Source organism: Neovison vison, chromosome 4 (genome assembly GCF_020171115.1).
Source record: "Neovison vison isolate M4711 chromosome 4, ASM_NN_V1, whole genome shotgun sequence".
Lineage (NCBI taxonomy): Eukaryota > Metazoa > Chordata > Mammalia > Carnivora > Mustelidae > Neogale > Neogale vison.
In genome coordinates this window covers 213,586,832-213,651,693 of record NC_058094.1, presented here as the reverse complement: position 1 = coordinate 213,651,693, position 64,862 = coordinate 213,586,832, and the positions used below count along the sequence as shown (strand labels likewise).

General features: G+C 51.2%; 3 protein-coding genes across 10 annotated transcripts; 2 read left to right on the top strand and 1 right to left on the bottom strand.

The window, feature by feature from the left end:
* Positions 1-8,792: 8,792 nt before the first annotated feature.
* Positions 8,793-35,269, top strand: WDR91 (WD repeat domain 91). Of its 2 annotated transcripts, none has more exons than XM_044246615.1 (15): positions 8,793-8,952; positions 10,129-10,308; positions 10,869-11,076; positions 12,667-12,749; positions 13,697-13,827; positions 15,160-15,325; positions 22,964-23,119; positions 24,518-24,711; positions 25,506-25,656; positions 27,353-27,447; positions 27,604-27,772; positions 29,746-29,854; positions 30,676-30,788; positions 31,945-32,142; positions 34,718-35,269. In XM_044246615.1, the coding sequence occupies exons 1-15, from the start codon at positions 8,830-8,832 to the stop codon at positions 34,880-34,882; spliced, it is 2,241 nt and encodes a 746-aa protein (XP_044102550.1). In that variant the 5' UTR covers positions 8,793-8,829; the 3' UTR covers positions 34,883-35,269. The 2 variants fall into 2 exon arrangements, with proteins under 2 accessions (XP_044102550.1, XP_044102551.1); XM_044246616.1 differs by lacking the exon at positions 8,793-8,952 and adding an exon at positions 9,024-9,867.
* Positions 35,270-35,351: 82 nt separating this feature from the next.
* CYREN (cell cycle regulator of NHEJ) lies at positions 35,352-42,948 on the top strand. 6 transcript variants are annotated; one of them, XM_044246618.1, is made up of 4 exons: positions 35,352-37,887; positions 40,068-40,328; positions 41,184-41,259; positions 42,175-42,948. In XM_044246618.1, coding segments are annotated over exons 1-4 (594 nt in total). In that variant the 5' UTR covers positions 35,352-37,885; the 3' UTR covers positions 42,430-42,948. The 6 variants fall into 6 exon arrangements, with proteins under 6 accessions (XP_044102553.1, XP_044102552.1, XP_044102556.1 ...); XM_044246617.1 differs by having other exon boundaries at positions 35,352-38,526; XM_044246621.1 differs by lacking the exon at positions 35,352-37,887 and adding an exon at positions 38,846-38,900.
* Positions 42,949-42,990: 42 nt separating this feature from the next.
* Positions 42,991-56,890, bottom strand: TMEM140 (transmembrane protein 140). 2 transcript variants are annotated; one of them, XM_044246624.1, is made up of 2 exons: positions 56,835-56,890; positions 42,991-44,597 (listed from the first exon to the last, which is right to left on the bottom strand). In XM_044246624.1, exon 2 carries the CDS (start codon positions 44,559-44,561, stop codon positions 44,007-44,009), a length of 555 nt encoding a protein of 184 aa, XP_044102559.1. In that variant the 5' UTR covers positions 44,562-44,597; positions 56,835-56,890; the 3' UTR covers positions 42,991-44,006. The 2 variants fall into 2 exon arrangements, with proteins under 2 accessions (XP_044102559.1, XP_044102560.1); XM_044246625.1 differs by lacking the exon at positions 56,835-56,890 and adding an exon at positions 46,076-46,170.
* Between the last annotated feature and the right edge of the window lie 7,972 nt (positions 56,891-64,862).

The following is a 64,862-nucleotide window of genomic DNA, read 5'->3' as shown; positions in this document are numbered from 1 at the left end:
TATAGGATTCCCAAGACATGTCCTAGGATGAGAATTCCCATCCTCCCCTGACCTCCAGAGTAAAACTCCCAAAAGCTCAGAGCTCATCATGACACAACACCAACTTCCAAGGAACCTCCTTCTGAGATTTCTATTTTAAGGACATAATGTATATGAAAATGTTTTGCAGTGTAGAAAGACCTGTACAAATACTGATAAAGAAAGTTGAGGCTTGAAACTATAAAATTCTTCAGAGAAGATGTAGGGGGAAACCTTCATAACATTGGTTTTGGCAATGGTTTCATGGATATGATACCAAGAGCACAGTCGAGGAAAGCAACAATAGGCAAGTGGGATTAGGTCAAACTAAAAGGCTTCTGCACAACAGAAGAAACAATCAACAGAGTGAAAAGGCAGCCTACGGAATAAGAGAAAGTATTTTCAAATCTTGTATTTGATAAGGGATTAATAGGGGTTCATACCCAAAGTATGTAAGGAACTCCTATTACCCCATAATGAGAAAACAAATGACTTTTAGGTCAGTCAGAGAAAGACAGATACCATATGATTTCACTCATATGTGGAATTTATGAAACAAAACAGAAGATGATCGTAGGGGAAGGGAAAGAAAATAAAATAAAAAACAGAGAGGGGGACAAACCAGAAAAGACTCTTCACTACAGGGAGCAAACTGAGGGTTGCTGGAGGGAGGGGGTTGGAGGGATGGGGTAACTGGGTGATGGGCATTAAGGGGGGCACGTGATGGAATGAGCACTGGGTGTTGTATGCAACTGATGAACCACTAAATTCTACCCCTGAAACTAATACTACACTTTATGTTAACTAAATTGAATTCAAGTTTTAAAAAGTGGGCAAAGGACTTAAATAGACATTTCTCTATTTAAGATGTACAGATAAACAACAGATACATTTTTTTAAAAAAGTGCTCAACATCACTAAACCTCAGGGAAATGCAAATCAAAAGCACAAAGAACTATCATTTCATGTTCATTAGGATGGCTGTTGTATATTAAAAAAAAAAGTTTGACAGGGATGTAGAGAATTTGGAATCCTGTGCACTGTTCGTGGAAACATAAAATGGTTCAACTACTGTGAAGAACAGTAGGGAGTTTCCTCAAAAAATTAAAAGTAGAACTAACTCCAGAAACGCCACTTCTATATATTTTATCCAAAATAATTGAGAGCAGGTTCTTAAAGTGATGTCTGCCTCCTGTGTTCATTTACCATTATTCACAATAGCCAAGTGGTAGAAACAACCTTGATGTCTATTGGCAGAAAAATGGATAAAGAAAATGTGGTCTTGGGGTGCCTGGGTGACTATCAGTTAAGTCTCTGCCTTCGGCTCAGGTCATGATCCCAGGGTCCTGGGATGGAGCCCTGCATTGGGCTCCCTGTTCAGTAGGAAGTCTGCTTCTTCCTCTCCCCCAGCTCATGCTCTCTCTCACTCTCTTTCACTCTCTCTCATATAAATAAATAAAATCTTTAAAAAAGAGAGAGAGTATGTATATTACAGAGAAAAATAGGGAGTACAGGGGAGGGGGCCCATTTTAAATAGTGTGGTCGGAGAAGAGCCCTCAGAAAAGAGATTTGAGCCAAAACTTGAAGGAGGCCAAGGAACAAGCTGTGTGTTTATCAGCGGGGAGAGTGTTCTGGGCAGAGGGCATAGTGTGTGCAAAGGTCCTGGGGCAGACTGTTCTGAGTGCAAATCAAGGAGTCCCTGTGGCTGACAACAGAGTGAGGGATTGAGTACAAGGGAAAACAGTGAGATATGGGGTCAGAGGGGGTAAAGGGCAGGGGTGAAGGGTTTTCACGCTGCACAGTATTCCATGTGCTGGACAACAATGAAGGACAGGTGAATTCCTATGGAAGTGAAGAAATATTTTGCAATGTGTATTAGGGTTCTTCAGAGAACTAAAGTACCTATGGACATTCATTCATCCATATGTGTATATACTCCTATGTATATATGAGTGGGCGGCAGAGGGGCTGCCCCAGTCAGCATAGTAGATAGAAGCAAGATTGCAAAGGTCAGGGAGCTGTTTTTTAGGAAGTGTGGAGATAGGGTTGGAATTCCTTCATGCAGTCTTCCCCTGTCTGTGAAGGTGGTATTATTTATTAACCTGGGAGTCTTGGATTGTCCCAGCAGTGAAAGTAAATGATTTTATAGACTCATAAACCTATGGATTCCTGCTCCAGGAAGCCTAAGGCCATTATTGGTTGTTTACTGCCCTGTGTAAATGGGACTTGGCTGCCTGCTGGGGTGGAAGGTGGAGGCGTGGCTGGAGGGGGGTGGAGGGCAGGTTCTCACTCTGATCTGAGCTACTCCTCAGGGGATATGATCACAGAGGTCTGAGAAAGGTGATTCATTTTCAGTCTCTGGGGCTCATTATCACTAGAAAGACAGACCACGGTTCCCAGCAGGTGCCTTATACCAGAGGGAGGCCCATGGCCTGGAAAAGCTGAGAGGACCTCAGGGTCTTTCTGATCTGAGATCTTTATTACAGATGAGGAAGGCAAGCCAGAGAAATGTCACAACTTGATTATCAGAGTTCAGGTATGAGGTCCTATATTTTGTTCCAAAGATTGAATTGTATAAGCACAGAACTCGGAATTCTCAGTTTGGCAGCAGTTGGCAGTTAAAAGTTTTGGGGGGACAGTTGATAAGATCTTTATGTGTGTCAACACTGAAATATGGTTCTGAAAAATGAACATGCTATGTTTAAAGATATTCATCATAACTATAAAATAACATCAATATGTGTATATGGTAAAGAATTTGAAGAATATTAAAAAGTCTAAAGATAATATCAGAAATCACCCATAAAATTCACACCTCCAGCATGTATAGCCAATAATTATAGACATTATGTGTGTACGTATATATCAAAGATATCATATAAGGCAACCATTTAATATTTACAGTTGTGTAGCACACTTCTCAAAATCAAACTTTTTATTATTTATTTATTTATTATTTATATTTATTTTTAGAGATAGCAAGAGAATCCCAAGCAGACTCCACTCTAAGCACAGAGCCCGACTCGGGGCTCCATCTCACGACCCTGAGATCATGACCTGAGCCAAAACCAAGAGTTAGGCACTTAACTGACTGAGCCACCCAGGCGCCCCCAAATTAAACATTTTTTATTTTGAAGTAATTGTAGACACACATGTCGTTGTAAGACATACTACAAAGAGATCCATGTACCAAGTTTCCCCCAGTGGTAGCATTTTGCAAAGCTATAGTACAGTAGCACAACCAGAATATTGAAATTTATAATCTAATATTATTCAGATATCCCAATCTTACTTGTACACGTGTGTGTGTTCTCTACAATTTTATCACACATGTAGGTTCACACACACATGAGCACCGAGAAGATGCAGAACACTTCCATCCCCACAAAGAGCCCTTGCTGGACCCTTTCGTAATCATACCGCTGACCTCACATATGTGCCAACTCACCCCTGAACCCTGGCAGCCACTGATCTGATCTCTAAATTCTAAATTTTGTCTTTTCCAAAGTGTTATACCAGTAGAATCCTATCTTTGGTATACAGGTTACCCTTGGAGATTGGCTTTTTTCTCCAGCAAATCTCCTTGAGATCTATCCAGGTCGTGTGTATCTTACTAATTAATTTCTTTTTCATATATGCGCTGCCAAAGTGAGATCCTAATTCGTTTCTCTTTATTGCTGAATAGGATTCCACGGTATGAATGGACCACAGTTTGTTTGTCCAGAGGAGGTGAGGTAGGACGGCTTGGCTCTGGGTTCTCAGATCGCCTGTTGGCCCTGCTTATTTTAGCTTCTGTCAAGAAGAATTGAAGGATATTTGAGTGGTTTCCAGTTTTCTACTATCAGGAATAAAACTGTTATACATTTTCATGTACAAGTTTTCACGTGAAGGTAAGTTTTCATTTCTCTGGGATAAATACTCAAGAGTACCCTTAGGGAGTCCTATAGTAATTGCATGTTTAATTTATAAGAAACTGCTGGAGTTTTTTCTGCAGTGTGAATCATACATTTTTGACATGCTGTGTGACTATTTCTCTAAGTAATTAGTCTTTAAAGAAACATGACTCTTAGCAATGATATAATATTGCATGGGATACATGTAGCATGATTTATTTAAGCTTTCCCCAAATGTGGAATATTTTGATTGTTTCACATTTCTTTTTCCCCATGGAAATCACGAATAGACTCCTGCACGTGGAGGTATGGGAAAAGGCCGGCTGGAGCCGGTTCTCACAGTGGCCAGGGGTGAGCGGGCTCTGAAGGACGGATTCGTGGTGACTTGGCTGCACAGGGTCCCGAGAGGGAGACATCGCAGTGTCCCGTGTTTCATTGTTCAATGAGCAATACAACTGTCATGGGGACAGGGAGGGTTCATGGGAGCACTGACATAAGCGACATCCCTTTCCACCTTTGTTGGAAGGCTGTCATAACCAGAAATTCCCTTTTAGCTTGCCAGGAGAAAGACTTCACGATGCCACAAATCTTCATTTAGTCAAGTGCCAGGAGAATCAGATGGGCCCTTGGTGAACTTAGAACCAGGAAAAGGGGAGTGAGGTCCAGCTGGGGGTGGTCTACAGCCTCCTTCTCATCTTGAGGAAGACAGAAGACAGAACACAAGGACATCATCCACTGGCTGAGCTGGGCAGGAGGGTTTCAGTGAGCTCTTCCCATAGTACTTCTCTGGATTTCTGCATTTAAAACCTCTTTTGACTGACACCATATTTATTTTGTGAGTTGATGCCCTTCAATCCAGTCCTGTGAGCCTAGTAGCTTTTCTGTCTTTCCATGGAGTTTGTATCTTTGGTGTCTGATCATTTGAGAGGGTTTTGCAGTTTGACACTCAGTGGGAAGTACAATTTCCCCATTCAGTTGTTGGGGGACATACCATTCTGGCCTCCAAGTACTTACAACTTCCACGACTGTAAATAACTTTCGTTGTTACAAATAACTCATACTCTTAGAAACAACCCTATTGGACACAAATCTTGTCATTTTTTAATTATTTCTTTAAGGGGAATTTTAGGAGTAGAATCATTGGGTTCAAGAGTAAGAACATTCTGGGGGGCTTGGTCATTTATAAATTCATTCCTGGAAAAGAAGTTCATGAGAATACTCCTTTCATTTTATTTTTATCAATACTGGATGATCTATTTTTTAAAAATGCAATCTTGATAGGTGGAGAGGGGATTTTTTTAATGGGCATGCTATTAACGTTCAGTGAGTTAAACATTAACGTATAAACAGGCTGCCTTCTAAAGCAGAGTCCAGGGGCATCAGTAAGGAAACTGAATTGCTACATGGGTCATGGTGGACCTCTTCCAGTTGTCAGAAGCACTCATAGTTTTTATGGCACTGACCACAGGTAGAAAAGATTCCTCTGCCCTTGGCCTTGGCACTCTGTACTGCATATGTAACTTAACGTTCCAGGCCATACAGTCACATGGACTTTATTTCCTCACTAATTCAACAAACAGCTATTGAGCACGTACTTTCTTTTTTTTTTTTTTTTTTAATGTCTTTTTAAAAAATTATGTTAGTCACCATACAGTACATCATTAGTTTTCGATGTAGGGCTCCATGATTCATTGTTTGCCCAAAACACCCAGCAGAGCATGTACTTTCAAAACACCATGCTCGTCACCAGAGACACTAGGGTCAGCAAGACATACTCTCTGCTCTCTGGAGTTTACAGCCAGGGAGAGAAGACAGACAGATGGTTACAAAGCAGTGCGCTCAGCACATACAGGGTGCCACACCACGGGAACAGAGAACACCCGGTGCTACCAGATGGTAAGGGCCAAGGATAACCAGGCCGAGTGTCGAAGGACGAAAGGACTTCAAGTGAACAACCACGGACTGTCATCAGGCAAAGGACTGGGTGGAAAGGAATCTCAGAAATTGTGCGATGTACAGACTTGGGCTGTACAGATAATAGTTGAAGGCTCCACGGGAGGGAGATGGAAGAGCCACGCTCCAGGACCTAGTGCTATATCCTGTTTCTGGGTCTCTGTTTTAGTGGCCACCAAAACCAGTCGGGAAATCCCAGAGTCTCCTCTTCCTGAGTTCCCTCTGCCCACAAATGGCACTGTCACCCAAGCCAGAAGCCTGCCAGTCACCGAAGACCCCTGCTCCTTACTCACCTGTGTTAGTCAGTCACCAAGCCAACAAGATTGCCCTTCTCGGGAATTCTCAAATCCTCCCCCTGCTCTTGATCCCCACTGCTACTGGTCTAGTCTCATCCCTTGCTGGAATGCCTCGGCCTCCTGTCTGGCCTCCATCCTCCTTCCAACCCTGTCCCTGTCCCATCCAGCCTCCATTCTGCAGCGTGTGTGTGTGTGTGTGTGTGTGATTCAGACTTCAGTTGTCTGGCTTCTCCAACCCCCAGGAGAGCTAGCTCTGAGGGTAGACACCCTGGGCTTGCTTATTAACATGTCCCTGACACCTAGCACAGCGCCTGGCATCAACTAGGTGCTCATTAACTATTTACTGTCCCCCCCCACCCCCATCGCCACCCTTGTCCTCCCTTCTCTCCCAAGTCAGAGGCAAAGAGAGATGATTGGATTAGAAGAGAAGATAATTTGTGGTTCACCTTGTGGGTGCCGCATAATTTGCTTTGTGTAATGGGAGTGCTGCAGGCTCCCGACAGCACCTTCTTAAAGGAACCCCAGGCTACTTTCAGAGCAGCAGTAAGCAGTGAAAGATTAATCAGACCAGCTAACTAGAGCTAATGAGTGAGTTGGAGAATCTAGTGCCCTCTCCAGTTACATAAAGAAAACTCAGCTGAATGTCTCCAGAAATCTTTAAAGTGTAAGCAAAATGGTACGGAGAGAAGATGGGAAGATGGAATGCTCTGGACAGGGACCAGGTTGGCCAGAAGCCCATAGAGCCCATACATGGGAGTGATCCTAGAGTTTATATTCCCTCTAGCAGGGCGATCCTGCTTGAAGGTGGCTGGGCCCTCACTGAAATTGCCCTCATTCATAGATTCAACAAATATTTATTGGGCATCTCCCATAAGGTAGACACAGTTCTAAGTTCTGAGGATATGCTAGCAAACAATTCAGGCAAAAATCTCTGCTTTGATGCAGCTTATATTTTAGTATAGAGGAGAGAGAAAGAATAAATAAGTAAAAAATCTAGTTTGTCAGACTGTGATAAGTGCTATGGAGAAAGAGATAGCAGGGCAAGGGGGAGACGGGAGGACTGCTGTACATGATGGTCAGAGCGAGCCTTTCCGAGGTGACGTTAGTACAAACGCGTGGAGCCGCCTTCATGTGGGTATCCACGAAAGGACATTCCTGACAAAAGAAAAAGCTTGTGACAGAGCCTGGAGGAGCTGCCTTGCATTGACCAGAAAAGCAATTGTGGCTGATTTTACAGGTTCTGCTCTGGGACTTGCCAGGGCAGGTGGAGGTGACGGAGGTGGCCGCTGTGGCTGAGCCCTGCAGGTGCCTTAGGAGAATCTAACTGGCAACACTCCTAATTGCAAAGGTCTTGGCCCGTGCTCCTTTTTGGGATTTCCCAAGCTCCCTTTCGATGATCTGACATCCCAGTCAAAGTAAGATTTTGGTCTGGTCCTCCCACGAGTCACAGCGGTGACTCTCCTTCAGTGCCCTGTGGGTCAAGCCTGGGTGCCTGGGGATACTGACACCTGTGAACACAGCTAAAGCAGGCAGAGGGTGAAACTTGTCTTACTGTGTCTTGCTCCCTGTTATCTTTTTGGGGCTCCTTAGTGCATATCAGACCCCTTTTGGAGTTAAATATCCATATATTTGTGTGGGAGGGTCTAGACAAAGTGGTGGTAATGATTCTGTGAGTTGTACTTTGATAAACACAGAAACCCATACCACTAGACGGAAGAAGGGATTGAATACTGCGTTTGAATGATGGGCTATTCATTGTGCTAAGTTTTTTACACAAATAATCTTACTAAATTTTCATTACTCTCCACTATTGTCACTATTTTACAGAGGAGAAATGGAAGGCTCAAAGATACTGGCTATTCCCTGCTTACAAAAATATTTATAAATATATATTTGTAAGCATTTCAAACAAAAGCAAAAAATAGGAAGTGAAAGTAGCTCATAATCTCACCTCTTAGAGAAAACCACCATAAGCGGGGAGTTGTATAATCTTCCTTAAATTTCAAAAGGTACACACAAACGCATACACGCATACTTTTTTTTTCGTTTCTAAAGAACTTGGGACCGCAGTATACAGACTGTTCTGAAATTTGCGTGCTTTTTTCTTTTATCTTGGTTTTCTTGACTTGTAGTCGGGTAGTCGTACTAATGAAAGCAAGGCTTTTCTCTAGGACTCTGTGATGACACACCTAGTTGTGTGACTGCACACAAGTCACTTTCCCTCCGGACTCCAGTTTCCCTTATTTGTAAAACGAGGACGCGGCACAGAGGATTCCGCGATGGAATGCCAATGAGCAGGGCACCTCACCCCCTGCCCGCCTCGTGACTATCTGGGATGGTCTCCAAGGTCCAACCCTGCTTGACTTGGACAGCAGCCGCCGCTTTCAATAACTCAGATCACAAAGCCGGCGCCAAGGACGCCTGGAAACCCAGGCGAGCAAAGGGAAGTGCAGTCGCTCCTCCCGGCGGCTGATGCTGACGGAAGTGGCTGGGCAGGCTAGGGGCGGGACCGGGGCGGGGCCACAGGCGCGCGTCGCGCGTCGCGTGCGGGCTGCTAGGCGGGCCGCGGCGTGACGTGCTTGGCGCCGGCGCCCGGCCCCGCCCCGCGCGGCGAGACCCCGCCTCTCCGCCTCTTGCCTGCCGCGGCCGCTCACGGCGCTCGCGCAGCGATGGCGGAGGCTGTGGAGCGCACTGACGAGCTGGTCCGGGAGTATCTGCTCTTCCGCGGCTTTACGCACACGCTGCGGCAGCTGGACGCCGAGATCAAGGCGGACAAGGAGAAAGGGTTCCGGGTGAGGGGCCGGCGGGTGCGGCGCGGGCAGAGGCGGCCCCAAGGGAGACCGGAGCGGGCTCCCCCCCAGCACTGTCCTCCGGGGCGGGAGCCGCGCTGTCAGCGCGCCCGGGGGGGACCGTCGACATCAGCGCGTCTGGCCCTCCCTTGACACATGAGGAGCTGAGGTCCTGAGAGGGGACGTGACTTGCCTGAAGTTGCCCAGCGAAGTCAGGAGCATCGCTGAGGCTGGAGCCCAGGTGCCCTGACTCCTGGTCCGGGTGTCTGTCCTCCACGCCAGCCTCCGAGCAGGTGCTGGCCAACTGGCCAGGATGAAGATAAGGGTTTTAGAGGATAAGGTTGGGTAGATAGTTAAGTTTGGGCAACAGAAATATTAAAAAGTTAGCTTCTGATGGCATTGGGAGCTAAGGGGTCTGCAGCCCAAAATGTTAGCTGGGCATCTTTTGGTGTTTGTTTACAATGGCATCGTGGGGGACTTACCGGCAGTTTTGTCTCCGCAGTTGAGGAAGACCTTGTACATTTTTGAACGTTATATTTCCCTGCTCAGACATGATCTTCTGTTTAGAGGTTCTTGGAATGTGTATGTGTGTGATTCGTGTGCTTGCTGAGTCTTAACTGGTGTTGACAGGAGAACTGAGAGAGAGGCAATACTGTGTCCTCCGGTGTCATATCTCACATGGAGGTGACTTCTTTGGTTGGCGGTCTGAGCAGCTACCAGGATTTGGGTCAGTCAGTGCATCTCTCCCAGAGTCTAGGACTCCTGGAATGGTGGAGCTGGGAGAGGGATGATGGAGGTTGTCTCTCTGTTTTTTTGTTTTTGTTTTTCAAATCTTAGGCCACTGAGACCAAAGAGTTGAAGGAACATTTTCAAGTTGGTTGCATAAGCCAGACACACTGATCCAAGACCTAGACTCAGGTCTCCTGCTTTGTGCTTTTACGCTTGACATTTCCATGCTTGCTACAGGGACAAACCACATTTCTAACGTCAGAAAATAACTCAAAAGCTACTATATTACAATGTTTTGTACGTTTTATAGATGGATAATTAAAAAACAAACAAAAAACCCTCTAACATCAGAAGCCACAGCAAGAGGAAAAAGCTGTATTAGTTCTGTGAAGTGATGGGAAATTCCCTCTTGTCCTTCACCACGTTCTCCATCTCATCTTTCTCCACCAGGTGGACAAGATCGTGGACCAGCTGCAGCAGTTAATGCAGGTGTATGACTTGGCTGCCCTTCGGGATTACTGGAGTTACCTGGAACGGCGACTCTTCAGTCGTTTGGAGGATATATATAGACCCACCATCAACAAGCTGAAAACCAGCCTGTTCCGCTTTTATCTTGTCTACACCATCCAGGTGCTTGTTCATTCCGGGATTCCTTGGAGAAAGTCCTTTGACCCTGAAATAGATTTCCTTTTTAATTTCTAGGGTGGACTCTGTGTTCCTGTGGGAAAGAGGGAAACAGTTATAGTGCGAATTATTTTTGACTGTTTTCCTACTTTTTTTCCCTTCTCATCTGTAGATCAGCTGACTTGTCTTCCTCATTCCTATTTCCTCTCTTGTTTTAAGCACATAAGCCTGGGTGGCGTTTCAAAGAATATAAGTAGCTGGGTTAAAGTTTGAGTAATAAAAATTATAGCTGACCCCGAGGGATAGGTCACTTGGATTGTTTGAAAATCAACTAGGAATCAATTTTTAAGATGGCATTTATCTTCAGGGCTTCAATTTAAACCAGCTTCTTAGAAATTACAAGGAACTTGAGATAAGTAATATCCTATATGGCATTTGTAGATTATATTTGGTCACTTATCTGGTAGGCTGCTATCTAGAGGCTCTCGTTTGTGCAGTAATGACTTATCTTAATTCTGGACTTCTGTCTCCTACCCCTTTCTGCTGCCTCCTCTTTGTCTCGGCAGACAAACAGAAATGACAAAGCTCAAGAGTTCTTTGCAAAGCAGGCCACAGAGCTCCAGAACCAGGCCGAGTGGAAGGATTGGTTTGTCCTGCCCTTCCTGCCATCCCCAGACACCAACCCCACCTTCGCTACCTACTTCTCTCGACAGTGGGCCGATACCTTCATTGTGTCCCTGCACAACTTCCTGAGCGTCCTGTTTCAGTGCATGCATATCCTCCCAGCTGCCTGGGGCTGTGGGCCTGGTCTGTCCAGACAGCGTGATCAGTGGCCGCTGCTCTCGATGCAGTGCCCCAGCATCGTTGTCATGTGTTATGTGAGGGGGCTGGACAGACTGTGGTTATTTTTGTCAGCAGGCCAGGAAATCATGAATCTTCATTGTGACGCTGCTGAAGCAGTAGCTGACATGCATGAGTGGGGACAGTAGTAGCAATGAGGTCCAAGTGCCTGGCCCTGCTGGGAGCCCTCAGATAGGGCTGAGCTGGTGCAGCTGCTGCTCTTTGCATCTGGCCAGCCTGGAGAATACCCTGTCCATGCACGCCCTGTGCCCCTCAGGGTGTTACTTGCCTTGTTGAGATTAGGTAGGAGGTCAGAATATTTCTTGGGCTAGAACTTCCTTCCTGTGTTCACGTTTGGGTCACTCTCTGACAGCTACCTCCGTGTTTCTCAACTTGCCAGAAAACAGAGCGGCTCTCAGAATATGTGTATGGATAGTTAAGAGAGGGAGAATGTAAATAAATTGTAGCCCACCAGGTTTACCATTTTGTTGTGGAAAGCTTGCATTCTTGAGGCCCAGGATATCCCCCAGTGCTCATGCCCTTTAGGCTGAAATTCTAGAGGAGGAAAAGGGAATCCGGCTTGGAGGTTGCTGCCTGGTGAGTCACTGATAAATTGGGTGTTTATGGGCTCACCCACAGGTGACCATTTTGACCTCTGGGAGGGACAGCTGGTGGAGGTAGGAAGGGTGCCCCTTCCTTTTGTGCTGTGGGTCTGAGTGTGAATTCCACTCTTGCCAGGTATAAAAGTCCCTCCTCCTCCTTGTCCCCTATTGCTTTTTATCCTGAGGGCTTTCCTGCTGGACTAGCAGGGGGCTCAGCCCAGTGGTGGTTATGACATGACCATATGGGCTCTCTATGGAAATTGGAAATGTCACTGAAGGTCTTTTCAGTGCAAGACAGTGCCCTGCAAACTAGGTCACACACATTTGAGCCACAGTTCACTTCCCCAGGACCGAGACCCTTAGCCTGCTTTGTGCTCCCCTTGACTGAAGCTGTTTAAGGTGGTGGGAAGGATGGACACCCTGACCTAGAATGGTATTCATAGCATGGCACGGGACTGTCCGGTCTGCAGAAAGCGTTCTCCTCAGTCTACACCTTTACTAGGAAGAGGTACAGTCTGGGGGGGGCAAGCCAAGTGGCCGAGGCTTCTGCCCAGATGGTAGACCAGCTGGCCCCTGGGATCGCTTCTCACTGTCTGCCCTGACCCTGCTATGGCCTGTACTGGCTGGGAGACCCACTGAGTGTGAGCTCTTTGCTGCTGGTGTTTGGGTAGAAAACACTCAGGTTTACATTTACGTCCTCTCTGTGGGCTGTCCAGCCAGACTGGCATAAGTGTCTGTGAATCTCTGGAGAAAGGCCAGACCCGGCGTCAAGGGAGAGACTCCATATAGCTGTGGAGAGCATGCAGGACCAAGTCTGTCCTCTGCTCCCTATAGCCTGTGTTCAAGGGTTTTGCTGCTGTGTGAAGAGTTTGGGAAGGGCTTTTAATCATCGCAGGCAGGCTTTTTCTTTAACTTTGGGCACCAGTTCCCGTAATCCTGAACTTCGATGCAGAATGCCAGAGGACCAACCAGGTTCAAGAAGAAAATGAAGTTCTTCGCCAGAAGGTTTGTTCTAAACACACTTGCTTCTTGGGAAGAACTTCTGCTTTTCGTATGTGAAATTAGGTAGTGGTGGTGGAGGGCTGATTAAAAATAGGAAAGCACTAATCTCAGATGTAAGTGAGTCACCAGAGAGGCAGTATTGGAGATTTGGGGCCTGTAATAGTTTCTGGAAACAGAGGTCAGGTTCATATTATAAGTCCCGTGTAAAGAACGAATGACATAGCAATGGTAATGAACTTTGAGAGGAGGAAAACTATGTGCTTTCCTGTGTCTCTTTTGTACCCCCAGTCCTGTATGTCCACATCTGTGTTGTTTACAACCCACGTATAATGTCATTGTTCTGCTCAGCTCCATGAGCCTCTAGTTGGGTAAAACATTGGAGCTGAGGGACCCACATTCGCCTTTACATTTTGTCGGAGGAACACTTCTCTGTTGTTGAAATTAAGGCAACTGTAGGTCATATTTTCGGAAAAAGGAAGATTATAAGCTGTTTGCATTTTAGATGCATGTGTGTTTATAATTTTTTTCAGGCATAAGGTCAAAAATGCTGAACTTTGTTTAAAAAAAAAAAAATTATCCGTGAAACTTCCAGAGCCTGATTTTGTAGATTTTCCAAAGAGCAAAACAGGACTCGGTGGAGCTGTTTTTCTCCATGAATTTTGTCAAATGACAAAAAGAAAGTGGGATTTGTGTGTCTGACAGTTGTTGGTGTCTCACTTCAGTGTAGTCAAGGAACAGCTGCCCCCAGCCTGGTATCTCACTAGGTGGTGAGCAGAGGGTGAGGCCGGCGCCCCGAGGCTCAGGCCCGGGGCCTCCGGAGCCCACGAGGCTGGATGTTGGACGGCTGGGTGTTGGAGGAGGCTGGGTGTTGGACGCGCTGTGTCTGCTGCTCCTTAGTGGAGGGAAGATGGGGTGAGGTCACCATCTAACTCGCCCGCACCCCCACTCAGCTTTTCGCCCTCCAAGCCGAAATCCACCGCCTGAAGAAAGAAGAGCTGCAGCCAGAGGAGGAAGAGGCCTTGGTCCAGCACAAATTGCCTGCTTATGTCTCCAACATGGACCGCCTGGGGGACTCAGAACTGTGAGTGTGTGCCTGCTTGGGTGGGAGGGGCGGGAGGGCGGTCCCCTCCTCTAACCTGTCCCCTGTCGCCTCTCCCTGACCCTCCCCTCCATTCGTGGTGACTGGGAATTGCTGGAGAGCCTCCTTGGCCCTCACTGTTTCCAGCTGAGCTATCTAAGTAAACTCCCCTGGCTTTTAAAGCCCTCTAGCCTCTGAACCTGCTCCGAGGGAGGGGCCTGCACACCCAGATGTGCACATCTGGGTAAATAAACACAGACGCTGTCCTAAAGCCTCAGGAAGTGTGTGTGTGTGTGTGTGTGTGTTTTGAAAGTAGTGCCTTGCGGATGAAAAGGTTGACACCCAACAGGTTGGATGCAGTGTGTGGTGAGAGCGTGCCCCCACCCGAGGCTTTGGAGAGGTAGGCAGATGGGTGGCTAGCAGCTAGCTTAGAACACAGCCAGTTAGAGCACAGGCCCAGCTGATGAGAACAATGGTAGCAGTTGAAGACACCGAGGCTCACAGTGGTCCCACAGCTAACGACCCGACCCGTGAATCAGGATGCAAAGCCAGGCAGGCGGATTCCAGACCTACACACGGCCAGGTGCTGTACTGGGGGAAGCTGCGCTGGTGTCTGAGCTAGCCTGGTGCTGTGGAACCCCAGGGCAAGCCAAAAACAGCACATAAAAATTTGTACCTAGAGGCGCCTGGGTGGCTCAGTTGTTAAGCGTCTGCCCGCCGCTCAGGTCATGATCCCAGGGTCCTGGGATTGAGCCCCACATTGGGCTCCCTGCTCCATGGGAAACCTATTCTCCCTCTCCCACTCCCCCTGCTTGTGTTCCCTCTCTTGCTGGGTCTCTTTGCTAAATAAATAAAATCTTTAAAAAAAAATTGTACTTACACTCAGTAAAAAGAAACAGGTGCAGTTAATTTTAGGACGTATTTTATTTAGCCCAGTATGTCCACGATATCGTTTCAGTGTGGGTTGAACAGAAACGAGGGACCCGTGAGCTATTTTGCAGCACTTTCCTGCTGAGGCTTGAATCCCGAGGAGCGTCGTGCTCCTCCAGCACAGGACCCGTGGGACTGACTGCGTGCCAGGGGCTCAGTGGCACGAGTGACCAGGTGGCTATTGGAGCGCACGGCGCTGAACTGGACCTGGGCCCTCAGAGTGCGGCGGGCATCCCTGTCGTGCCAGAGAGGCTGCAGGCTCCCCTGGGTACAGGAGGCAGTCCCAGGGATGATGCCACCTGAAAGCCGGGCCACAGCCGGGGCCGTCCAGAGCCCAGGAGGCCTGTGCTTTGGGTCCTCTTGGGTCCCCCTCCAGCCCTGTGACCTTGTGTGTCTGTGGTCCAGGGCCATGGTGTGCAGCCAGAGGAACACTTCCCTGTCGCAGTCGCCTCGAGTGGGTTTCCTGTCCTCGCTGCTGCCTCAGAGTAAGAAGAGCCCCTCAAGGTTGTCGCCTGCCCAGGGTCCCTCTCAGGCTCCGAGCTCAGCCAGGAAAGAGCCTCTCAGCGGTCAGGTGAGTGCAAGGCCTGTATTTCAAACTGCCAAGAGGCCCCTGGCTTCTGAGACTGTTATTTTCCGCCTTTGTTTGTTCTGTTCTTAGGACTGATAGTCTGGTATGCTGGTGAGATCCTAACTTCACATCTCACTCCCTTTTTTCCTTCCTCCCCGCCTCCTTCACACATGCAGGCAGCGCTGCAGGGTCAGGGCACAGATAAGAGCAGAGTGGGGGCGCTGAGGCAGTGAGGAGGAAATCACCTTGCACAGCCTCTGCCCGCCTGCCCGCCGCCTGCCCGCCCCCTTCCCGCCCCCTTCCCCTCTTCCAGCTGCAGCTGCAGGTGGTGTGGGCACAGTGAGATGGGAGGCCGGTGGGTGCTGCCGACCAAGGGTCGGGCCAGGTCTCAGACCCATGTCTAATCTGGAGGGACCTCTCCCCCAGGCCCCTGCCCAACACTGCCCGCACTCCCATGCCAAGCCTGAAAGCCGCGACGCCGCAGGGGAGCGGCAGGCTGGCTGTGAGCAGTGCGCTTTGAATCCCTTCCCTTTCCCTCCTAAGCGCCTCTGAACTCAGGAGCACTTGTGACTGGGGTGTGGTGGCTTGAGGGTGAATTCAGGCAATTCTGGAATTTTGAATTTTGGGTGACCTAAAGCAGTGTGTCGAAAAGGAATAAGTTAGAGTTACTTCTCAGTCAGTCAGTGCGTTGCTTTTATAAGCTGGGATTTACTGATTCCGCAAAGGCCTCTGGCTATTTTTCACTTTGATGGACGCTGGCAAGGGAATGTCTTTTATGCTAGTTCATGTCCAAAACAGCCCTGGGTCCCACTGAGGACTTTTCCTGGCAGAGTTGGTCAGAATTCATGGCTTTCAGCAGTGCCTTCCAGAGTGAAAGTTTAACAGACCCGCAGTCATGCTTCCTTGCTTGGCCAAGGATCCTTGCTCTTTTAATGTATTTTATTCGTTACAGATAAAGGCAGTCATCATAATTGCTGCCTTCCTCTCCCGCCACCCTTGGCTCGGGAACCGTTACAAGTGACGCAGCAGTTTGGGGCTGCTCCCTGCAGCCGGGAAGCGGGGCATCTGCCCCAGGGCTGGCAGGGCTGTTTTGCTGCTGAAGTGCAGATGCTGAGCAGGACACTGGGGAGGGAAGAGTGTGGGCTTCAGAGGCAGGTGATGTCCTTTCAGCTGCGGCCCCTTGTTGAGCGTCCTTGCTCAGATGGCTAAAAGTCACCCTGATTTGCTTGGGACAATACAGACATGTCTTGCCTGGGGGAGACTTCATGGAACTGGCAGACTGGGCATGCCCAGTACACTGTAGCAGCAGGTGGTCTTAGCAAGGGCACTGGCCTTCCCGGGTCCCCGCCTCAGCTCAGAGACCCCAGGTCCCAGCCTCGCTAAATAATTCTCACCTGGCATTCAGGAGGCCTGCGGCCGTCACAGAGCCATCCTGGTGATGCCCAGGGCTGATTTTCTGAATTCCAGTTCTGTGGAATGCGGCTGAGTAAGTTTTGCCATTTGCTCTGGAGATCCCTGTCATAGTTCAATATTTTCTAAGTGTAATAGATCATGGATGGGGTGCTCGGGCTCTTGAAAAATGCATGAAATTGTGAAATTCAATTTCATTGACTTAAAATGAAAGAAAACCCGAGGATGTGGGTTCTTTGGGGTTAACTCCGCGGCCTTGTTCTTTATGTGTTCAGGAGCTAAGTGTCACATGATGAGATGGGAATGGGATTGGAACTTGTTTGTGTAGTTCATGTTCAAGGGGTGAGGGTAAGAATATCGTTCACAGCAAGCAGTCCCTGCCTCTAAATATATTCCAGCAGAACTTGGGTCACAGTGTGGTATGTTAACAGAGTGGAGGTAGCTCTCTGTCCATTTCATGGAAAGGGAAATGGGACAATAGATGTCTACCATCTGAAAAATTGGGTCACTTGCGATTTTATTAATTTGTAGGACTGCACATTGATGTTTCAATTCTGAAAATAGTATATTTGAGGTTCAGGAAATTCAGAACTTTATAGTTGGAGGAAGCTTAAAGATCATTTTGGCCCCCCACTTCTATTTTGTAGAGGAGCACATCCTTTGATTGCCTCCTGTGATGTGGAGCTCACTACTTGCTAGTGTGAGGATATTTTCCTATAGAAAGCTGTTTGTAGAAACCGCTATAGTTTTCACTTGCTGATCGTAGCTTTGCCCTTCGAGCTACATAAAGTAAGGCTTTTTGTTAGGACGCTTCCTATCTTTCCATGCTGAGTACTCTCTGTTCATTCTTCCCTCTCCCCTCCACTGGTTTCCCTGATGGCATGATTTCTATACCACTCACCATCCTGCTCTCCCTCCTCTGGGGCACCTTCTAATTTTTTAGTTCTTCTGACACAGTTAACCCACCAAATTTGAGTGTATAATTTGAGATGCTCTCTTACCAATACCAAATGCAGTTAGCTGTATGATTACTTCTTGTGATTTTAATAATGCATTGGTTTTAACTTTTTAATGACATTGGCTTTTTAATGAGCCACCTTGCTTTGTTAGTGCCTATGAAGGATAGTCTTTTTTTCACTTCTGACACAACAGAGCTCTCTTTCTTTATTATTAATGAAGAAACAAAAGAAAAACATAGGCTCTGTTATTACATTAGCAATAAATAAAATAATCAGGCTTTCCTGTTTTAAATATTATTTATATATAACATTTACAATCACGTCAGCATTTCGCTCACTTGTGATAGGTCGTCACAACTGTTCGTCATTGCTCCTGAAACGTTCATGCTATTATACGTGCCACAATATATGCTGGCGCACTCTGGGTTTTATAGGACTCTGGAGACAAGACTTAAGAAACAAATGGAAGTGACTCGAAACCACAGCTCCCAAGCTCCTTTGGGATCTCTGTTAGGATAGTGCCTGAGGGCACCTGCGCTGCCGGTGACCCAGCCTGAACTTGCACTCCATCCTTCCCACCAAGCCTTACGATGCCGCACCTTTCACTCCCGCTCAGGAAGCTACAGGGCTGCCGGTTATTATAGAGATAACCTTTAATTGGCTGCAATGTAAGGAAAGCAAACTGCATTTTTAACTCTTATCAAAGTACTTCATAGTGGGGCTGCTTCCATGGATTTTAACAGGACGAAGGAAGAGGGAGCCATCTTCCACGACTTTTGTTTTATAATTTTAAGTGTGACGAGGCCCTGTCTTCTGGTAGCTTTGTTTTACATCAGGCGAGACCAGATTGCCGGAACTTGTTTCCTGCCCCATCTGGATGACTGCCTGGTAAACTCTATTCAGGCCACTGAAAATTAATTTTTCTCTCTCTCTAGAAAGAAAGGCAAAGTGAATGATAAAACACAGGTTAAAATATTTGTCCTGAACTGTAGGAGACAGGTAGATTACAGTAGAGTATGGCAATGTAATTTGGACATTTGGAATGTTATGTGAATCTGGTAGTTATGACTTTTATGAGGTTTGCTTTCAAAACTCTGACTTACCAGTATTACCACAGCAAACATTTATTTGAGTACAGTTGTAGCTAGACACAAGTTTACCTTAACCTACTTACTCATAGTGTTCCGTGGAGAGCTGCTTTCATCAGCATTATCGTTTTTTGTTCTTTTCACCCTTCTTGAGTAAATAACGAGATGAGGCTGAGGGAGAAGCTCTCTCTAAGCAGAATCTCATAGGCCACATGGAGGCCCCTGGTTATCTGGGCATAAAGCTACCCTCTCATTATCAAGGCAGTTTTTCAGCTCATTGTGGTGCCTTTTGTTAACACCTGTTCGAATTTTCATTTTGGGGGATGGTCCAGCCCTTACCCGAAGACCTACTAGAAACTTCCTTGCCATCTTGACTTGAAGAGAAGCGCTGCCTTTGTCCTTCTTCATGTTGTATTTCCTGTCCTGGCTGGGGAAGTGCTGCGAGTGACTTGTGTGCAACTAGAGGGATTTCAAGTCCATCCCATGCCTCTCTCTTCCCTCAGGATGGGCTCATTGATGGACTTAGCACTGAAAAGGGAAGAGACGCCCTCTCTCAGGTGTAGCGGGTGGGCAGAGGAAGGAGAGCGTGCCACGGAGTGCCTGTCTGCCTTTTGTGGCATTCCCCACCCTCAGGGCCCAGGCTGGATTCCCCTGTGGTCCACGTACTTCCAGGGCATGAATGTAATATTGTAGGGATCCCTTTCCCTTTTCTTCTCCAGTGTCCAGTGTAAAGATCTCTTGCTCAGGCTGATAAATCTATCACAACTGCATTGTAGTTGGTCCAGGCTTTTTGAGACTTCCTCACTTGCCTGGATCCCATTATTTTGGAAAGTGGCTGTCCGCCCAGGAAAGTGATCTTACTTCTCTTCCCCACTGTGCTCATAGCTGGCTGTGGAGTTGCCGTAGCCACATTTAATCCGAAAACATAGCCTCTACTACTGTTGGGTTTTTTTTGTTGTTGTTTGTTTGTTTGTCTTTTCTATTAGAATATGAGAGTTTTTAGAGAAGTATCTTGGAATTATTCTTTTTTTTATTTTGAGTCCTCTTTTTCTCTTGGTAAAGTTTTGTCATTTTATCTTTTAAAAAGCTGGCCATTAATTTTATTGCTCATTTATATTGTCCTTTTACTCTCTATTTCATTAACCTTTATTCTGATCTTTATAACTTTGGACTTCACTTGTTTTTCTTGTTTCTTGAGGAAGTTGTTCATTTGAAATCTTTCCCTTTTCTTGATGGAGGCATTTACTGGTATGAATTTCCCTCTTCGAACTGCACTTGCTGCATCTTAGCAGATTTGGTGTGCTGTGTGTACATTTTCATTGGTCTCAGGGTATTTTTTGGTTTCTCTTTCTGATTTCTGCTCTGATCCATTGGTTGTTCAGAAACATGTTGTTTGATCTCCACATACTTGTGAATTTTTAGATTTTCTTCTTATGATTGAGTTGTAGTTTGATACGATTTTGATGCCTGATATGTTTCCAGTCTTTTCAAGTTTATTAAGCCTTGTTTGGTGGCCTAACGTGTGATCTATCCTGGAAATGTTCCGTGTGCTTGCGAAGAATGTATATTCTGCTGCTTTTGGGTGGAATGTTTTGTGTCATTTTTAGGTTCTTCTAGTATAAAAAGTAGTTCAAGCGCAGTGTTTCCTTATTGACTTTCTGTCTGGATGGTCTCTCCATTGTTCAAAGTGGGGTATTGGAGTCCCTATTAGTGCATTGCTGCCTATTTCTCCTTGGTATTTGCTGGGTATGTTTAGGTGCTCCTGTGTCAGGTGCGTAAATACTTTCAAGTGTCATATCCTCTTACTTCTTACATAATGACCTTCTTTGTTTCTTATCATAGTCTTTGGCTTAAAGTCTATTACGTCTGATACACATATAGCTAAGCTGGGGGAAGTCTTTGGTCTGATTTTCCCTCTTCGTTAGAGATATGGGGAGGAATCAATGGATCCCTAAAATGAGGGCCAGCACTAGTTTCAAGACCTCCTTGTATATCTTGACCAACTGTTACTTCTGGGTATGTTAGAGAAGTCTTCTTGGACTTTCTAAAACTGTGGAACCTCTTCAGTGTTCCATGAACCATGGGTTATTTCTCAGAAATAGCCAGAAGTACTGTGAGAAGGGCCTTGTCTTTGTTATTTAGTTCTGGGCACATGACATTTCTTCTTTTCCATTCATTGTCACTTTCTTCTCTGTGCTCTTTTCATGCTGTTGCTTCCATCAGGTTTCTTGGGACATGGGGTTTGCTGTCAGATTTGGGTGGGAATTCCACCTCTGTCCAGCTCTCCCTGTGTGACCAGTAACCTAACCTAAGCCTGACTTCCTCTTGTTAAAATAACGTCCTCCTCTTCAAGGGAACATTTGTAAAGTTCTTAGCATGGTGCCTTGTATATGGTCAGCATTCAATGAATACTCTATTTTGGTGCATTATTGTTGTGGGATTTTTTTTTTTTTTAGTTTATTTCTTTTATCTTGACTTTTAGTTTGTATCTTTTATCTTGAACCCACTTCTCCTAAAATAAGCCAGAATATAGAGCATCAAATACTTTCCCTAGAAGAAACCTCTGTTATAAGCATAACTGGATACCCCTGAGATCACCTCAGTCAGAAAAACAGAAATAACCAGTACCATGAAGTCAGCTACAGTTAGGCTCCATGTGAACTCATAGTCCTTTAAAATTTCCTTTTCAACTCTTCCCATGACTCCAGGGTCCCAAGGAATCTGTGTTAATCATGTTAAGTTGTTTAATATTAACATAAAAACTAGAAAGTAGAATGGGTAGAAAGCAACAAGCACACTTCGGTTGAGTTCTCTTGACTTACGTCTTGTGTGCAAGTGACTTGCCGAGAGGTTGGTCTCAAACCTGAGTGGCAGTTGGCATCCAGATCCTTTCGCTGAGAGTTGTAAAATGAGGAGAGAGGGGACCACCACAGTTTGTTAGAATAAGGTTGCAAACAGCCCAGCCAGATAATCTGGAAGGATGAGGTGACATCTTTTCAAAAGGCTCTAGGGGCTCCTGGGTGGCTCAGTCACTTGAGCGTCGGACTCTTGATTTTGGCTCAGGTTGTGATCTCAGGGTCATGGGATCAAGCCCCAAGTCAGGCTCTGTGCCCAGTAGAGAGTCTCCTTGGGATTCTTTCTCTCCCTCTGCCCCTCTCCCTATACTCACTCTCTCTCATAAATGCATCTTTAGGGGCCCCTGGCTGGCTCAGCTGGTTAAGTGATGGCCTTCAGCTCAGGTCATGATCCCAGGTTCCTGGGATCAGTCCCGCATTGGGCTCCCTGCTCAGTGGGAAGCCTGCTTCTCCCTCTGCCACTCCCCTGCTTGTGTTCTCTCTCTCATTGTGTCTCTCTGTCAAATTAAAAAAAAAACTTAAAAAAATGAATAAATAAACACATCTTTAAAAAAATTAAAAATAAAAAGTCTCTAGATTAAGAATCTTCTCTCCATGGAAGTGGATGGGGGTTATTGAATTCATCTGCTGTAACTTGCTCACCTTTATCACTCTTGCCATGAAACGGGGCCTTTCCCACCTTGCTCAGAGGTCCTTGAATTTCCAGTCATTTCTGTTAAGAATTTCTGGTTGCCTAGTAATCATTTCCAAATACCTCAGTATTTGTTAACATCAGCTGGCTTAGTCATATACTTGGCCCAAATAAGAGAGGGTACTGTGTTCCTCTTTGGCTCTGGAGAGGTGACTATATGTTGCATAATTATTTTTTTGTATTGCCTAAACACTGAGTTGCCTGTAGCCATTTTTGACACTTAGCGAGGGGCCTGACCCCTCTCGTCGTCATCGCTCAGTAGGCACAGGTCTCCCGCCCCCTTAGCTAGAGTTAATTGTTCTGGTTAGATGAAGGAGGTGGTGTGTGTGTGTGTGTGTGTGTGTGTGCGCGCGCGCGCGTGCACGCGCACGCGCAGGTGAAGGGTGGCAGGCTGAGGAGTGCTGCTGCCCTACCTCTTAGATCAGAGGAGGGGAGACCAAAAAGGAGGGGGTCCAGTCTGCTCATGTTCCACTCTGGACTTTGCCCCGAGGCCGAGAGGCCCAGGAGCTGTGGGGTTGAGAAGCTGCCCCCTCCCTTGGCTTCTGCCTCTGCGCCCCCCTCCCCCCGCCCCGGCTGAGGGGTCATGGCCTGGGCTCCAGCAGGAAGCCGCCCTTCACCACCCGTGTCTCGCTGTCTAGACCGCCAAGGGAAAGGATGCGGCGTGCGGGCCCAAAGACGGGAAGAGCCTCTTGGGCGGGCTGGCGTCCGGGGAGTCCAGCTGGTCGCAGCACCGGCAGCGGCGCCTGCAGGATCACGGCAAGGAGAGGAAGGAGCTCTTCTCTATGACTTTGCAGGTATGGCTGCGTCTTGGCGGGGCTGCCCTTGGGGGCCGCGGCTCTCGGTGGAGGGGTTCAGGGCCTGCAGGTACCCCTCCCACTTTCCGTGTAATGCTGTTTGTGGGTCACAGGTTCTCTGAGGCTTGGCCGGAGAGACCTGCTTCCCTTGCCTTCACCCAGAATCACCCAGCCTTGCTTGGTCACAGGGTGCCTTCCTCCCGCGTCCCCTGCTGGAGACGCTGCCCTGACGTGCGGTGTTGGGCTGAAGCCAGGCACTCGTGCTCGTGGTGCTGAGCCTGGGGACTCCCCTCCCCCTGAAAATGGGGTGGGGGTCTACCCTTCCTGGCAGTAAAGCTGCTTCTCTCTCTGTCACCTGCTCCGGATTGAAGTGAAACACCCAAGGGATTTGCCAGCGATGTCACCTGCCTGACCACTTATCCTCTGTCTGGGGCTCCTGGCTGCTGTCAGAAGCGCTGCTGCCGCTCCCCAGCCCTGTGTGTGCCGGCGGTGTAGACGTTGTGGCTCTGACCTCAGATGGTCCTGTTCTGACCCCGTCGGGTTAGAGACATGCCTGAGCTCAGCTTCTCCCAGAAGGCGCCTGTCTGAGCTTGAGGTCTCTCTCCCTCTTACATTTTCGCTGTAGAGCTGTGCTTCTGGGATGCGAGGAGCACGTTGAAGAGCCTCAAGGGCCTTGGGGGTGGCGGAGGCTGCCCTGGCCCGTGCCCCCTGGCCCGGGTTATGTCAGGGGGAGTAGTAGTAGTCTTGGGGGCCAACCGGCAGCCAACACTGGGGAGGCAGAGAGAGGGTATGTGGGGTGCCTGTGGGGGCCTGGCCTTGTTCCGGCTCTGCGGCTGTCCTCGTGTCTGCATCCTGATGTCTGGCCAGTCGCCTCAGTCTCATGGGATGGTGGGGCGAGGCTTCACATCCAGCTCTGGACCTTGGGCAGCGTATTTAACCTTCTGCTTTCAGTCTTAGTTTCCACAGTTATCAGATGGGCTTGATAATAGGATCCCAGATGGTTTGGGGCAGGATTAAATGATTGAATGAAATGTAGTCATACAGCGCCTGGCCCTTACTGGGTTCTCACTGATTTTTATTGTCAGCCTGTCCTGCGTCATGTCAGCTTGACAGGGCGAGGGTGCCCACGGCCCCGGACTCCCTCAGCAGGGCCTGTGAGAGGGGAATGGTCTCTAGACAGGGGCCGCTGGCAGAGCAGGAATCTGCCTCTCCTGGGACAAGCTGGTGCTGCTCTTAGTGTCCAGAGCTCTTTCTTCTAGAGCCTGTGGCCCCTCAGAGCCTCCCCCAGCATGCTGTGGCCTGGCATCCTAGCTGTCCTGCAGCAGGTCCCCAGATGTGAAGGGCTGGGACCTGGACAGACCCCTCAGAGCTGACTTGTCCCCGTTTTGCTTATCATAGAGCGCAGAGAAGAAGGCCGAGGCTAGTGGCCCAGAGGCTGAGCCCTGCCCCGAGCCCCATGTGGAGGCACTGGAGACGCTGACGCGGGCTTCTGCAGCAGGTGGCGAGGGCGGAGGGGTCCGCCCCGAGCAGCCGTTCATTGTGCTGGGGCAGGAGGAGTACGGGGAGCACCACTCCTCCATCATGCACTGCAGGTGGGCTCGGGTCCGGGGGCCCGGGGGAGGCCCTGGCAGGGAAAGTGCTGACTGGGCTGGCAGGGCTGGCTCCCTGGGAGGCCTGGCTTGTCAGGCTGTGCATGTGAAGGTGTGGCAGCAAGGAGGTCCCTCCGGGGGGATGGTCCCTGATGGACTGCAGTCATCCCTCCAGAGTCGGAGGAAGGCTGGACAGCTGCTCTTGGCCTGGGTAGCCTCTCTGTCCTTTCTCACTATGGAACTCTGAGTTTTATTTTTAGTTTTAGTTTTATCTGAACTCCCTGAGACTTAATTTTAATTTGCTTTATGTTGTTTTATATATATGATTTGTGTGTGTGTGTGTGTGTGTGTATACATATATATAATTTTCTATATGTTGTTTTACTTTTCGGTAAACCTTCACCATGTACAAGTTTTTAGTCACGCATGGTGAAAGCATGAGCTCTGCAAGGCCTTGTGGACTGTGGTTTGGGGAGAGTGAGGGGCTCCCTGCCGCAGGACTGTGGCTCTGGAGTCCCCCGGGAGGCGCAGCTGCCCAGGCACAGGGCTGTGGGCACCTCGCCACTGCTCTGTCTTCACTGCTTCCCCCAGGGCTCAGCGCAGAGTAGGTTCTTGCTAAGTAGTTCTTGACCGGTGACTGAATGAATACCTCTAGAAAGAGTCCACGCCCATCCTTGGAGTGTAGGCAGTTTGGGGAACAATTGAGAAGTCAGCGAGGCCATGCTCTGGGCTCCAGCTGACGAGGATGGTGGGCTCAGGCAGGGATGGTAACAGTCTCCCTCTCTCTTCTGTCTTAGAGTGGACTGCTCAGGGAGGAGGGTCGCCAGCTTGGATGTAGACGGGGTCATCAAAGTGTGGTCCTTCAACCCCATCATGCAGACCAAAGCGTCCTCCATTTCCAAGTCGCCGCTGCTGTCTCTAGAATGGGCCACCAAGCGGGACAGGCTGGTGAGTGACGCCTGCCTTGTTGCGTCTAAGTGAGGAGCGCCCGAGGCCATCCCCTGGCGTCTGGCACCACAGGCTCAGCTGAGGCAGCCAAACCACCCCTCCCTTCTCTGCTACTGGGTTTTGCGGGGACACACATCCAGACTGTCCTGGCAGGGGGGTTTGGTGGGGAGTGCTTCTTCCTCTCCGCCCGGGGAGACACCAGCTTGCCTCCCGTTCTCCCCCATCAGCTCCCGTCATCTGTTCAGTTTCTGACAACCCACCGCGAACGTTCTCAGCTTCTCAGCTGCCCCTCCTCTGCTGAGATCCCGCCCCATGGCAGGCTCCCAGGGTAACAGCTTAGGCTGGTGGGGGTAGTGTCCTGTTCAGGGTCCCCACAAGTCTACTACAGTACTATTAGTACAGTGTTCTTCCTTTTGGACTTTACTGTTTGGGAGAGGATTTGTAGTTTAGGAGGTAAAGTTGATTTATAGTGTTTTCTTTCACTGTATTCCGTTTCGAGGAGATCATACAAGGCAGCCCAGGGGGCAAACCTCATTGGCAATGTTTTGTTTTTGTTTTTGTTTTTTCTTTTTTAAATGATTTTTTTTTATAGATTCTTTATTTTATTTATTTGATATAGAGAGATCACAAGTAGGCAGAGAGGCAGGCAGAGAGAGAGGGGGAAGCAGACTCCCTGCTGAGCAGAGAGCCCGACGCGGGGCTCGATCCCAGGACTCTGGATCATGACCCGAGCTGAAGGCAGAGGCTTAAACCACTGAGGCACCCAGGCGCCCCTGTTTTTGTTTTTTCAATAATTTTTGACAACCTGCAGAATTTATCTTTATGATACTAGGATCTCAGAACTTACCCTTTACACGTATTAATCTGCCAGTGTTAATTTGAGCTCAGTATGTTGGTAATATTCCTGGGGGATATCCTCAAACCTGCTTCTGGCGCTTTCTTTTGGCAGTACCAGTTATTATCTTTGAAGCTTTTTACCCAGTAAATCACAAATGCCTGGAGACAAGGATATCCTTTTCTACTTTTTCTGGAGGCCGTAACAGGCCCAGAGCCAGAGCTGTCCCCAGAACATGTCACTGGGGCAGGGGCCAGTACCCAGGGAGGTGTGGCAGGTAGAGGAGGAGCAAGAAGAGAGGACGGGAACTGCTGGGATTGAAAACTGGCAGAAAGGGAGGGAAGGTCAGGGGGCTTCATTTGATCAACACATTTCCAGGTGTATCTGAGACGATACTTCTCTCCCAGTCCATAGATTTCTTTTGAAGTTTTGCTTCTGTTCAAGGTCACCTCTGATAGCTTCATGTCATTTTTTTTTTTTTAAGATTATATTTATTTATTTGACAGAGAGAGAGAGACAGCAAGAGCCCAAACACAAGCAGGGGGAGTGGGAGAGGAAGAAGCAGGCTTCCTGCTGAGCAGGGAGCCTGATGCAGGACTCGATCCCAGAACCCTGGGATCATGACCTGAGCTGAAGGCAGATGCTTAACAACTGAGCCACCCAGGTCCCCCTCTTCATATAATTTTTGAATGAGGTCTGTGTTAGCCAGATTTCTCCTGAGTGTGTGGAGGTGGGTGGAGGCGGGGCCTCACCCTGTAGCTGCCCAGACCTGCACCTCACAGGAGTGGGCCTGGCCCCGCAGTGGTCCTCCCTGACCAGGCCTGAGCTGTCCTTTGCATCTGCCCCCCCTTCTCCTTCTAGCTCTTGCTGGGCAGTGGTGTGGGGACAGTGCGTCTTTATGACACAGAAGCCAAGAAGAATCTCTGTGAGATCAACATCAACGACGATATGCCCAGGTGAGTGGGAGGCCGCGGCCCGCACCCGCCGTGCTCTGCGGGGCTGGTTCTGCGCTGGGCCTTCTGCCCCATCCCCGTAGCAGGACCCGCCTCAGAGCTGAAGCCTGACTTCTCTGGGGGAGGTGCAATGCTGACCCGGCCCCACATGTATTGCAGAATCCTGTCGCTTGCCTGCAGCCCCAACGGGGCCTCTTTCGTCTGTTCAGCCGCCGCTCCGAGCCTCGCTGCCCAGGTGGACTTCTCGGCTCCAGATATTGGCAGCAAGGGTACTAACCAGGTTCCCGGCAAGCTGCTGCTGTGGGACACGAAAACCATGAAGCAGCAGGTGCCAGCCCTGCCCCTGGGGATCTCCTCGTGGGTGTGTGTGGGGTCGCGCTCCTGGGGTAGCCCTGTATGTCAGCTTCCTGGTCTTTCTGATGAGCCTCGTCCTTTCTTTGCTTTGGTCTCCTCAGATTTCAGTAGGTGAAGCAGGTTCAGAGTCGAAGCGTTGGAAAGTAGTCACACTGCAGCTAGGCCGGCTGCTGGCAACTGGCGCCATCCAGAATCGGGCCACAGACGTAGAAGTCCCACACAGCCTACCAGAGGGCGCTTGTGGTTTATTAAGAATTTTTTAAATTTAATTGTTTATATTGAAAGGCTTTAAAAAATTTTCTTTCTTTTGACCAGTTCTGGTTCACATTCAAATTGGGAGAAGGGTCCAGAGATCTCCCATTGACCCCCTGCTCCCACCCCCTGCTTAGCAGAGTGGCACTCTCTTTATAACAGAGCCCCCCCCCCACGCTGTCTAGGTCCCAAAAAATGGGTGAGGACGCGTAGGTACCGTTATGGTACCACACGGGCCGTTTTTACCAAAAGCAGCCTGAAGGTCCTGTGTGCTCCTGTTCCTCCCCTCCGCCCCTCAGACCTTGGCACCCGCTGATCTCTAGTGTCTCCATAGCTTTGCTTTCTCCATCACATCGTGTAGTCAGGATCTCACTGTGTGGTCCCATTGGCTTCTTTCACTTGTCTTATGCAGTCAAACAGCTTGTTTTTTGGGAGACAAGTGGAGTCTGACTCCCTGTTAACGTAGTGATGCATAAAGATGCCAACAGCAGCCGGAAGGAGTGGGGACTCGTGCAAGTTCCTGGGAAGTGACAGCCGGGCGAAAGCTGGCTCAGGAGCCGAGGACCACCCACCCACCGTGGCAGGTGCTTGCCGCAGTGACCCTACGCGCCCAGAGAGAGAGATGAGGTGTAAACGCACACATTTAGAAGGCACTGATGTTTCTTACTGAAATTAGTTTTGGGGCGCAAATGTGGTGTGGCCCTTGCGTTCAACAGCTGGGTTCCCAAGGCCACTGGATGCCGGGAAGTGTCCGTCCTGTAGATGGGCCGTTTGTGCCTCCCTTTACCTGCCTGTAGAAATGGGGTGCATTCCCCTCTGGGCGTCTCCCTGGGGCACAGGGATCAGGGCCACCCTGGAATTCTTGCCACCGTGCCCTGCCACGTCTGTTCTCCCGAGTTTCCTTGTCTCGGCAAATGTGCCCCACTGTGAAGCTGCGTGCCCTTCCGGAGCCACCCTCCTCCCTCACCCTGCAGAGCCCGCGGGCTGACACCATTCGCTCCACCTGCAAACTGTTTCCATTCTGCCCACTTCTCTGCACTTCCAGGGACAAGCCCTAGACTGGGTCTCAAGTGCTCCTCCTAGGACGCCGCACGACCTCCTGCGGTGGGCCCTGACCTGCTGCAGGGAACGACAGACCCTGAGCCTATTCCTCCAGACTTCTGGTCCACACCACCACAGGGCCCCCGCCATCAGCCCTCCCCACTGCCCCAGCCTCCAAGTGTGCTTTGCAGGTGCAGGCCCTCCCTGGGCGCTGTCCCCTGCATGCTGTCCCCTCCCAGTCGTGGTGTTCTCCCCGCCGGCCCAGTACACATCTGTCCTCCAGCCACTCTCAGTGCTTTCCCTCGTACAGCTTAGTTAGATCCTTCATCTTTCTCTTTGCCTCGAAGGCCCTTAGAGTAGTTTTATGTTTCCTTGTTATCTTTAAAGTTTTAATGAAGTACTGAGTACATACAAAAGAATCTTGCAATCAGAGGTGTGCAGTATAGTGGGAAGAGAAGCTGTCACATGAGCACTTAGGTATGGTCACCGTTGGAAACTGGAAACTTCCCGCACTTTCCATGCTCTTATGTGTCCCTCTGAATCTTGGTCCTCTTTCCCTTTTCAGACAAGAATTTGTCCTGAATATTGAGTTGTTATTCTTCTACAGTTTCAAATTTAGTTGTATTTTTTGTTTGTTTTTGTTTTTTTAACTAGCTCCAGTTCTCTCTGGACCCCGAGCCCATTGCCATCAACTGCACAGCTTTCAATCACAACGGGAACCTGCTGGTCACGGGGGCAGCTGATGGTGTCATCCGGCTGTTCGGTAAGCAGCGGTGCTCGTGGTTGTCTGGTCCCCTCCTTTAGTGGCCCAGAGAGGAGAGTTGGATTTTTGCTGGCTGGACTGGAAGCTATTGCAGAAGCCCACCCAATTCAGGATGCTCGAAATAGAGCTTAATTTTGGTCCAAGTCGGCTCTTTTCCAAACCTCTGTAATCAGCCCCCTTGCACATGGTCAGTGTCCGTGGGCCTGGGAGTGCTGGGGCTTAGCAGTCCTTGAGTGTGGCGCTGTGTGGTCCGAGTCCTGTGGCTGGAGTGAGATCCAGGAGGACCCATGAGACGAATGGCGTGCCTTCTGCAGAGGGTGGCTGGTGCCTTCTGCTGAGAGCATTAGACCGGTGTGCAGCGGAGTTATCGGGCGCGCTGTTGGAGGAGCCTAGCTTCATGCAGGCCCGCCCCGGGAGATTCTGGAGTCTGGGAGGGAATGAGGGACCGAGTCTGGAAGAGCCCCCGGGTGCCCCGTGGGACTTACAGAGGCCTCCTAGGAAGCATTTGTTTGTCTCCCTAGACTTGTGTTCCTCCCAAATGAGCTCAGGCTCTGGCCGTGGATTCCTGAACCTCGTGTTTGACCCAGGGAGAAAAGCTTCAACTTCAGAATTGTTGAATCGCTGCTTAATACACCGGAGGAGAGAATTAGTGCACTGAGAGTGTTTTTTGGCAGGCTCAGCTCTGGGATGCCTGTAGGCTCCAGGAGACCCTCCACCTCCAGAATAGATCCAGCCCTTTGGGAGGAGGGCCAGGGTGCCTGTCATGGACGAATCCTCCCCGGGGCCCTGGCGGGGGTCTCAGCGGCATCTCCTCCCCGCAGATATGCAGCAGCACGAGTGCGCCATGAGCTGGAAGGCCCACTGCGGGGAGGTCTACTCAGTGGAGTTCAGTTACGACGAGAACACCGTGTACAGCATCGGCGAGGACGGGAAGGTAGGCGGGAGCCGGATTTCCACCTGGAACGCTTCTTCCTTTGGCTTGAGATTCCAGAGGGCATCAGAAGAGCATGAAGGCTGAGAGGACCCTGCCCGGGCCCTTCACAGGCTCTGTGGCCTCAGGGTCCCTCTCCGCCTCAGCAGGCCATCTGTACAAGGGGGCGGTCACTGTCACCGGTCTTGGGACCATTGTGAGGTCTGAACAGGTGTAGTGGGGGGTGGTGATGAGGAAAAGGGAGAGCCCAGCCTCCCTCCAAGTTTTAGCAGAAGTGACTCCTCCCACTCTGGGTGATTGCGGGGTTCAGATTACGGCCGGGTTGAGCTGGCCAAGGTCATCAGGGGTCACAGCGCGGTGTATAGAGTTGCTTCCTAGAGGCCACGTGGCTAGGCCTGAGTGGAGTCAGAAAGCCCAGTAGAAAAAGATAAAAAGTGAAGATCAGTGCCCCCTTGTGTTCTTTCTAGAAGGACACGTTCAGATCCAGGAAAGGGAGCTGGGCTGGGAGGCAGCAGGAGAGGAGAGAGGGAGACTTGGTTTTCAGGTATATCTACCTGTACCCTGGGATTTTGTACTGTGTACCTGTATTCCTCACTGAAAACTCTAAGTTCAAAGTAAATTCTGCATTTGGAAACTATGGGGAGGGATTTTTAAGGTAAAGCTTGACTTCTATGTATTTGAGTAGGAGTCTCAGTGAAGAGGTGGTCACATAGCTTGTCCATGGTGTAGACTAAAGGATTATGTTCACCACAGGCCCTGAAGCTAGTTTATAACAGTTCTGCTCATGTTCAGTTGATTACACTGCTGAGGCGGTGGGAAGATAGTTGGAATTATGCTCTCTTCTAAGTCAGAAAAACCCAGTTGGGTTCTAACCCTAGAAACAACAGCAACAGTAAGAATAACGATCATGTGGTGCATCCCCCCTGTTTGAGAGATGGGGATCCATGCCCTTTCCCTCTCTGGGAGTCAGGCCAGAGAGAGTTCAGGTCTTCTGTGAAGTTGCGGGCTCTTTCTGAGATGTTGTTTTCCAAAAAAACGTTTGAATTGTGTTGGGAAAAGACGGACCAAAGGGTCACTGCACTGCCTCTCCTGGTGACCCCGCGTCTGGCCTGGGCCCCCGTGGCTGAGCGAGCCCTCAGCCTTTGCTTCCTGGTTGCAGTTTATCCAGTGGGACATCCACAGGAGTGGCCTGAAGGTGTCCGAGGACAGCCTCCCCGCCGATGCCACCGGCCCCTTTGTGCTGTCGGGTTACAGCGGCTACAAGCAGGTTCAAGTGCCCCGGGGCCGGCTCTTCGCTTTTGACTCGGAGGGAAATTACATGCTGACGTGTTCTGCCACAGGGGGCGTCATCTACAAGGTACCTGGTGGGGGCGGAGGGCCTGTCCGGGTGGGCAGAGAGGTTCCTCCCTGGAGGCGTGGGCCAGGGCCAAGCCGGCTGCATGTGCAGAAGCCTCTGACCCCAGGGGGGATGGTGCCTGCGGCCTCAGGGATGCAGGCCGGGCAGGGGTGCCGATCCCCAGCTCGGGGGTGGAGACAGGACAGAGACGTTCGTCTTTTTCTCTGCTTGTCCATTTGCTGTCATTTGACGAGATTCTGGCCCTCCTCTGCTTTTGTTCCTTGGGCATAATCTCTATTAGAGAGAATGTGAAGAAGCAGAAGCGTTGGGAAGTGTGTTGGTTTGGGGGGAACGTGCCGTACACGGACAAGTGCTTCCGTGGTCTGCTTCAGTGACTGATCTGGTATAGGCTTATTAGCTTCCTGGAGGTCCCCTGGTCACAGACATTACAGCCCATGCCCAGGGCGGAAACCGGGGGCGGGGTGGCTCTTCACACCAGCATGGAAGTCATCCACGTGGGTTTGTGCCTCAGTTTATGTGCTTGTTTCAGTTCTCATGACCGAGCTTCTCTATTTATGTACTTTTTTGTACAACTGTCTGCAATGATAAACCTCATCTATTTTACTAGTATTACCAGACAGACTAGTGATGGGGATTTGAGTTGTGGTCAAAGCATGTTTGTTTTTTATTTTCTTTAAAGATTTTATATTTTTGTTGAAGAGTGTTCGTGCGCACATGCATGAGCCGTGGGGCGGGGGCAGAGAGAGAAGCCGACTCTCTGCTGAGCAGGGAGCCTGAGGTGGCTCAATCCCAGGACCCTGGGATCATGACCTGAGCTGAAGTCAGCCGCTTCACTGACGGAGCCACCCAGGTGCTCCTAAGCATATGTTTTTGGTCACTACACAGACCAGTTCTTAGCCTCCGTGGCAACTCTTTGCCTAATGGTAGTGTTTATACAGTGTGTAGGCGTGGAGTCACAAGAATGTTCTCTGCCCCAGGGCTCTCCGTGCCCCGTTACCCTGGCTCATGGGTTGGTGGATGGCCCGTGCTCTGGACGGCAGCTGCGTGCAGGTGTTGGACGAAGCAGTGTGAGCGCGCACGGGAGGGTGTGACCCTGCTGTCGTGGGGACACACTGAGGACCAGCAGCGACAGGGCAGGGTTCTGAGCGGAGGAAACTGGGCAGGGGCTGGGCCCTCAGAGGGAGACCCCTGCGCGATGGGGGCTGGTCCGTGGATCTGAGGCCTTCAGAGGAGCAGGAGGTGGGGAGGCCAGTGAGTTGGTGAGGCCGGCCTTGGTGTCCCACGGGGATAGTGGCAAGGGAGAGCGCTGGAAGGGGGGAGGGAGGTGTGCAGAGGTGGCGCGTCGGGAGCCGCCTCGGCTGTTGGTCCGGAGTGTGGCACCACGGGTGATCCAGGCTTGCCATCCCCGAGGCTCCCCTTTTCCACAGATGATGATACATTAACGGCTCTTCCTTTCTTAAAATTAGCTCTGTAATTTCTTGTAATTGCTATTAGAAGATGCTATGAAAAGCTTTCTGTCTGCAAGCCTAATTGTATTTTATTATTTAAAAACTGAGTTTGTTAGCCTGTACTTTGCTCCGTGTATGATTTTTTGGTGTGTTGTGTGTACATTTGTGTATTTTTAATCATGAGCCTCGTCACTTGTTACTTGTCCCAATCAGCCTTTGTCATCTGTTCCAGTCAGCCTTTGTCATTTGTCCGAAGGGCCTCTCCTCTTCTGTCTTCTTGCAGCTGGCTGGGGATGAGAAGGTTCTGGAATTCCATTTAAGCCAGGGTGGCTTCTGTGGACTGACGATTTGCTGTCAGATTTGCTCTGTAACCATTTAAGGGCTTGGAAGATTTCCCTCTGTATAATTATGGGGTCTAATTTCTTAAGGAATATAATGAACTTTAGATCCACATTTTACAATCTTTAAACGACCTATGATTTTTTTTAAGATGTTTTCTCCATGAGGGCCCAGACTGCTGTTTCCTACTCATTTTCTTTTGCTGGATTGATCGTTATTAGCTGTGCTCCTGGCTTCCCCTTCCTTGCTCCCTTCGGACTCTCATCGCTGTGGACTGAGTCCCGGGAGGCTGGTGCTGCCGGGCGAGGGAGAGCCCTGCTCACATCCTCAGGGCGGCCAGCATAGCACTGTGCTGACTGCTGTCGGAGAGGACCCACAGCCTGCCCTCCGGCGGCTTGCCTTCCAGCGGGAGGCAGATGGGAAACAGCCAGGCATGTGTGATCACACGCTGGAGAGCAGAAAGCCCAGTAGGAGCAGATTTGGGTGTGGTTTGGGGAGGGTGCAGAAGGCCTGCCCACAGTGAGTTAAAGGTGGCAGAGAGAACATTCTCTTGTCTTTTTGAGCAGATTTTCCACCTAAGACAAAGGAATGACTATAGTTGGGACAGTGAAGGCATTTCCTGGTACAAGAAATTAAACCGAGGTCTTCTGGGAGGGAAAGATGGGTATGCGTGCCTGGGGACTCCCTCGTGTTGGGGTGGCAGCCCCCAGACTCGCGGCAGTGTGGTGGATAAAGTGGCTGTGTGTGTGAACAGTGCCTGCTGACGCCTCCTCTCTCCTGTCTTGCAGCTGGGCGGGGAAGAGAAGGTTCTGGAGAGCTGCTTGAGCCTGGGCGGCCACCGAGCCCCTGTGGTCACCGTGGACTGGAGCACGGCCATGGACTGTGGGACGTGCCTCACTGCGTCCATGGATGGCAAGATCAAGCTGACCACCCTGCTGGCTCATAAACTCTGACGGGACCGCCCCCACCCCTGAGGGACACCCACGGAGGCAATGTTACCTGTTATCCTGGGGGAGTGGAGTGACGGGACCCGAACACAGAGCACTCTGCTTCCTGCTCCTGGCCCGTGTGGGGACTCCTCAGGGAAGGACAGTCCAGGGAATCTGGCTCTTTCCAGCAGCAGAGACCGGACAGGAGCCACACTGAGTCATGGCACAAGTGCCCCCAGAGACCAGCGTGCTGGGCTGCGCAAGGGGCATGCTTCAGGCGGCAGGGATGAAAGTTCAGGAAGCAGGAGATGCAGCATGATGGCTGCTCTCTTGGCCCAGGAGGGAGTGACAGTATTTTGTATATATTTGCTCATTTTTCCTTTTTTTTTTTTAAAAAAAAAAAAGAATATTCTCGTGGTCACCTGGTATCTCTTTCTGGAACGCGTGCATGCAGCAGAGCGTCTCCTTTCATCCTTTGCCCTTGAAGAGGCAGATGTTCCACCAGGAAGCTAGTCAGCTTCGGGCTGAGGCCCTGCGTGCCAGGTGTTGCCAGCTGTGGGGCTGAGCCGTGTGGAGGTTTGCTTGTTGCTTTGCCTTAGAGCTAGGTGTCCTGTCTCCCGCCGCCGCGCTAGGTAAGGTTTGTGCTCTTCCTCTTTCTTTGGGCTGCAGTCAGGGAGGTCATAGTGTTCCTTTTCTTCCGTGCGTTGGTGGAGCTTCTCGAGATGAGGTTAGGGTCTGAGGCCTCTGACTCCAGCTGCCCCGTCCACCTGGGTAGGTGTCCCTGTCCCTCTGCCACTGCGCCTCCGCTTGTTCTGTCTCCTTCACATCTTTGAGGTGGACCGGAGCCAGCCGCCAGCGCCCTCTGCTGGTGGACGGTGAGAGCGCGGGAGCCTGCGGGCCAAGCTTGCTTTTCCAGGGAGGCTGGCAAGGGGTGGGTCTCCTGCTCCAAGGCTGACGGGGTGGCCTTGGTGCCCAGATGCTCCGAAGAGCCATTGTAGGGCCTCTTTGGGCTCCAGCCCAGTTCTGGTGGTGCAGGCGTAGGGGGGTACTCCAGTTACCTGCTTCTGGAAAATCATGAAGTTGGTACGAAGGCCTTGGCTCCCATTCTGTTGGGATTTGGAGTGAGAGTAGGGGTTTATGTGGCTCAATTATGGGAGAACAACAGAGACTGATAAGTAGTTACTTACACATTTTTACGGATTTCTACCTTGGTAACCCTCTCTTCAGATGAAGAAAACCAAGACTTGTCCATTTACAATTGTCCCCGTCTTCTGCACTGAAACAGCAAATAATCTTTCCCACAGATTCTGTAGGACATTTAAGAAGCTGTCATGTGTTTCATTTGAATGAGAGAATTCACTGTTTAACCTCGAAGTTTTGTTTCAGTTTCTCTTTATTACCCATTCTCTTCTCAATATGGTCTCCACAGCTACCGGAATGTCTTTAAGGATTGCAAAGAAACAAAGAACACTTGAAAAGCTTTGTCTTCTCTCTTTTCCTTTATGTTCTGGGCTGGACATCCACCTCCCTTTTGTTTTGGCTTTCGCTTGAGATTCTGTGGGGTTCCACAACACACTGCCTGAAAACACAAAACAAAACCACAACACTGACTAAAAACAAAACAGAAAAAACCCAAATCCCATTCACCTCTGACCTTTTGAAATTAACAAATACAAGTGGCCAAACCTGCCCCCTCCTGGCCCGTTTCTCTCCAGCCTTCACTCCATCCTGAGTGCTGGTCAGGCCATATTCATCCTGGCGTTTCTCCCTGGGCCACCCAGACCCTCCAGGATGAGCTCTCATCCTGCGGTCAGTCACATCAAGACTTGAATTTCCTTCTCCTTCACAAGAGCTGCTCGGCACCTGCCCAGAACCCCAGCAAGACTCCTTCCATTCTTTTGGGCAAGGGCAGGTTATGGGGAAGCTGTCAAGCCAGTGCAGCTCAGGACCACCCCCCTCCCCAGCCTGCATACCTCCTGGCTCTAGCCTGGGCTGCTTGAGAGCCGCTGCCTTGCTGTCCGAGCTCTCTGCTCTGTGCTTACTGCCTCTGCCAGGCCTGGGAACATGGCTTTCAAAGCACTCTTTAGTCGTTGACTTCAGCCTGTCCGGATCCCACAGCTCCGGTTTTCTATTCCCACTTGGACTTCTCTCCCTTCAAACAGAAAGCTGCTCGTGCAGAAGCAAAGGTTTCCTGTTCCTCAGACCTCATATTTCAGCCGGTGATGGGAACAGATTTTAGGGAGACAAATACGGAGGGAGCGATTTCACTAAGAATAAGTATTTTCTGTTCCTTTATTCACAAAACCAAACAGTGCTTCACCAGTTAGAACTGGGTTTGCCTGGCTCACAACTTGAGAGCAGAGGAACCTGGAGGTCAGCAGTTCTAATACTTTTCGCAGAACCAGAGAAGCAGGGCCTGCCCCCCACTCCCACCCGGTGTTGCCCTCCGGAAAAGACTGTAGGCAGAGTTCAGGTTCAGCCTGCAGCTAGATGACCCTAGTGCACAATGGGTTGGTTTTGTGACTTGAAACCATGGATTTATCTCCTTAAGCCGTGATTGAGTGAAACATTCCCGGCCCAGCAGGTGAAAGCGCTTTAGAAACCCCAAGTGCCACACAACTGGAAGAGAGCTTCAGGGACCTGACTCCCCAAGCTTGGGCTGGAGCTCCCCTCTTGTGCACCTCTCGTGTATGGAGGGTCATTACCATTAGCAGATTTGTTATAAATCACAGTTCAAAGGGCTGTCTTGATAATGGCACATTTTGGGGTCAGACGGTCAATTCTGATCATCCTTTTACCTTGAAGTGCGGCAAAAGAAGGTTCACCTGTGACTGCTTGTGCTTGTGCTTGTCATGTCTGTGACCTGGAGGTTTCTTTGCTGTAAGCTGAGTTTGATTTTAACTAAAACTAGATGCTAGCTCCACGTGTCCACGTTAGTGCTTGGCACCAGGCTGAACACAGACCACCGAGGACACCTGGGAAGCTTTGTGGAGCTCTTGCAGAGGGAGCACCTGGCCACCGATCTGAATGTTGAGTATTAGTGACACCTACTTCCTTTAAGATGACATATGAACAGGCTTTTTTTTCTTGCACCCAAGGGGCTCACCTTGTCCCCCTCCCCCTGGGATGTGGACCCCCCCCCCAGGGAGAGTTGACCTTGATCCCTGTGGGAATCCTGAGCTTTAAAAAAGGCAGACCCTCCTCCCCCATCCTAATTTCTCTCTTGGGGGGGCCAGGAATTGACACCCTAATAAAGACTGCCTAGCAGACCTCCAGTGGAGCCGTGTTTGGGGACCATTAAAGAAAAAAATATTAAATAGAAAATCATTCATGACTCTTGTTAAAAACATCAAGGCAGACTTTATTCAAGGGCGGATACTACAGTGGGGTTTTGTAGTAGGGGAGAGCCATCAGTCGATACAGCCAGGAGAAGGGACTTGGTAGCTAAGGAGCAGGGTGGGGTCAGTGGGTGGAAAGTTGCTAAGAGGAAACACAGGGAGTAAGGAGGGTGGAGGGAGGAGGGCTCTGGCTAAACTCAGCGCTAGGATTCTTGCTGAAGGCAATCTCAGTGATCAGACATCACCCGGAAGATGGTGAAAGATGAGGAGGCCGCCCAAATGTGAAGGCAGTCAGGATTGGGGCTGGGGGGTCCTGGCTAAAATGGCTTGGTAGGATGCTTGCTAAAACTGGACAATGCCGAAGGGGGCAGGGACGCTCCAAAGGCGGGGCCTAGATGACAGCTCAGAGGAGCCGCGGCCGAGTTTGGTCCGGGCGAGACTGTCAGGCCGCGGGAACGCAGGCGAGTGCGGGTCTGGCGGGGACGCCCACGGAGCGAGCTGCCTGCAGGGGGCGCGCCGGCTCTCCGCGCGGGCGGTGGCCGGGGCCGGAAGTGCCGAGGCCGCGCGGGGCGGGGCGGGAAGCCCGGGTGGGAGGTTCGCGCCGGCCGGCCGGAGCTCCGCCCCGTCCCCTTGCCCAGAGCACCCGGCCGCGAGCGAGCGTGCGGGCGGCCTCCCTCCCGCGGTCAGCCAGGCGCCGCGTGCAGGTCCACGTGCCTCCCCTCCACTCTCGCCCCCGCAGGTTGGCACTCGTCCCGCCGCGGCCGGGGCGGCCGGGGCGGTGCAGGGTCCCCGAGGCAGCGGCGGGCGGTGGCTTGGGGGGTGCCGGGCGCATCCCGAGCGTGCGGGGCTGGGTTTGCCCAGGTAGCGCGGGCTCCTGCTGGCTTCCCGGCCCTCCCCGCCGGGCCTCTGCGCTCCTTGGAGCCCCGGCAGCGTGGCGTCGGTTAGGCACTGGGTTTGGCCTGCCGGACCTGGCTGCGAGCCCTGGCTGGCCATTTCAGACTTCTTTGAAATCTTGTGAACATGCAGTCAGTTCCTCGTTTGTAAAATGGGCTTGAAAATACCTGCCTTGGGGTCGAGTGGGTGTCGGGATGCCTGGCGGTTGGCAGAGCTCCTTAGTTGTGGGGACGACTATTACCGTAGCCTGAATTCTGACAGCAGCGGGGTACCTTGGCCAAGGTCTGTCCTCTGACCAGACAGGTTAGGATGACGTTCTGCTCATTTTTAAGTTGTTATCAGCCTTCTAGATGAACAGTAAATGATTGTGTTTCAGAGAGGGATCCCTTATTTGTGGCTGACCCTTTTTGAGGCAAATTCTATTCCATTAAAGCCCTCCCTAGGCGGAGCCCTGAGCTGCTTTCAGAGTTGGCTGGCAAGTGGAAGGGTTCGACTTGTACCCTTTGAGCCCAGGGTGGGGACTGAGCTTTAGGAGGAGGGGACAAGAGAGACCGTTAGATGAGAGGCTGCCTTTGGGTCTTCGGGATTCTCCCATCCGGGAGCCAGCTAAAATCTGGCCAGTCAGATGTATCTTCGGATTAAGGGAGGGGGTGTTGGTTGGTTGGTTGGTTGATTCAGCCTTCCCAGGGATCAAAGTGGACTTGGGGTTCTCTGTAACCACATCAAGGTAGAGGAAGTGCCAAATGGAAAGTCTGGATTTGGGGAGATGAGGGAGAGATAGGTTAAGGGTAGGAGAGGCAGGGCACCCTGGGGACAGGAAGCATCTTGGATGGTAGGAAGAAGGAGAGTGGCCCATCTTCGTGTCCTGGGCCCTGTTCTTTGCCCCGCTAACCTGTGGCCTGTCCTGACCAGTAATTACAGTGGCTGACTGGAAGTATCCTAAGTTCTTAGAATTCACTGGACTTTGTTCTTTGTAGGAATTGCAGTGTGACACACAGACCTGTAATTCCTGGTGTGATGAGAGTGGAGTTTGCTGTCCTGAATTCAAAACGCAAGTCATTAAGCCTGGGCTCTGACTCATCTTCAGGAGAGAAAAGAGAGATGGGAGACTTAAAATCTTGGGATAAAAAGAGGGTCCTTCCCACATGGATGACAGCCCAGGAGGCCGAGAAGAGAAAGGTGGCAGTGAAGACCCCCAAGGGGAGGAGGCCGGCAGCTCAGGGGGCTGCCACAGCAAGGTGGGACAACTTCCGGCTGGGGCTCCCGAGAAATCAGGAGAAGGGAGGGCTTGGGGGCATCACAGTTGCTGGGGCTGAGCCTTCCGGTGCTGGTGGAGCAGGGAGGGTGGATGGGTATTTCAGCCTGGCAGAAACCTCTTCAGCTCGCAGGTGCACGGTCTGGGGGCGCGAAGTGGGCCCTCCCCTCACAGGCCCTGGCTCTGCGGGTGCATCTCCCCAGCCAGGCCCTCAAGGCTCAGCTCCCAGGCAGTGCTCCCCTCTGGCGTGTACACGTTAGCCAAGTGCTCAGAGATGCCAGTTGTCCAAAATGCCACTTTCTTCATTTGCACCAAAAATTGTGACCCCCCCCCCCAGTAGTCAAGCTGAGTGGACCAGGGTCCAGTCTCCCATGGGCGGATCTTCAGGGACAGACAGAGGGGCAGTCACTGGGCCGGTGTGTAGTCAGAAGCTGTGGGGGCAGCTATTTGAATGGTGGTAATTTGGGGGAGCCTTCAAGCTGCCAGGGAGGGGAGGTCCCTACATTCTCCTAGATTGGGCACTACAGTGCCCCCCTCCTTGGCTTTTCCTTTTCTGTGTTGTCCTAACTGACCCACATCCCTTCTGACTTACGGTCCTGTTCTGTGCTCATGAGTGTAGGTGGGGGTCAGTCACGTCTTGGCCTGATGATCTGTTTGATCAGCTGGTGTCCGTTGTGCGGGGGGCACTGGCTGTCAGGAACTGGCCATCATGCCCTCCTTTCAGATTGGAAGGCGGCAGCGGGTGGGAAGGCCTAGGGAGGGGACTCTTTCATGTTCTTCCCTCTCGTGAGACCTGAGACCCATGTGTCCCCATCCTAGCATCACGCCTTCCTTTCAGACTTGCCACAGCGAGGACCGTGTACTGCATGAATGAAGCTGAAATGGTAGACGTCGCCCTGGGGATCCTGGTTGAGGTAAAGTCAACTGTGTCTCTTCTTACTCTTGGGACCAGAAACTGGACTGGGCCCTGGTGAGAGGCAATAAAAGAGACGTCCTGCATTCTCAGGCGGCCTTGGGGACCCCTATCATCTGTCATCCCATTTCTCCCACCTGGCCCTTTTCTAGCACTTCTCTCAAGGTCCTGCTCCCCTTGGCCTCTCCCCATGTGAGGTGGGACTTAACGTTTGGGGCTGGACACCTGGGGAGGGAGCAGCCGTGGGAGGGAGAGCCGCTGTCTCTGGGCCGACTGTGCTGGTGTGTGGAGGGGACGGGAAGTCTTGAACCACTTCTGTTCTCTGCAGGGTCTCAGTTGGGTGAGGTGACTTCGTACCGTTGTTCTTCTCCTTAGCCCACAGCCACCCACGTCTCCTGGCTTCTGAGGCAAATAGTAATTGTACCACCTTAGTGTTGTGTAGTTGACGGGGTACTTTTGTATGTTATCGTCTCATTTAATCCTTGCCGTCACCTGGTGACCATTATTTCAGATATTATCCCCATTTTACAGATAAAGAAGTTGAGGCCCAGGGATTTCCCCTTAGTTACACAGCCAATAAGTGACAGAGCTCATGCCGACATTCAAGTTTTGTATCCCCTGCTCTTTCCATTCTGTCACCCCTGCCTTTCCAGATGTTCTTCCTGTTTTTCTTTGCCACTCTGGTATTCCTCAGGCCCCTGCCCACGTCTGTCCCACATTGGTCTTGACTTGTACAGGAGCTGTGAGGGCCAGGAGGGAGGGCGGCGGGAGGAGAGGCTCTGATGGGGGAGCGGGGCCGGACCCGGTCACACGCTGGCTTCACAGTGGCTTCTGCCTCGCCGATGGATAAACCCGCACGTTCACTCGGGAAATAACATAATGTCTGTTTTGCCTGTCATATCTCCTACTCCCGCAGGCCCGGAAACAGGAAAAGCCCTTGGAGTCTCCAACACTGGTGGGCGCTGATAAGCCAGAGCTGTCCCCAATCCGCTCAGCATCGTCACCAGGATCTATTGGGAGTAGAAGTGAGGATGAGGACATTGGGAAAGACGCCCGTCCTCCAGGCCTTAGCCCTCCTCAGGGGCCCCCAGGGTCTGACTCTGCGTGCAGCGGGAGCCCTGAGGACGATGAGGACATGTTAAAATATGTCAGGGAAATATTTTTCAGCTAAGGGACAAAAGTCCCCAAGACTTTTACACAGGCCGCTGGAGGAAGCTGGCCTCCCCTCCCGGCCTGGGACCTGCCCAAGGATGCCGACGCCGCCCAGCCCTCCCCTCCCTGGGCTGGCAGATGCACCGCGGAGGGGAAGCCCAGGAGGCTCTGGGCCTTGGGACCTGTCATGCTGAGTGTGTGGAAATGAGGAGCCAAGATGAGCTTCTGTTAGAATTTCTCTCTGCACTGAGCCTCCTCTGCTCGGAGGGTCTGACTTTATTCACTTCCCAGGTTCAGGGAAAGGTGGACATGGGGGTCACACTTATTGGAACCAAAGAGTCAACTTAGTAACTTTGAAAGAAGAAAGAGTACGGCTGCAAAGTTCACTGGAAGCCTGACTGTTTCGTCAGGGTGATCTCTCCCTGCAGAGGAAGCTTGTTCTAAACCAAGTTCCCCTCAACTGTGCAGCCCGGGAGGCAGGTGTCCTGCCCGCGGTGCCCTGCTCTGCCTGGGCTCTGCCCCCCCCCCCCCCGCTCTCCCCCCCCCCCCCCCCCCCGCTGCCGCCTGAGAGGCGGCCCAGCCTCGGCCCCGGGGCAGTTGTGAAGCAAGAGTGGCCAGGGAGTCCTCAGGAGACGGCGGACCAGATCCCGCCGGAGTCAGCATTTCTGTCTCTGTTCAGGGTGGCTCCGGACAGGCGTGGAATGGGGCTGTCGTTTGCTGTCCGGGTTTTCTGATGTGCAGATGCGGAGAAATACAGTCCCCCAAGGCGAAGGTTGTGCTTTTATCCTTTGTGCAGTTCGGGTGGAGGAGTGAAGAGGGAGGTGCAGCCTCTGTACGTCCGGGGTGCAGCTCTGTGCGCCTTCCTCTCCTGCCCTGGGATCTGGCGCGTTCTGTTCCCGACTCCCAGGGCACGTGCGAGGAATGATTTCCCGCTGCCACCCCGTGGCATCTGGCCGCAGGTCCAGGAGCCTTTCCAGGAGAGCCCTCAAAGCCTCCGAGGCTTCTGTTTGTGCCCACGGGTTCTGTCTGTGGTGAATCCCTCAAGGGGTCCCTCCTGGGCCTTTGGGAGTGGTATTGGGAGAAGGGCTCCACACGTCACACCCCGGAGCTTGCTAACCAGGGCCCCACGGGACACTGAGGCACGCTCTCTCTCTCATAATGTTCCCCGTTTGTTGACATAAACCTTTCCTGGGTTCTAGTCTGATATCTGGCCAATTACCCTGGCAATCAGGCCTCATGAGGGCAATTCTCTCCCCGTTCTCCTGAGGACAAGGTACGAATGGCTTGCTCAGATCAGTGTCTTAGAGCAGGAGTTCTCTGGACAAGGAGCTACGTGGTCTGGGGGTGTCCTTGGGAACCTCAGAAGCCCCACAGGAAGGACAACCCTGCACAAAGGTTGTCCCACCATTGCTGCCTCCTGGCCTCTGGACACTGGGTACCCCCCTTTCTCTGGGGTGGGGCCCATCTGCTAGGGCTTGAGATCAGCTTTCCCCATGAAACAGGCTGAGAAGACACACTAGCCCTTCAGTTTTCTGGCACCTTCTCTGAGCATGGTTCAAACTGAACTCTTGCAATCATACAAGCCTTTAGATAGAACTAGAAGCTGTCCAGCTTGCTCTTGTCCTCCGCCCTCTGAGGGAACATGACCGTGGCCATAAGCAAGAGGACAAGTAAGGCCAGGGCAGTGCCCAGAGCTAAAAACCCAGGCCCCAGGAGGGAGAGCCTGAGCCACTTCCAGGTGTAGGTGAGGAAGAGGCCCAGGCCACTGGCCAGCAGCAGAGAGGACATGGCCAGGAAGCCCACCGCCAGCTGCCACTCTCCCTTGCTGCCGTTGCACCGGGCCAGGAAGAGAGGCAGGGGGACAAAGAGCGCGAGGACCAGGGCCCCGTACACACCCAGCCTGGCCAGGGCCAGGCCCACCCGCGGCACGCCCAGGGCCTCCAGCTCAGGGAACTGGTGGCACCGCAGGGAGCCCGTGCCCTCGTCCCACAGGCAGAAGTTGTAGAAGCCGATTCTGAGGTTGGGCCAGTCCGCGAGGTTGCCGGCCTTCCAGAGCAGAGCGTAGAACAGCAGGGAGATGGCCACCGCCGCGACGGCCATGAGGCCCAGGAACAGCAGCTGCTCACTCCGCCTTGGCCCCGGGACGGTCATGTTCTCCTGCCCTTCGCGCGGCCGCCTTCCTGTGACCTGAGGGAAGTCACATCCGTCAGTGCCCAGTCTCCCTCCCGGCACCCTCACAAGCTCACGTTCTCCCTTCTGGGATTCCATAAACACCTATGGTAACCTTCCTTCCAACCGCAGCAGGAAGAAGAAGTTGGGAGGGAACCTCCAGGCAGGACCCACTCGGTGAGTCCTCAGCGGCCTCCCTGGGCTGAGCTCAGGGGAAGCCCCCTCCCCGCCCCGGGCAGCTGGGAGGGCCTGACACCGGCTCACTGAGGCCCTCTGAACAGGGGCTTGGCTGCACTTCAGACACCGCAAGCCACTGGAAACGTCTGTGAGGGGGTTTCTCAGATCCTGACGAGGGAGGGCTTGCGGGGGGCGGGGGTGAAGGAGAAGCCAACAGGTCCTTGGGGGCCTGAAGAGGGGCACAGAACTACAGGCACAGGGATCCACGGTTCTCAGGGCGACAGCGGCACCACCGGGAGCTGGAAGAACCACCACCAGTGGGACCCCGACCAGTGCAATCAGAACTTCTGTGGCTGGGGCCAGGCACTGACTGTTCTGGAAGCTCTACAGCGTGCCCTCATGTGAGCTGGGGTTGAAGAGCCCTGCTCGATGTCCTGTCCTGTGAGCCCGCCAGCCCTGCGCTGGGAGTCCGGACGCGTGAAGACAAGAGGCCACCTGGTAATGCAATCACACGGTCCTACTCCCTACTTTAGACACTTTCTAAAAACGGTGTCTACCGTTTTTTCCTGACAACAGTAATTATAGAAATCTTGGAAAATAATTTTTTTAAAAGATTTTATTTATTTATATGACAGACACAGATCACAAGTAGGCAGAGAGGCAGGCAGAGAGAGAGGAGGAAGCAGGCTCCCCGCTGAGCAGAGAGCCCCACGTGGGACTCGATCCCAGGACCCCGAGATCATGACCTGAGCCGAAGGCAGAGGCTTTAACCCACTGAGCCACCCAGGCGCCCCGAAAATAATTTTTAAAAAGAAAAAATATAAAAAATAACCTTTTATCTCACCACATACATAGAAGCACTGTTAATTTTCTACCAATATTTTGTTTCCTATGTGCTGATATATTTTTAAAATAATCATACGGTTGACCATAATGATCTCCTCACTGGATACTGTGAACCTGTTTTCAAAGCTGTTAAATAGTCCTCAAAACCATGACTAATGGCTGCGTATTAGCTCCTGTCATAGATTTATCTGTGCCCCTGTCAGACAACTTGTTTCCATTTTTCACTGTTACAAGTGACAGTCAGGGAAGATGCTTGTAGAATTCTGGTTTTTCCTTAGGCTAGATCTCTAAGAGTACGGTCCCTGAGTCAAAGGCAGCAATATTTTTTAGTGATTTTATTGCCCAGCTGACCTGCAGAAGACTTAAATGCAATATACACCTTCCTCATCGTGTTTGAAAAACCTTTTCAAACTGTGTTTACCTCAAAGGACCCCTCCAAATTGGCCTCTACAGCAGTCGTCTGCATACAATACCTTTGTGTTTGCAAACCTTCCACTTCGGAATGACGGCCCAGAGCTCTGGAACTCAATGCTGCCGGCCTTAGAAGACACCAGGTGCTGGGGACAAACCAGAGTGACATCCAGCGCCAGGGACACTGGTGCAGCCGGAGGGTAGCGTCTGGAGGGTCCCCGGGGAGGAGCAGCCCCTCCCTCTTTCCCACAGCTGACTGGAAGGAAGGGGTGTCTGACCACATCCCTTATTTGTTTTGCAAGAACAGAAAGTGCCCAGACGGAGAGAAAGGACACGTACTTGGGAACAGGATATGGGGCCGGCCTGAGGGAGGGGGGGACTGTCCTCGTGTCCCTGGGCCACTGCACCAGACACCACAGACTGGGCAGCTTAGAAACAGGAGGCTGGGACATCAAGGTGTAGGTACTGGCTGATTTGGTGGCTGGTCAGCCCACCTCCTGGTTCATAGACGGACATCTTTGGCTGTGTCCTCACAGGACGGAAGGGACAAGAGAGCTCTCGGGGCCTCTTGATTTTCTTCGGGGGGCTCTTCCACGAGGGCTCTGCGGTGAACCTAATCACCTCCCAGAGGCCTCACCTCCTGATATCATCACACCAAGCTTAGGCTCCAACATGTGAATCTGGAAGGTCACAATCATTCACTCTAGCAGGTGGCTGCCTTCAGAGGACAAACACGGAGAATAAAGATTTATCAGCAACTCCTTTGGCAGAGGGTGGGGAGAGTGCCTGGGGGTGAGGCTGGGGCCCAATAGAACAGAAACGTCAAGCTGTTCGGGCAATGAGGTTTTGAGCCTGTGAGCACCTGCACACAGGCCCCTGCCCATGGCTTCTCCAGGGGAGCTCGGAGATGGGAGAGCGACGGGCTATCCCCGAGGAGGCCCCTCCATCCGTAGTGTGTACTGACTGGAGTCTTGGGAGGCCTCAATTAATGAAAACAGGAGGCCGAGGCCGTTTGAATGCAGTTGGAGCTTTGTGCTGCGACAGCAAGACTTACCAGGTCTGACAAAGATGTCTTTATGCCCCATGTTGTGAGGTTAGCATAATGGGGGTTCTAACCGGTCTGGCCTGTGGTGCAGGGGGCGTGGGGGGTGCGGGACAGGGGGAGGCAGGGAATCCCCAGCAGGAGGGTGTTTTGTATGGTTTTGGATATTTAACAAATGCTTGTAAAAACCTGTATCTGTGTTTTTAGTGGGTTTAGGTATCAGGGTGTGGAGAGAATTTCCAGGGCTGGAAGCCTGATTTGAACAAGTGTGCTGTAGAAAGTGAGGTCTGACCTGCTTCCGCTGCCTTGGACCCAGAGGTGGGGAGCAGGGGTGGCTTCATCTGAATGCTCCCTCTTGCTGCCCCTGTTTCGGGCCATTACACATGGGTTAAAAAAGAAATCGCTATTATTAAGCATTTTCGACTAGAAGACAGCCCCGCCCCCTCCATGCCACAGACTTGGCCTCTGGAAGGGACGGGAGCGCCAGCCTGGCCTTTGTTTTTGATCTCTCTCTTCCTCAACTGCCCTTTGGTAGGCTCTCAGCAGAGAGAGAAACAAATCAAACTGCAGCTGGGAAGCCCAGAAGTGGGTCTGCGGAGAAGGTGGTCGCCCCTGGCGTCCCTTCTCCCCCCTTCACAGGTGCAGAGTTCAGTCGCAGCTCCTTCGCCTGGAGTTCGGGGTCACAGCCCCCTGGTGCCATTCTGAACTTGCACTTCTCTCCGAGGGGGGCCTGCTCCCTGTGCTCTCCACCCTTGCTGTGCTCAGGCACCCCCCACCCCACTGCTGAAGTCCGACCCTGCTTTCTGCCTCTAAATCCTACGGACACCTGCTCCCTCTAGTTTGCTCTCCGTTTTGTCCCCAGAATGTGGGGTGATACACACTAGGAACTTTTTTTGAATGAATGAATGAATGAATGAATGAGGAAGGGAGGGAGGAAGGGCCCTGTGGCATCCGTTAGTAATTTCAGGCCCGTGTCCTGACAAGCCAGCAAAGCTGCTTGAGGTGAAGGGTGGGCTGTGTTTGGTGTCTCGGCCCCGCGGTGCACAGTGCTGGGCCTCCTGCTGCTTGTGTCCTGTGGGACACCTGGACAGGCTTCAGGACCTCGTGGACTAAGGCTGGAGGCTGGTCCTAGCTTCTTTGTCTAAACGTCTCCAAGAGAACGCAGATGGATGTTCGGCTGCAAAAGCCTGTGGCCCTCTCCTCTGCTGCGCCAGGAGCCCACCCTGGCTTTTTTGGCCTTTAAGGATCCTAGCAGTCACGTTCTCGCCACCATGAGCTTTTTCATTCCCTCTCACAGTAAGCCTTGCTTCCTTCAGAGGGGAACCCAGCAGACTGCTGAGTCACTGCTGCCCTTTTTTAGCTGAACTTTTCCCCGTTTATAATAAAGCAATAGATGCCGATCGTAGAAAACTAGAAAAATATGCAAATGACTAAAAATCACCTATAACTTCGGGTTGAAGAAACAACTCCTCTTAACAACACATTTCCTTCCATAACATTGTTTTACACAGTTGGGCTTGCGTAAATATGTCTGTATCCTGCTTCGTAAACACCATGATAGCGCGAGGACATCTGTGTAGGTTACGTTGTTCGACATTATTTTGTCAGACTAGAACTAATGCTGAGGTGAATGGGGGTGAACCGCCACCTCCTGCCATGGGCACTTGCTTCTCAAGACCACCGAAATGTCCTCTCCTGAGTCGTAGAGTCAAAGGAAACCTTACAAACGGTCCTAGTCCCTTCGTCCCCTTTCACAGAGGAGGGTCGGTAGCTCTGGTCTCCATCTCCAGAGCGTGCTTGGTCCCTCTCTGTGATCCGCTAAAGGACCCGCAGCTTCATCACTTCGGGACCCTGCTGTGCACCGACAAGGACCCCGCACTTACTTACGGCTTCTCTGGTGTCCGTGCTCTACTCAGGGCTCTCAGTATTACATTTTCATCTTATGCCGATGATCGAGATTCCCACAAAACTCGCTTCTCCTCTATTTTGTCTTATATAGAAACAACAAAAAGACCCACCCTCATCCTATTTTTTTTTTCAGTTCGTTCTTCCTGCCCACAGACTCATGACATCCAGTATGCAGAACAGTCGTTCCGCAGAGCTGGGGCTGAGGGCTCTCGCCCTCTCCCCGATTCCCACCTGCCCCGTCCCTCAGGACGCCCCGAGGGGGCCTCACCGAGCACCCCTGCACGTCTTTCATGCCCGATGACCGTTTGTCCAGCACCCGCGGGAGGTCTGTTCCGCTCGCTAGGTGTTCAGTGAGCCCTTGGAGCGTGGCCCATGGTGGGTCATCGGGAACCCACAGACAGCGGCCCCTCCAAGAGCGTGCGCCCTGCACTCTGGGACCTCCGACTTCCTCCCCAGGAACACTAACCTCTGCTCTCCCTGGGGGGTTGTGCCTCTTCTGGAACGTGCTACGAAGGGTAACTTTGCTACCAAGGGTGCCGCCTTTCGTGGCAGCATGAACTATCACCTGGCCTTCTTCCTGCTCCTTTAGGAACCGGACGTCTCCTATTAGTCTTGCTCCCTCCCCACTTCCCCCCACCGCCCCCCCCCCCAGCTTCCACTACGGTGGCTTCTGCTGTATTTTCCAAGAACTTGAGGCAAGTCAGGGCTCTGGCACTTGCTAGTACCTCTGCCTGGAATGCTCTTCTGTTGTCACAGGTCTCCCTCCCTCGCCTCCCTTGGGTCTCTGTGCGCCAATGTTCCTTTCCCAGGGAGGCCAGACCATTCCCCCCTCCTTGCATCTTCACCTTGACTACCCCCCCCCCACAGCAGCCTCTGGTGCTGCCGGGGCCCCTTTCCCGCTCTCTCTGCAGCTTTTTACCCTCTCTCATTCTCAACCTTTTCTTGTCGGACCCCCCACAACCCCCACTCGGATGTAAATTCCATGAGGACCAGGACTTATCTCCCGCTCATTTTCATGTATCTCTAGTTAGCTGACTGGCTGTTTATCTACCCAAAATCTCTCTTTCACTGTTATGTGCCCAACCCCCAGGGCCACCAGGCACAAGGCAGACACTCAGTGTCCGAGGGACATGTGAATGACTGAATGGGCTGAGGCAACGGCACACCGAGGTGATCAAACTCCCGGCCGTGTTTCCTTTTCCTGCCCACTTCTCTGTCCTGGTTCTCCTCCTTCTGGCCCTTGTAGTCTTCCCATTTCCTAAATGTGGGCTCTCTACAAGAATGTCTTCTCTTTCTCAGATATGTTCTCTGAGCCACCAGCTTCCAGAGCTGAACACGGAGGAGGACACACGAGATGTGGGCACAGCTGGGGTCAAGGGCAGTGGCCCCCGCCCCCCACCCCTGCCCAGCACAGCCAGAGCCAACGGGACCGCCCAGTAGAACCTGGACGGTATCACTTTGTTGTCTGAACAGAAGCTTGAAAAAGAAAACAGGTGGGTTACTAGGTGGTTATCAGTTAAAAATTCACCTCCCGGCCTTCCTGTTCATTAATGATTTAAGAAAGCTGGAAATGTGTCCTATTTCCTTTGGCAGAGATAAGAGCAAGCAGAACTTTCCCTGAGAATTCTCTCTGGTCAGTGGAAGGTGTCAAGCAAGCAATCTAATTTGGCTGAGACCTTGCTCGTAGTTAGAAACAGACCAGCATCTCGCGGGCATTTACTCTGTGCGAGCATGGGGAAAGTACTACTTTGTTAAGTTCTCACAAGAGCCCTGGGGGCGCCACTCTGTGGTTCTTATCTCCGTTTTCCAGAGGAGAACCTGAGGCTCAATAAAGGTCAGGCACTTCCCCACTTCCCCACAGCAAGTGGATGGTGACATCTGTCAGGCAGGTTGGTTGTCATCACTGTGGAACCTGCCTCCACCCAGCCCGGCAAGAGCCTGCTGAGGCCTGGGGCGCACCGTTGTCTGTGTTTGTCCTTCACGTAGAGGAGACAACATGGGCTAAGCCTTCTGGGCACAGACGTGGCAGCTGCGTGTCCTGGGTTCAAATCCCAGGCTGACCGCTTACCATCTGTATTATTTAACATCCCAGGGCCTGGTATTCTCATCTGGAAGATGGGTCTACTAGAACTTATTTTGTAGACGTTATAGGAATTAAATGAGGTGAATTTATCTTCAGCATGTGGAACATTACCTAGTAAGTACTATTTTAATTATTATTACCAGAGAGAGGAAATGGAAACTCCTAGAAGTTAAGCCCAGAGCACCACAGCCCGGCAGCGGTCAGACGCTAGAGGAGACCGAAGCAGAGCTCCCCGGAGGACCCGCAGTCCTGGAAGGGTCTTCAGCAACGTCTGATGCAGATGCTGTGTCACACAGGGACGGGGAGGTGAAGGGCAGGGGACGTAGAGCTGGCCCACCCCGGCTCAGGTCTGGGAGCTTGGGCCTGTGGTGTCCCGCACCCCCACCCCCACCCCAGGCTGGGTGAGCCACGTGAATGGAGAGCGAAGCCAGGGAAGTTAGCAGAGTAAAGCCAACCAGTCTGACGGGGGAGGAGCCCGGCTGGAAGCTTAGCTGTCGGAGGAGGGGGCCTGGCCCGACTAAGGCCCCTTGGGCTGAACACAGGACCAGTGTGTTCACCGCTGGGGTGTGGCTCTGACAAAAATAAAAAGGGAAGAAGTAGGGGAAATGTGTCATATTTCCTTTGGCAGAAACACGAGTCCAGGTTCTTAGTTTTCAAAACTGGGCCTCAGTGGTGCCTCCCGAGTGTGTGCAGTGCGAGGCAGCTGCCCGGGGTGAGGAGGGGGGGAGAGGCCCCACAGTGGCTTTTTACGCAGCGTGCGACAGTCAGATGTCCTTTATGCTGCGTGTTAATGAAAGCAGCTTCGCCCGCAGAAATGGGACCAGAGCACGAGACTGCACTTGGGGGTCAAAATCATGGGTCTGCTGCAGAGCCCCATGTGCACAAGCTGCTTGAGGAGGCCGCGTCTGGGGTTCCAGCAGTGCCACTGGCTCTTGGACCATCTGTTTTGCTGCTTATTAGCCGCTGCAAGCAGATGATCCAGCTGGGAGCAGAGGTCAAAGACAGTTCTGAGAGCGAAAAACCCCTTCCGAAGGCGCGCGTGCCTGCGCCTTGGGCCCGCCTGCGTCTGGTGGTTAGCGGTGGGGCTCCGCAGCCGGCTGGTGGGAGGCTAAGGCTGGGGTTCACCGGACCAAAGCGGAGGGCCAAGGCGAGTAGTACTGGAAACTAGGGCTGCCGCTGGCTGTTGGGTCTCCTGCCCGGCCCTCGCCTGCAATCCCGACATGAGAGCCACAGCCCCCCTCCTACTGAGGGGGCCAGGGTTTCTCCTCTTGTGATGCCATGAATGGCATGTTCTGGATGGTTCCCTCTGTCACAGGCCCTGTGGAGTCAGTAGCACTCCGGGCAAACCAGGGGCCTGGATTCACTGAGCTCACTTTCTTGTTGGGGAGAAAAGCCAACAGTAGACTTTTAAAAAATATAATGGTAACTTCTGAAAAGATTTGGGAAGGAAACAAACAGGGTGAAGTAAAGGAGAGACGGCGGCAGGAGGAAGCCGTTAGCCTGGATCAATGGGTCAGGGAGGGCCTGCTTGGGGAGGAGACATCTTGATTTGAGGCCTGAGGGACCTGAAAGAGCCCTCTGGAGTCTTCCAGAGCCTTCCAGGGAGTGAGGGCAGTAGCTATAAACACCTAGTTGGGAGACGAACAGATTTCCAGGGCTGGGGTGCCTGCAGCCCTGTGACAGAGGAGAGGGGACGAGACGAGTCTGGGTAGGTGTCCCCAGTCCCTGAGGGTCTTGTAGGCCAGGGTGACAAGTGTGAATTCTATCCTTCTAACCCAGTGTTCCCTTCACTCACATCCCTGTTCCCCCAAACCCAAGGAGCTTGGCGCCCAGATGGCAGGCAGACCTGAGATTTGGGACAGAAGGAGCGAAGTCCTGGGATTACCTCGTGCACATCCTGCCGGCTGGGCCTGTGGGAAGCACCCAGGCCTACCTGAGTGTGGTCATACCCGGGGTCTGGCAGCGGGGGTGGGGGTGGGGGGTCGCGGACAGTACTAAGGCCTAGACCTTAAGCTTTGCAAGAGGTCTTTAGAGAGCTGGCTGAAAGGATGGTTAAGTTTCCCAAGAACTTCACCTGAGTCTTCTCAGGGCAGGAGAGGGTTCTTCCCTGGGGAGTTTATAATACATATGAAAGGGCTTCAAGCCAGGCACAAAATAACTCTGAGAAAGTAAATCACCCCCAAACTGAGTAGCCAATGCTGTGGGGCCTCCCCCTCCAGCCTTCAGGGCCAGATCTGGGAGCCTGAGAAAGCCGGTCTTGGCCTGGTCAGACTCGGGGCTGGTGTGGATGGGCTGCCTGAGCAGGGAGCCGGGGCTGCGGCTCCTTCTGACCCACCGCCCTGGGGAGCACCCCCACCGCCCCGCTGCGGCCCAGCAGACAGACGGCAGCTCCCCTCACAGAAGCGCTGGGCGGCTGGGGATCCCCTCCCAAAGTCTGTTGACCTCTAGGCTGGGGGAGACCCGGGGAATCCTTCATATCGCTGGGCCAGGACATGGAGGCCGCAGCGGGGCCCAGACCAAGTCAGCCTGCCTGGGAGGCAGCCGTCAAGGAAACCGGACTCCCACACACACAGAGCTCGGCCCCCAGTGCGCTTCCGCCAGCTGGCCGTACCCCGCACGGCGGGACCTCCCAGCCAGTCGTGCCCACGGCTTCCCACACTGCTCTTTTCTCCGCCATTCGCTCGGGCCCCCAATCCTGCCCCAGCGCTCTGGGCTCCGCGAGGCGCTGTACTCCCCCAATCCACGGCTCGTCGTCCCTCACATCAAGGAAGGGCAAACCCATGACTGAACGGTTTTCATTTTGTCATTTGACAGGGCTGAGAACGCCGAGGTGCTGTCAGCCCTGGGTACCAAGCTCTGAGGACTCTCAGGTCTAATGAGAATGCGCTCCAAGATCAAACCTGCAGGTAGGTTACACTGACTACATCACTTGAAGATGTACCATTCTGATGGCCACGGCAGGCTAGAGTCAGCGAAGTAATCCCCGGATCCAGTTCCCAGGTGGATTCCTAGACATAACAGGGGAAATTGGATCCCAACCCCCCAAATGTTAGCCCCCCCAGGGGTACTGGGAGGGACTGCTGGAATCGAGAGAATCTCAGAAAAGCCGCACGTAGGAAGTTAATGTGTGATAAAAGTGGCATTACAGGGACACCTGGGTGGCTCAGTGGGTTAAGCCTCTGCCTTTGGCTCAGGTCATGGTCTCAGGGTCCTGGGATCGAGTCCCACATCAGGCTCTCTGCTCAGTGGGGAGCCTGCTTCCCCCTCTCTCTCTGCCTGCCTCTCTGCCTACTTGTGATCTCTGTCAAATAAATGAATAAAATCTTTTAAAAAAAATGTGGCATTACAGTTCCATGGAAGATCTCCCATTAACGAGCACTGGAGCCGTCAATGAGCTAACTGAAAACAGAACAAAACTGGTATAAGTCCTTGTCTCACGCCACAAACCGAAATAAAGTTCACATGGATCCAAGCGAGACATGTAATGAACAGAAGGAAAGAAGAAAAGCTCTAGAAAAGGGTGAAGATTTGATCTACGACTGAGAAAGAACACTTGGAACTTCAAAGCAAATTGAAATGACAAAAAAAAATTGTACGGACTTAACCATATGGAAAGATACATTTCTATATAACATCATAAAATGACAAGTCAAGGAGCATGGAAAATATCTGCAATAAATATGAAATTATTACTATTATGAATATACCAGATGTTCACACAAATAAGTAAGAACAACCCTTGTACAAAGGGACAAAGGCTATGAAGACGTTTCAGAAGAGAAGAATTGCTGATAGGTCCGTGTAGCTTTATACACTCGACCTAAGGTGCGGGAGTTTCCCTCCGCCAAACAATTCTCGTGACATCAGCTGGTGTCCTATTTAACTCAATTCTGACACCATCTATCTGAAGAGTGTCAGGTCCCACTGGCCAAGGGTTCAGTCTCCTAAGTGGCCCCACCCCCGCCCCACCCCCCACTTCAGAGGAGACTTCATGACCTCGCCCCACGGATGACATCACTGGGCACTGGGCATGGATGACATCACTGGGCACTGGTCATGGGTGACCGACTCCAGCTGGTCTGTCCCCCTACCCCCACCCCAGATTGTGGGGTGGGGCTAAAAGTTCCCTTCTAATCCCGAGGTTGCTTCTGGGGCAACCAAACCCCATCTGTAGAGCCCTGCCGAAAGTCAACTTATTAACATAAACCCAGATGTGGTTGAAAGGGGTTGTTAACGGATGAAGAAGATACCTTTATCTCCATGGTCACTTACAAAATTCCAAAGGTTTTAGGAACTCTGTGCCAAGAAGGGGAATAAAGACCAAATATATATTCTCCTTATGTAAATCACGGTATCATTCACTAACATGAAAAAAGTCTATACGTTTTGTAATGTAAGCAAAGATATGCCAAGTTAAATAACCTAGGAGTATCCCCATCAAAATCTCAGGTGAAAATGTTGGTTATCACAGAACGCATGACAGATGGTGGGAACGGTTAAACAGCCGTGCAGACTTTCTAGGAGGCAATTTGGCAATTTGCACCAAAACCCCTAAAAATCATTCTTTTTGGTCTAGTTGTCCCACTCAGGAGTTTATCCTATGGCAGCAATCAGAAATGCAATCAATGATTTATATACAGGAACGTTCATGGTAGTTAGTATTTGGCAAAAACCAGGAAGGAACTTGAATGCCCACCATGGGAATTAAGACACATCACAGCAACAAAACTCTGTCGACTTCAGAATAAAGTCACGTCTAAAATCATATTCTACAGTACGACTGCAAGAAAGAGACTCAGGGAACATTCTAAAACGTTCGTGTTAGCCGTGCGATCCGTCTCTGGATGGTGGCATTATGGACAATTGCTCTCTTTTTGCACTGAAAATATTTCCAGAATTATGTGTTATATTTATGTAAAAGTGAAACTTAAAAAACTAACATAAACAACCTTTATCATTCGATGAGATAAGGCAGGAGCTGGCTGAAAAGAACACCGAGAAAGAGGAATAGGTACAGAATCCAGTCTAATGAACAGAATCTCAGGTTAGGACTTGGGGAGGAATGGGGTATAGGGAGAAGATCCTGAAAACTGTACAGTAGTGGCCAGGAGGTAGGAAGGAAAGAGGGATCGTGTGTTTGTTTTCCTTCCTAAAGGAGCCTTTGGGTTTACAGGTGAAGAACTATAACGGAGGTTCTTAAGGAAACAGCCCATATTAAATTATTTTAAGATAAGCCCCAGCAGCCCTAAGCTCCCGCCGTGAATTTCCATCAAGGCACGAGGAGCACCGCAGTCTAGTAACCGACGGTCGAAAGGTCTCAGACCCCGTAAGATTCCGAGTCAAGAACACTGGTCTTTCTGACTGTGTATTCGAAGGATTGGAAGCGTGTTTTTGTAACTTCGGGGACTGGTTCAGCTCCTGCGAGTCCGGGATCTGCTCGTGTCCGGCCGCCCGGCTCTGCTGAGCGGCCGCCGTGGCCGCCTCACGCGCCACACACGCTCGTGTGTCCAGGCTCGGGGCGAGCCCTGGCGCTCACACTTGTCCCCGGGTGTCTCTCACGGGGGCCCCTGGCGTCGCCCGCCCCGTCTCGGGGTTCGGACGCGCCCCGGCTGGCGCTGGAGGCAGCTGCGCGAGGGAGGCAGAGCGGGCGGGGCGGGGCGGGTCGCGGGGGCGCGCGGACGCCCACCGCCCTGTCCGGACCCCCGCTCGCGCCTGGGCTGTGGCGGGCGCGGGCTCACGCGGGGGCGGGCCGGGGGCCAGGTGGGCCGCGCGCGGGGCAGGTACTTACACGCACGGCGGGCCGAGCCCTCGGAGAGCGGAGCGGGCGGGTCTCCGGCCGGCGTCCCGGCGGCGCGCTCGGGAGAGGGGCCGGGGGCGCGGGGCCGAGCGGGCGCTGGCGCTCGCGGTCACGGTCTTGGCGGCGGCCCCGCTCGCACCCGCACCGGTGCCCAAGTAAACAGCGCTCGGAGGGCCGGGCCGTTTGTGCTGACTGCTGCCCCGTCAGCTGATTTCACTTTCATTTCTTCACTTGCCGGGGCTCGTGACTTGTCGGAAAAGGGGGACGCGCGCGGCGCTGCGGTTCGGCGGCCCGTCCCCGCGCTGGAGCCCCGCGCTAGCCGGCGGCCGGCCACAGCCAGTTGAGGGTCGCCGCGTCGCACACGGACCCGGGACGGCAAACCGCCCGGGATGCGGGCGCCGCGGAAACACGGCCTAGGACTTCATTCAGAGGGGCCCTTCGCCGTCCCCGGTCTGAGACCCCGGGCCATTCCCCCGCCTGTCCCTTGCTTTCCCGAAGTGGGCTCTGCGGGGTAACGGGGCTTCCCTGGACCGAGCCCAGGTGTCCTCCGCGTTCCCACGGGGACGTGTCTTCCTTCAAAATAAGAGCAGGACGACGCTTTTATTTTGTAATCATAGGGGGTTCCTGGCCAGAGTTTTTAAAAATTGCTTCCTTGGCTCCCAGGACCAGCTGGGAATTCCAATGTGGAGCAAAGCTCGGTTAGGTCGGGGGCCAGCTACCCTAGGAATACTGGAGTCCTTCGGGGTTTCTCTTCCCCTCCCCGGTCCTTCCCATTCCCGGCCTTTGTAGTTCTTTTATTATTTAAAAAATATTTTATTCATTTATTTGCAATTCTTTCCAACTCAAACCTAGAAGGATGAGGTCTAATAGTAAGAAAAGGGGCTCGGGTCAGGGATCTCTGCTGCAGATTCCTAATTATCTACTCAAGCTCTCAGCATCAGCATCACGTTCCTCTCTCTGACTGGCCCGGGCACCCGCTCTCCAGGCTGTTCTGGAAACCAGGGCTGAGGCGTGAGAGGGCTTCGCCCTGAGTGCGGAGTACTGGGCTCGCGGCGATGGCAGCTGTTTCCGTTCAAAGCCGAATTTCTAAATATTTGGCGTGACCTTCATGACCATGCCTTGAAGGCAGAGACAGAAATAGCTTTCTGGTACAAATATAAAATGGTTACTGTGAAAATCAAACACTGGTGCATACAGTGATATGGTATTCAAGAGACATTATTTGCAATTTATTTATTGGAAGTCAGAACGCGCAGAGTTTCGATAGAGCCCAGCGTTCAGAGTTTATTGTGGGAAGAGCAATCCACGTTCTCCCTCCTTCGCCGGAGGCAAGTGCTTTCACCTGTTTCAGCGTTTACCTCAGTTCTCAAAATAACGCTCCCGGGTCAGTACTTTCTGGGTTTTCGGTTTCAGGCCTAATCTATTGATGAACCAATCGGCTGTTACAGCTGTCACAGCTCCCTGACTCTGGCTTCCTCAAGCCTGAGTCTTCTCTTCCTCCTCTGTCCAGGTTGGATATATCAAAAGTTTATTTTCATCAATATTCAGTGTCTGCAGTACTGTCCTATGTAAACATCACACACAGCAGTGGGACCGTGTAGAAAATTGGTTTGTTTTGTTTTGTTTTTCCTTCCCCGGAAAACTGTTACTCTTCCCTGGAGATAATAATTGCCTTAATTCTTTGTTTGCTTGGAGTCCTCTGTGCTTAACAGCCATCCAACCTGCAAATCTGAAATCTTTTTTCAAGAAATGTGTATGCAGGGTACTTGACCTCTTCCGGAGAGTCACTCACGCCGGGAGTGCCCTTGGACCCGCTTCTGCCTTTGGCACAGAGCAGTCCTCCTGGAAGGTTCCCCGCCCCCCATCCTAGGGATTCCCTTAGCCTCTGTCTGACGGGGATCGCCTGTTGCCATCATCAAAGGCTTTCACAGATTTAGTCTTCATTCTCCTCTTAAACTTGATCAATCAAAGGTCGATCGAGTACAGAATTTTAGGTGAAAGTAACTTGCATTTATAATTTTGAAAGCCTTATTCTACTCTATCTGGCCTCCCTGTTATTTTGAGTTTAAAGCTGTTCTGCTTTACAGCTTCCCACATGGTCTCCTCTGCTGTTCTCATCCGTGCAGCTTTGTCTTAAACAAAAATGATGATTTTAGTGGGCTTTTGAGAAGGAACAAAACGAAGTGTGCCCAGCTGGTCATTTTTAACTGGAAGTGTAATTTTTTTTTTTTAAACACCCTAGAGGCTCTTTCTAGCGGTCTCTTTCACTGGCTCTGGTAACACAGCTGGTGAGCTTCTTGCTCTAATCCAAGCTACTAGTCTCCTTTCAATTGCTTATCACCCAAATCGCCACTGGTTTTTGTTTCGTTTATTTGTTTTAATTTATTTATTATTACTTTTTTCACCACTGGTTTTGCCCGCCCCCTGGGGGGTGAACTTCCCCACCCTGTTCCAAACACATCAGTGTACTTGGGGAGAACGCCTGAGCTCTCTCTGTCAAATAAATAAATAAAATCTTTAAAAAAAAAGATTTTATTTATTTGACAGACAGAGATCACCAATAGGCAGAAAGGCAGGCAGAGAGAGAAAGAGAGAGGAGGAAGCAGGCTCCCCTGCCGATAGCTCGATGCGGGGCTCGATGCGGGGCTCGATGCGGGGCTCGATGCGGGGCTCGATCCCAGAACCCTGGGATCATGACCTGAGCTGAAGGTAGAGGCTTTAACCCACTGAGCCATCCAAGCGCCCTGAGTATTGTTGTTTTTTTAAACGGTGATGGTATTCTCATACGGGAGTAGATAGAGGAACCTCTCTTAGGGTGTTCTAGAACTGGGTCTCTGTCCCTTTATTGTTTTTTAAGGGGAAAATTTTTTTAAAAAAGATTTTATTTGTTCATTTGAGACTGAGAGAGAGAGCACAAGTGGGGAAGGGGCAGAGGGAGAGGGACAAGCAGGCTCCCCCCTGAGCAGGGAGCCCAACACTGGGCTTAGCTCCATCCCAGGACCGGGAGATCATGACCTGAGCTGAAAGCAGATGCTTAACCATCTGAGCCACCCAGGCAAAAATTTAACTGAATAAAATCTAAGGGCATTAAAGTATTGAATACATGAACAAAGCTGAAATGACAAATATCAGAAAATTACAAAATAAGAAGCCAATTGTTGTAACTTGCAAGCCCCTTAGTCTATAAATTTAGAACTGATAAGAATACCCATAGGTTTAACTGTGATGTCTTTGTTGTTGTTTAGGTTTTTCATTTTGTTAAAAGGAATAATGCCAATAAGTTTATTGAGGTAAATATTAAACTACTTCTACATATGTCTAAGAATATATTGAAATAGTCTCCCCCCCCCCCCCGGTTATATCCTGCCTGGTTTTACAAACTGACAGGGATGGTTTAAGTAATAGTGTAAGTGTAATATTTACATCCTTCCATTCTAGGGGACTTGATGAAATAGAAATAATATGTCATAATTAAGTTAAACCCATCTATATTTAAAAATGCTCTAGAAGTTATAATTCTCTCAAACTTTAGTAAGACCAAGCAAAAAAATCAAACAGCTGCAATTAAAGTGTTCATCAGAGGTAAATCAAAATTGCTTTTTTAATGGTTTTTTTTTCCAGCTTTACTATGAGTGACAAATGAAACTTGCATGTATTTGAAGCATACAACATGATAATTTAATGTACATTGTGAAATGATTACCACAATCAAGTTAACTAATAATATATCTATCACTTCACTTATTTTGGGGGGGGGGTGATAACACTTGAGATCTCTCTAAGCAAATTGACACATGTAGGGACACCGGGGTGGCTCAGTCCTTGGGCATCTGCCTTCAGCTCATGATCCCAGGGTCCTAGAATTGAGCCCCACATCAGGCTCCCTGCTCAGTGGGAGGCCTGCTTCTCCCTCTCCCCCTCCCTCTGCTTATATTCCCTCTCGCTGTCTCTCTCTCTCTCAAATAAATAAATCATAAAAAAGAAAATTGACAGATGTATAAAGAAAATGTGAGAGGCGCCTGGGTGGCTTGTTCAGGGACTGCCTTCAGCTCAGGTCATGATCCTGGAGTCCCAGGATCGAGTCCTGTGTTGGGCTCCCTGTTCAGCGGGGAGCCTGCTTCTCCCTCTGACCTTTCTCTTCTCATGCTCTCTCTCTCTCATACTCTTTTTCTCTCACATGAATAAAAAATTTTTTAAAAAATTAAAAAAAGAGTGATCATATATTACATAATCTTTATCTATATCCTTCTATATATTGGGATATTACTCGGCTATGAGAAAGGAATCCTATTTGCAACAACATGGATGACCCTGGAGGACACTATTCATTATTTTTTATTTTCTTACTTGGTTACTTTTTCACAAAAAGAATAGGGTTTGAACTGGAGGACCTTATACTAAGTGAAACGAACCAGACACAAATACTGCATGATCACAAAATGGAATCTAAGAAAAAAAAAAAAAGAAACCTATAGTAACACAGAATGCAGTTGAGTCTTTCAGAAGCTGGGTTGAGGGGGAAAAAGGGGGAGAGATCAGATGGCAAAGTCCTTCAGTTCATAAGATGAGTCTGGAGACCTAATGTACTGCACGGTGGTTATAGTGAGTCATTAGGCATTGCGTACTCGAAATCTAACTTACTTTTTTTTTTTATTAAAGATTTTATTTATTTGACAGAGATCACAAGTAGAGAGGCAGGCAGAGAGAGGGGGAAGCAGGCTCCCCGCTGAGCAGAGAGCCCCATGTGGGGCTCGATCCCAGGACCCTGAGATCATGACCTGAGCCGAAGGCAGCAGCTTAACCCACTGAGCCACCCAGGCGCCCAAATCTAACTTACTTTTGAAGAGAAAACAAAACAAAACAACAAAAAAAAAACCAGATGTCCTGCCATGGCTGCGGCTGTTCAGGGGTCGGCTGCACTGACATCTGAATGAGACCTGCATGTGACCCTGGGTCGCTGTGACTTCATGGCCAAGCTGTCCTCCTCTCCTATGGAAGGGGGACTTCCCAGCGCTGTGGGATTTTCTCTGAAGAGAGCAGGTGAACTTACCACCTTCCGCACAGGGATTTTATGGGCTCCTTTATCCATTTGCAGCCTGTGTCATTCAAGTCCAATACTTTCAAGCTTTTTTTTATTTTTCTTTTTTCTTTTTGCCTTTCTGTTCCCTCATCTCGGGAAGGCAGGCTTAGGTTTTGCTGTGGGTGAGTGTTTTTATCCCAGCCGTCCATTGTTTCCCTCTGAAGTCTGTCTACACTTTCTTCTGAGATGCCTTTCACATTAGTTTGTTGGGATTGGAAGGATTTTAATCTGCCTTTGATCATGTCTTTTTTTTTTTTTTTAATTTGTGAGCACACACACACACATGAGTGAGCAGAGGAGGGGCGGCGGGAGGGGGAGAATCTCCAGCAGACGCCCTGCTGCCTGTGGAGCCCGATGCAGGGCTTGATCCCATGACCCTGAGATCAGGACCTGAGCTGAAAGTCGGACGCTTAACTGAGCAGCCCAGGTGCCCCGATCACGGCTGTTCGGAAAGAGGAGCCATTATCACACAATAACATGACAGTTTGGGGAGTTTGCTTTTTGCTTTGTTTTTGAGAGTTCCACTGGGTCTGCAAGTGAAGAGGTCAACCTCTTCCCACGGCTCTTAGGTGCTGCCAAAGAGACTTTGTGCCCTCAGAGGACTGTCCTCCATGAGGGGTGACCCGAGAGATCCATAGCCTTGGATAAACTTATTTAATCTTTTCACTGACCTGTGTTCTTTAACCAGGACAGAAAAGCATGTGACTACCTCTTTATTCCCCCTTGATGTTAGCTTCTTATTAAAAATTAAAAACTCCGGGCACCTGGGTGGCTCAGTGGGTTAAAGCCTCTGCTTTCGGCTCGGGTCATGATCTCAGTGTCCTGGGATCGAGCCCAGCCCTGCATCGGGCTCTCTGCTCAGCAGGGAGCCTGCTTCTCCCCTTCTCTCTGCCTGCCTCTCTGCCTACTTGTGATCTCTGTCTGTCAAATAAATAATAAAACCTTAAAAAAATTAAAAACTCATAGCAGCATATACTGAAGGGAAACCCAAAGGGCTTTGTGTCCTCCGATTCTAGCCCCAGAGCACTGCTCCAGAGCCGAGCTGGGAGCTAGCTTTGTGCCAGTCTGAAGGAGCCACGTGTCTCCCAAGGTGCCGAAGCTTGGCTGCTGGTTACGGGTAGCTGGTGGACCACAACTGCCTGCTTGGAACCCTGTGGAATGTTCTATTTCTAAAACGAGCACCTAGCAACCCAGGCCCGACTAGCAGGCAGTGAGGCCCGGCCGAATAAAACACGACACCCTCGCTTTGTTCGCTGCTGCGCACGCAGAAAGCCACCATGTGTCTTGTGCACTGCGGGGAGCATAGAAAGGCTGACGGCACCCAGAGGAGACTAACCTACAGGCTCAGGCTGCCCCAGGCCCCCACCCCCCACCCCATGCAAATCCTAGAGGATCAGGGCGGTGTCTGGCCATAACCCACATTCTCTGCCTGCCCGGCCCGTTGGGGCCCAGTGCGGAGAGCGGTGCAGTGGAGGACCCCAGGCCCACATCCCGGAGGGAGCCGCCCCCTTCGAGTTCGTTTCCTCCTGCTGGCTGGAGGCCAGATCCTGCCCGGCAGGGTGACAAGGCTCTCGCGTCCCTGGGGACTTGCTTGAGCCTGTGTTCGGTCAGTGCAGACCATCCCCGTCACAGAGCGGATGAGCCTCGCCAGACGTGTCGCTTCGCTGGTAAAACCCAGGACACATGAAGGGGAACTTCTGATGTCTTAACGTTTCCTGTGTTTTCAGGGAGCGGGGCTGCCGTCGCGTCCCGGTGCTCTCGGCGAGGTGACTCCCTGACCCTGGCTCCTTCCAGCAGGCGCTGCCGTCCGCACCCAGCCGTCTGCAGACTGGCCGTGACCGCGGTGCAGGGAGCGCGACGTCGGCTCGGCTCGAAGTGCCAATTCTGCTTCCTTATACAGAATCACTGTCCTAGTGTCCTTGCCATGGATCGGGCCCAGGGCTGCCCAGTGTGTCACCCAGGACTCTGCCAGGAGCAGCGGTCTCCACGCAGCCTGTCCCCAGAGGAGCAGAGCAGGGCGCCCAGGCTGGGCGGGGAGCCCTGCAGGTGCCAGGTTCGGTCCGCCTGTGAGCGCGGTGGGGAACAGAGGCTCTTGCCAGGCTTAGGGGTGAGGGATGAAGAGGGCCCAGGTTTGGCGAAGTGATAATTGTTTATAATTTATTTGAAAGAGAAATCACCAACTAAGCATTTATAACGTGTTTGTAAAAGTCAAGAATTCAGGGTGCTTGGGTGGCTCAGTGGGTTAAGCCACTGCCTTCGGCTCAGGTCATGATCTCAGGGTCCTGGGATCGAGCCCCACATCGGGCTCTCTGCTCAGCAGGGAGCCTGCTTCCCTCTCTCTCTCTGCCTGCCTCTCCATCTACTTGTGATTTCTCTCTGTCAAGTAAATACATAAAATCTTAAAAAAAAAAAATCCTTAATTAAAAAAAAAAAGTCAAGAATTCAGCCATGACATAAAAGGTTTTTATTATGAAAAAATGACTTAAGCAACCTCTTTTTATATTCAGAAAAACTGCTCACCCTTCTGGGGTAAAAATGAAATATAACTTTTTTTTTTATTGTTTTGGTGGTGGAGGGCAGATTTTTTTTTTTTAAAGACTTTTATTTATTTATTTGACAGAGATCACAAGTAGGCAGAGAGGCAGGCAGAGAGAGAGGGGGAAGCAGGCTCTTCGCTGAGCAGAGAGCCCGAGGCCGGCTCGATCCCAGGACCCTGGGATCATGACCTGAGCCGAAGGCAGAGGCTCTGAGCCACCCAGGCGCCCCAGGGCAGATCTTTCTTAAAGCCTGATTGTAGGGAGCGATTTAATGATGTCAGGATGAAAGCCGCAGAGTTAGCGGGTGTCTTGTTTCATCTCAGAGAGCCCTCTGCCTGAGCTGGTGGGCCAGGGACAGCTTCAGGACCCCAGCCCCTCCAGGCAACCCTGCTGCCCTGCGTG

Coding starts and splice junctions, on each gene's coding strand:
- CYREN (XM_044246617.1), top strand. CDS start 38,459: ATGAGGAGGCCGCCCAAATGTGAAGGCAGTCAGGATTGGGGCTGGGGG. Junction 40,329..41,183: donor CAGGGGGCTGCCACAGCAAG/GTGGGACAACTT, acceptor CCTTCCTTTCAG/ACTTGCCACAGCGAGGACCG. Junction 41,260..42,174: donor CCCTGGGGATCCTGGTTGAG/GTAAAGTCAACT, acceptor CTACTCCCGCAG/GCCCGGAAACAGGAAAAGCC.
- WDR91 (XM_044246615.1), top strand. CDS start 8,830: ATGGCGGAGGCTGTGGAGCGCACTGACGAGCTGGTCCGGGAGTATCTG. Junction 8,953..10,128: donor ACAAGGAGAAAGGGTTCCGG/GTGAGGGGCCGG, acceptor TTTCTCCACCAG/GTGGACAAGATCGTGGACCA. Junction 29,855..30,675: donor TGGTGTCATCCGGCTGTTCG/GTAAGCAGCGGT, acceptor TCCTCCCCGCAG/ATATGCAGCAGCACGAGTGC.
- TMEM140 (XM_044246624.1), bottom strand. CDS start 44,561: ATGACCGTCCCGGGGCCAAGGCGGAGTGAGCAGCTGCTGTTCCTGGGC.